Consider the following 72,089-nt stretch of genomic DNA (forward strand, 5'->3'; position numbering starts at 1 on the left):
TTAATCTAGAATTTTTTTTTTGAGATCTTACATTGTTAAAAGGTTCTTACAATGTAAAGATAGAATAATAACTGAATATTTTCAAGATTGCGATTTTTGAATCCACTTTAGATGAACTTTACAATTCACATCGGATTTTAGAGTAAAGTTCTATTTATAGTTATATATGTGTGCCGTGCATAAGATATACGAATTCTTTATTTTTTGAATGTTTTTTGCATTGTACGATACATAAGATTATAAATAAAATTATATTCTGAATTCCAAAACAAATTATAGATCATATAAAATATGAGCTTCATAAGATCGATGAGTGCATTTGCAAAATAAAATGTGCAAAATAAATTTTCCAATATTTTATTAATCGCTTAGTTAAATATCATAATTGATAAACATATAAATATTAATTAGATTACGGGTAATAAAGTTATTAAGGTTTGGTATTTTTTCTTTTTAAGCATCGTATTTGTATCTCTCTTGTGACTGCGTAGCTTGTTATATAGTTTATAAAATTGCAACAAAATTACGAATACGAGTTCGAAAATAATTGCAGTCGAAAAAAATATGAGGTATACATTTTAAATGTGAAGACGTAATGTCGACTTGGTACCAGGTGCATCCTGTTCCGACTACACTCCTGCGAAAGAGAGTGCAGGACGAGTTTCTAGCAGCTTCCACTGAAGAATACAAAGTCACAAAAAGTTCTACTCATGCTCTCATCTGCCGGCCGTCTCTCGATAATAATAAATCCCGACGAAAAAGTTATTTAGAAAATATTTTACACACCCTTGTGGTAATCCACGATATAAAATGGTATAATATAAATACATAATATGATAATGTTAGAATATTATTTCTCTATAACAAACTCTCTATTTCGTAAATCCGTAATCTTTATTCACACCTTCTTCTTTTTCTTTATTTTGCTACATCCAGTCGTGTATTTGCGTGATTTGCCAGGACAAATATCCAACAATTTTATTTAAATTTTTATTCAGCCCTATGCCTCGAAATTTAACATCAAGTTATGACAAATTTAATTATGTCATAGTGTCATAATACTGAAAATAAAGAAAATTAAATTGATTTGTTTAATATTAATCTTTGTCGATTTTATTTTGTATTATCACGTATTGTTAGAGCTATTGTCAAGGCTATGAATAAAAAAAAGAGATAAAAAAGATTTCTCGTACAAGATAAAGATAATATTGGCTATAATGAATTTTTTTTATCTTTTACTATTACAATAAATTTTTGCAGACATTAAACAAAAATCGATTCCTTTTATAAGTATCAATTTATTTAATATTAATTTTTGCTGATTTTGTTTCGTAACAATTGCTTACCGATAAATGTAATCATAAATAGGAAAGTTCTGTAAAAAGTATTACTATTTTTTTTTTTTAATACAAACGAGATGGAGTGATATTTTGGCTATCTCCAATTTTCTATCTTTTATAGATACGATAAGTGTTTATTATGCAAATAAATATAGAAACCAGTCTTATTTATTAGGAAAAACGATACTGTAACAGCACTCTCGCGCGAGGCATAAAGTTGGCAGGATATTGCATAATTATTACCTTCTTTCACATCCATATTAGGTTTATGTGATTTACGTGACAGTTGACTAACTATCAACGTACCATTCGTTACAGCGACAAATTATTCAGTCCGCGCTATAACGATCTCCCCAAATCATCGTTTATTCGCGACGAGATCTCAATCCGAAATAACATTGTAAATATAAATTCTTAGGATGAACAAAAACCATAGTTAAAAAAATTACTTTTTAAAAGTAACTCGTTACTGTTACTCATTAGTGAGTCGAAAATGTAACCGGTTACCGTTACTAGTTACTGATTCTAAAAAGTAACTCGTTACCGTTATCGTTATTTAAGAAATAACGGTTCATTACTTTTTCCGTTACTTTTTTAGTGCTGCAACAAAATCAAATTAAATGAAAAGTTTATTTTTTTAATGTTTCTTGTAAAATTATTAACAAACACAATATTATTTTTAAAGGAACAATTCAAGTGAGACAAGAAGAGCTTCAGGCCCGTGCAGGGTCAATACAACATAAATATCAATATAAATAAAGTAAACGTTTCGACTATTTAATAACTAGTCATCTTCAGTACAATATTTGAATCTATAAAATCAAATTAAATAGCAAATCATATCACAAATTTAACGCAATATTAATTAATAAATTAAGATCTTACCGGATATATCTGCGATATCAGTTTACGCAAACGTACCACATTGAAACGTGCTTAACAAAAAGTGTTGAAAAGCGTCTTAGTTCGAGATGTATCCTCCAATATTATTTTGTAACACAAAATTTACGAGATCATATGAATACCAATTGAAGACTGAAGATTGAACACACACATACACAACAGATTGTCACAAACAGTTTTAAAGTGTAAAAAGTAACAATAAAAGCAAGGGAGGGTGATAAATAAATTATAATTAAAAAATTAAAAATTAAGTTAAAAAGTTAATAATTCATCTTGCTTAATTTTTTTAATGATTTAACTTTTAACTTTAACTAATTATTTTTGAAAAACATTAAAAATTAAACTTTAATTTATTAACTTTTTTCTAATTTAAAAATTTATTTGTGTAAAAAATATGGAAAAATATACATTCACACATAAAAAATATTTTTTAACAAAATTCTTTGTTATTTCATATAAACATCATTTACAAATAAAATATTAAATTTGTTTGATCTATATTATGATTAAACTAACTCTAACAACTCACAAATTTCTAATTTAATATAAATAATGCTTTTCAAAAGTAATTTAACTTAATTTTATTTTACTTTCTAAATCTTGTAGAGTGAAACGTCATTCTAAAAAAATTTGAAAATTAAGCCTGTATAACTTTTCGAGCGATTTTTCATTCTAAGAGATTTAATAAGTAACTTTTAATTAATTAATTTTTTGTTCATGCAACTTTCAACGTAATTAAATTGATTTTATAAGCCGTTAACTTTAATTTAATTTAATTGAAAAATTATATTAACTCATTCAATCTTCGATAAAAGACCGTTAAATTTCACCGTTTCTAAAAAAAATTGTAACTACGTTATTATTACACTGAGACGAAACATTGTAATGGACGCAGCTATAAGGGGCAATCGTACAAACTATTGTTGTAATTACTATATTATAATATATATTACAACGATTTTTTATTACAAAACAATTAAAATTAGTTCAGGACTCTCGAAATTTAAAACAATTAGTACGCAAACCTATATTATACAAATTATTTATTCATCTTTAAATTACAAATAAAATTACAATTTTTTATTACTTTTATTTTTATGGATACGCTGAAGATGACTGCAAAGCGAGTCGAAACGTTTGTCCGTTTATTTGTAATTTAAAGATGAATAAATAATTTATATAATATCAATACGATTGCGCTTGCACGTTTACCCGCGCTGACTCTTATTGGCCTAATTTCCAATTACTAATTGTCTTATTTTTATTAGTTTTCTTAACCATTAATTTAGTTTCAATAATTATAATATAGTTCACTTAATTATATATTATAATACTATTAACAAAATTTGTATGGTTCCTCCCTGACAGTCACCACCATTACAATTTTTTTTTTCAGTATTTAGTTACTAAAAAAGAAAAGTAACTACCGTTACAAAAAAAAAGAGAGTAATGATGTTAGAACGCGATTACTTTCCAATCCTGACGCCAATTTATCATACATCCCTTTATCTAATGTTGAATGTGAAATACAAATTTTCTGCATGCACATCAGCGACGAGCAAGGGACGCCTTTAGTTACGCATCACCTCAATTAGCCAGCGTCGTTTCTACGTGTCGTAAGATATCATCTCATCAATCTTTGCCCCGACTTCTGGCGACAGAGAAAATTTACCGATTGAAACGCATCTGCGTAAAATATACAGCGATGAGCGACGAGCCGCGACAAGATTGATGATATTGCGTGCGCTAGTCATCGTGAAATGATTTGGATAGTCAAGCGTTCATCGATCCTCGCGTTCATTTACGTATAATCTTCTTGCCTTCCAGCAACAGTTATTATACATCTATTAGGCAGGTGTTGCTTTCAGCGATCCATCAATTATTCAGAAATTTTACCGTGGGTATAATGTAATTTGTTTACGGCATGCATACACAAGAAGGCGATACAAGTGTCATCGTAAACTAGCAACCACCGGGTAGTAATTCGAGGGATCGCACAACATTGATCCTCATCCTTTCCTCGAGCGAGCAACGCTGGATTAAGCCAGGGGGAGAGTGGAAGGGGTGAGTTCGAGGCGAACTCGAGTTCGCGAGCGGCAATGCATTCGCGTTGAGTTGGCGCACATTGAAATCTACCATCTGCCGCATGGCGCGGCATCGATCACGGATCGACGATCCTCGCGGGCAAGAGAGGAGCGTCTTCTCTGCGATCTCGCGGACGAGCGGCCGACGAGCGACGACGATGGGGCGGCGCGGACAGCGCGGCGCGGCCGCTCGCGGGCGCGAGCGCGGAACACAATTCCTGGACGACTGGATGGAAAGTTGGCCTGCGTGCTGCCCGCTGGCCGTGCCATAGGAATTTCAACGGGGATATAAGTATAAGAACGCGGAGACGGGGAGTCGTTCGCGGTAGTGTGAGGCACAAACGCGCCACGGCACCACACCCAGCGTGCCCAACGTTACGACAGTGAGGGACAACAACAGGACCCCGGCCATGCGCGTCGCGGTGATCGTGAGTACTCCTCGGCGAGGCGTCCAAGTGTTCTCCAATCGCGCGCGCGTTTCTTAGCCCCGGCTCGCCACCCTCGCGAGAATAGCTATGTGGAATAGAGCGCGCGGTCGAGTCTCGAATTTCTGGTCTTCGAAGTCGGGCTTAGTTTTGCGAATGTTTGAGGATGCGCGCGTCATGTCTCGAGACAGTGCCAAAAATATTGAAATTTAATGGAATATTTTATTATTTCGTTTGGGTAATGTCTGTGTAAAATTTGAACATAAATCACTGATTGGTTTCAAAGTTCTTTAATTTTTTGTTTACTTTTGATTCGCGATTATGTAAAATCGCGTTTCGCAGTACTTATTTGCAAATTTGATGGGACAATGGCATTACTAATAGAATCCAAAGTTTTATGTGTACTAATAATATTCTAATAAATATTCATGCGAAAATTCATTTAGATCCACTTACTCATTATTTATTTAAAATTGCAACAAAATATAATAATTTTCGTATTGTGTAGCCAAAACGTCCTTAAATATTCTTTCTCCGTCTCTCTACACGGAGAGAACGATTTTAGTGCTACATCTAAACATTTAGCTAGATACAAATCAGAAAATAATTTTATTGTGGGCCATCAAAATAATCGTGTTGGGCGCCCAAATATGATAATGTTGTTGCAAACAGCGTTGACATCCTAGCAAATCAGGCGCAATTTTTTAATTGATTCAACATAATTATTTTTAGATCTGTATTTCAGTAAAATTATTTTTTTCGTGTACATGTGAAGATTTTCCTCTTTTCTCCTCCAACGCCGTTTTATACTTTTCACACGTTCAGAGATCAAACGTTTTCAATCTTTCAATAGAACAATATGTGGGGATGTAATCGAATGACGATGCACTGAAAGAAAAAGGTACTTAAAAATTCATTTATTTGTGGAATATAAATTTATTTCATTGGAGTAAACTTTTATTTAAACACGGTAAAATAAAATTTTATTTCTGACAAATGAACCAGTTAATAAGAAAAATAAAATATGTTTCAGAAATGTATATTTCGGTTTCACAATCAAATTTTTTGTAACTAATACATATCGAAGAAAATATTACAAGAAAAACATGCTTCTGATGTATGTCTCGACTTTTTTTTCAGTGCGTACAAAAAACTTTATTATATGTTTTTACTTTAATCCAAAAATTTAATTAGTTAATAATACAATATTTTGCAAGTAAATCAAAAAATTTTCAAAGCCATCCATCGGTTTGTTTGCAAAGTAAATTCTGTCAATTCTTATCTGTGATAATTTACCTTTACATCGTTCACGAGAGTTGCTTTTCATGACTGTTTCCTTTTTCTTAGTCTATTCTTTATACTTTCTAATGTAATATATCATTACTCGTATCTTTAAAGCCATCTCGATAATTGCATGTCTTCCAAAATATAGATTGCTTATGTTGTATTTATATTAGCGCGATATTTCTACACGTAATCAAACCTTACGTAATCCGTCTATCGAATATTTTCGTTACGTAACATGGTGTTTTATTACAAACTTATCGTACTTAACATATGATGACTCTTCTTTTTTGGACCGCGACACGAAATAAATTATGTAACGTTCGACAGTATAATTTCAGTCTTCGATGTAGTGTATTACATGAAAAAAAAAAATAATAATAATCAAGAACGGCACGCTGTTCGTCTTTAAAAGGGACACATGATTCCTTTTGATGGTTGTTTTTTTTCGTGCGTTTTATTTATTTTTTTTTTGCGCATACCGCGTCGTAAAAATGTTTGCTTGCCTTTGCGCCTGATCCCACTTGTTCCGATCACTTTCATCTTTTAACCCTCGAGTGAGATTTGACGGTGTGAGTGGTGCCAGGTGACTGCGCGACCGGTATTTAAATACTGCCACATCAGGAGCATGTCAAGTACGCATAGCTCAGACTGACGATTCCCGCCTTTGCGTTTTTCCAGCGACATAAGTTGACGAAGGAAAAGCGAGGGGACTGTTACAATTCAATTTGCGCGCGGAACGTTGAATATGCACCGCGCGAAAATCTGCTTGTAAATATCACTTTCAACTTACCATTTCTTCAGGGGGACACAGATAAATAGGTGCATTTATCACGTGGATACAAAAAAATGGAGCATTCTTGTTTTGAAAACATTTTTATTTTCAAAATGTTAAATATTGAAATGAAATTATATAACGTTAAATAGACATAACTTTCTTACATGAAGAAAAGTACATTCTCATTACTCAACAATTTCAATTTTTATGAGTTGAAAGTGAGAAAAAAGTGTCGGAAAATAACCATATCTACAAGAATTAGAATCTTTCTAATACTATTATTATTATAATTATATTGTGTTTTTAATTACATTAAAAAAAGAAGTGTTTAATTTTAAGATATTAAAATGTTTTATTTTTTTGTTTTTTAAAACTTAAAAGTTTTTTATTTTAAATGTTTAGATTTTTAGAACACTAAACGTATAAAACTGAATTCTTTAACAGGCTTTAAATATTTTAGTGTTTTAAATGTAAACGCTGTTTAAAACTAAAACATTTTCAAGTATTTAAAAAAACGGAGACAGAAATAAAACAGTTTAATATCTTAAAATTAAACATTTTTTAAAAATGTATACATTATAATAATAAAATAAAAATAGATATTTTGTTGACATTCAGGATTATAAAATTCTTTAAAAAAGTTTAAATTATATATGAGCAAGGTTATTGTTTCATGTAATAATAAGCAAGACTATAATAAAAAAGCAAAAATATGAAACAATGTTTGTTAAATAAAATATAATTTTAATTTGATATTAACATTTGATACTGTTTTTTCTGTGTATTTTTTGAATATTCTTTCGAACTAAAGAATAAATTACAGTTAAAATTTTTGTTTAATTGAATAAAGATATTAAGAAGGTGTCTTATTTAAAAAAATAACTAATTTATTACTATAATTTAATTTTCCATAAAAAATACATAAGAAAGCTCAAGCAATTAATTCGACCTTTTTATCGTTCGATCATCCACGTTTTATTAATTTTTAATAATTAAGATATTTATTCAAAAAATGTTTTTCAAAATTTATCGCGCAAGATACGTGGACGAGAGGGATGGCTCGCGTGGAGCGTAGGATACTTCGGCGTTCTTCCTTTCTTACACTCTCTGCGAAACTGAGCGCCCCTTTGCCTTTTTACCCTTCCTCTCGAAAAGTAGGCCGGGACGACATTGCGAAGGCCGAAAATCACCAGCTCCGTGGCTCTGGGCGAGCGCGAGTGAAAGCGCCCGACAGGAAAGTCGCGGACAAATTATTTCACCGTATTCCACGTAAACGAGTCGGTGCGCACGTGCCCCCCTGGACTCGAAACCTTTTCTCGTAAGAAACGAATTCGCCGACTCGACTCGGTCTCACCCTCGTTCCCTGCGTCTCGCGCCGTTCGCGCGCATTCCAGCGTGATCGCGCCACACACGTGTCGTTAAAATCTGCTTAGTACGCCGCTTTTGGCTCGATACGGCTTGATCAGGGACCCGTTTCCACGGATATCAGTTTAATGAGGCTAACGATAACTTGAGCTCGCTTTATTGGACGTAATCCGCGATAAAATTATATTCCGTATAATTTTATGCGCCTCGTAAAATTGACTTTGAACGATCTAGAGACTGCATTAGAGCTGAGGATAAAATTTCATTTACGATGTGTAATCTTCTGTGTAGCGGAAGACATTTGGATAATCAGATTGCACGTAAAATGTAAGGAAATGTATAAAGATGTTAAAACCTACGCATGTAAAGTTTATAAACGAGAAGTTTCTATCTTAAAATGTGGATTTAATGCATTTAAAGAGCCAGGATACACATTAGATTGTACATGTACAGCCAGAGATAAACTATATTTAAATTTATGAAATCGTTTCTTTAACTTGATTTTTTGTTAGTAGAAGTAGAAGTGAAAATACCTTTGCGAAAAATAAAAATTTAATCGATTTAAAAAAAATAATGTTATTAGTCTCTCTAAATAAATTATTGGTTTTTTAAACTATTCAAAGAAGGTATTGACGAAAATATAAGAAATAATTTAGTTGTTCTGGTTATTTGCACAACCGAATTATTTCTTTAATTACAACAAAAAGAACGTCCAGAAATTTTTTTTTAATCAAAGAAACATTTCTTTAACCTTGTAGCAATGCACAAATTTCATTAAGTCAAGTAAATATTTTTTTACTCAACGAAACTCCTTTCTCTGGATGTACATGTAGTGATAATCATGAAGGTAGGGCCTGAAAAAGGAAAAGAACAATCATCAATAAAAATATCAAAATAATCATATTATTTATTCGAAACACAAGAAACTAAAAAGAAATTTTTATTTTGTTGCAACTTGAAATAAGAGAAATTACAAACTAATATAAATGTATAGACGGCTCTATTTTCATGATCACCAAATGCATGTCAAAATATATGATATATAAAATTATAAGTGAGTTTATTTTGAATTCCAAGGCGCGTAAATTACAAATAATTAAAAATTAATTTTAATGAATTTAATTCGATTAATAACTTGGACTCGAGCGTATGTGCGACTGCGTTTAGAAACCTTCTCTCTAAATCTCGTAGAGTGAAATGCCAATTACATATTCAAAAATAATTTTACTTTTCCAAACGTGTAATAAATCTAATCGAATTTAGTAATATTTAAAAAGATATTTGGAAAAATAAAATTATTTTTGCGGTTATATTAACTAAATATTTATTATTATTTTTACATCACTTCGCTCAACATTTGATAGCTATTACCAAACACTTTTTTCAGTGTGACAAGAGTGAAAATTGAGCTCGTGCAATTTTTCGAGTGATGTTTCACTCTACGAGATCCAGAGAGAGAAAGACTTAGTAAACATTGTTTAGATCGACGATAATAAAAACGAATGTTCTCGTCCTATTGCGTTACATCGCGACAAGAAAATAGAAATTACTATTTAATAATCCCTTTCTTCATCCCACGCTTTGCTGAATGGCAAACGGGATTAATTTGATTCTTTACGACGTGGGGAATAAGCGATGAAAGTGGAACAGCCGATAGACAGTTACTTAAATTTCCATCGCGTTTTCTACTTTTCAACGCAACGCGCGTAACGTCCATCTACCTTTCGCACTTCCCGTCGCCGCGTCGCGCGGCGAGTCGGTTGACAACGCGCCCGTCGTCACGCTTAAATGTCATGCCGATTAAAACAGTTACGCGCGGCGTTACTTATGCGGGATGCCTGCGTGCGGTACCTGCGACTTAAGGCCGAATCGAATCACTTTCTCTTTTCTCCCGTTCGCGGCCGATTTTGCGTATAAGCCGCGCGAGCAACCGGCACCGCTCGTAACGCGAGCCGCGCAAACCGGAATAATATGCGATCCGCGCGCGATCCGGAACGCGTTTCGCGTGTAACGCGTTGTTGGCAGACGGCGTTGCCGTTCATCGACTCCGATATATCCCGATATCGCGCGAAGGCTTCTCTTTTTTCTTCTCTTCTTTCCTTATTTCAATAACGATCTGCTGTTATTAGCATTAGTGTACTGGCGTATATGCAGCAGCTGCGCTGCTTGGATCCCCGACGGAATTATGGGTGAAAACTCGGAAAGAGATTTAACGACCGCTGTCCGGTACGCTCCGTTATTTTTCTTTGGAGAAATCACGGGGATTGCGGATGATTAGCGTGCGATTTCAAGAGCGCGGCGGATAGTAGTTCATTATCGCGTTTCCTTCGAGAAAACCTCGCCGAGAGCTTCGAGGCGAGAATACAAAGCGTTAAAGCGCGACGTAGCAATCATCGTAATGTTCCTCTTTCTCGAGAATTGTATTTTGAATTCTAACGCGCGCGAATTACAGATCTGAAATCTATTACGGTCGTCGGCGATTCTCGGAAGGGCGGTATGTGGCTGTAATTAAACCAGGAATTGGCAAATTTTTTCTATAAAGCACCAGATATTTAATTAAGTATTTTATTATATTTAATTAAATATTTAATTAGGCTTACCGAGCCAAGAGGAGAAATTGAAGATATAATGTATAGGTATTCAAACCATTATCGCTAACACACTACGCACCGTAGCAAAAAGTATTCCAGACAAAAGTTGTAAAGAAGGATAAGTAATAGAACGTTAAATTTAAGAGGATAAATAAAAGACAATTTTTTTTTTTTAATAAAACTATATGATTTTTTACACATTACACAAAAAAAAATTATTATTAAATCAACAATTTATTGTTTCATATACAGAGTAATTATTAATGAATGTCCCCACTTTTTACCATAGGAGCATGATTTACCGACGGATACGTATTTCTAACATATTATTATATTAGAAATTACAAATGCGTGCTCTAATGGTAAAAAGTGGGGACATTCATTAATAATCACCCTGTATAACCAAGAATATAAAATCTTCTTGGAAAAATTTATAATCTTAAACAGACATAATTTTGCTTATATAAAGAAAATTCTTTTCTTCGTGTAAGCAAATTATGTCTGTTTAAGATTACAAATTCTACCAAGAAAATTTTACCTATATTCTTACTTATATATAAAACAATGAATTGTTAATTTGATACTTTTTTTTCTGTGTAAGATTTCTCTAATTTTGAATGTAAAAGTATCAACATTGAGTGTAAATTTACATACATATAATAATTTCAAATATATTATAGATCGAGCAATCGTTTATACGCGAAAAAAAAAACTAGGCGACTACTCTCAGGTTAAATTAGACGATAGAAATGTGCGTCTACCCTTAATTACTCTTAAGTGCTGCGCGCAATACGCAGTCGGAAGATTGCAATCGAGGAATGGCGTTGTGTAATTAAAGGAATTCTTCGTTCCAGTTCTTGGCGTGCGCCGCCGCGCTTTCCGCTGCACAGAACCAGGATGGACCGAGGGACTCGATACGAGCGACTCGCTATCAGAGATTACCCCCTCGATCAGGCACCACCGGACCGGCCTTCCCCAATCAACGATTCCGCCGACCGATCTCCTTCAAGTAATATATTATCATATTTATCATTAGTCATACACTTGTATCCATTTCCATCACAATGATGGATTAACTTTGACCTTTTGCTTTTACCTGAATCTTTATCTTTTCCTAATACTGAAAATTAGAAAAAGATGAAGAGTGAATTAAATCGAGATCAAACTAATCTACATTAGTGGAATTGCTGTTGGACATTAGGGATCGAGGGATAACTCACTCATGAAATCAGTCAATAGACCTGTAATTAAAATCAATTTGTAATCGCTTCAACATCAAATCTTTAAGAAATCAAATTGAAATCACGTAGTTAAACATAAAATCGTTTGAAATCATACGAAATTGTCCGACATCATTTTAAATTTTAAAAAAATCGAAATCACTTTAAAATCACGTTGAAATCACCGAGAAATCGGAAATCAGTCAAACACCTTATTCGTAAGTGAGTAACCCCTTGTTAAGAGTGTTTAATTGTAAAGTTTGAGAAATTTAATATACATATAAGTTTGTCAGATTTGCTTTGACAGCTAATTTTCACAAAATTCTTTCTTTACATTTGTTCGTTCTTAAAGAACACATCGATACTTGTAATGAGGTAACAGATCTCTCTCCTTTAAGTAACACTTCATCAATCATACTTATGGATGGTTAATCGTATAGAGCTCAAGAGAATTCAATAGACAAGATTCTCAGATATGCTTTGATAAATTACAGGATTCTAACAAAATCCTTTTTTTATATTTATCTTTTCCTAAGGAACACGTCAATATTTGTGACATATAAGACATCTTATCTTCTTCAAATAGTATCCCGATCATTAATCGTACACTCAATCCGAATGTAAGGATAGTTTATTACAGAACTCGAAAGAATTTAATAAACTAATAAATTCTTTTACAAAGTTTTATTCTGAAATTTATATGTGTGTTTCTTTTTAATATATCCGTGAGGTATGTGTGAGGAATATATTGCGAAGTCTCTCAGGAATTTTCGTCCCTTTTCGACGATGTGTGTCGAATTAATTCGTAAGGAATGACCTTGTTGAAAAATTTAGTCACGATGAATATAAATAAATTGCATATCAGAAGTACCTGCATAATCTGGCCGTAAGCAAGCTATTTGAACTATTGGAAAGGCAGTTGAAAAACCAGTTTAAGCGACGCGCATATCTGTCCGAGAGCTACAAAATAAACTTACATATACGCTGTTGTTAATTAATCGAACGGGCCCAAGTTTCGTGCAACGTCCGCGAACACCGCGCCAAGTAGGAAGCGAGTAATTATCTACGTGTATTTGAGAATAGAGGGATTGCGCAATGCCGACATACAAATTTAATGTTTCTGGGCAAGCTTGCATATTAAAACAGGAAAGGCCGAATACCGTTCCACGTGAGCGGCTCTGTAAATATGTAAATGCATGTCTAACGTTGTAAAGAGCAAAGTAGTCTTGGCATTTTCACGTATTCCACTTTTCTGCATTTTCTGTCTAAAAAGTGAATTGTCGCATACCATTGGAAATTGCGATTGTTTCAATCTGATAGCAACCTGAAAACCTTGATGTCGTACCTTCAAGTGCGTAAGCACACTCTCTGTAGCTCGTACACACGGAAAAATGTCATTCTTCTGCTAAGAAAGGCAATTATTCAATTCTTACTTTTTAAATTCATCATCATTAAGCATCAAATTTATTCGAGATACATTCTGAATCTAGTAATTTATGACTTCAATCAAGAATATTAAATTAAAACAAAATTTTAATTTGTTTATTATTCTGACTCTTCTTCGATACAATTTTGTATCCTTCGAAAGATTATAAATATTATTTTTCATTATATGATAATGAATTTTTCTAAAATTTATGATGAGTATATTTTAAGACAGTTATCAGATAAAGATTCTTTGCTAAAGATAATCGTACTTACGAGAAAAAAAAAGGTAAATTGAGCAAACGCTTTTCTTACACTGAAAAAGATGCTGTAATATGAATTAAAACGTAATTTGATTCAGTTAAACATTGAGTCAAGGGCTGTCTCTAAAATAAATTGATTCAACTAAATTTTATTCATTCAACCATTTTCGTTATTATCTTTACTTTTAATCTTTTTATTTCATTAATACTGTTATTGAATTAACAAGATATGTATTTACAATTAGATTGATGTTGTTAAATCAATAGCATTTTTTTTTCTTTGTGCAGTAAAATTGATATCTTTCTTGTGTGTAGAACGAAAAAGTTACTCGAAAATTACAACTCAACTTTCACTCTGTTATAAGAATTATTAAATTTTTATTCTTATTAAAGTAGCAAATCACGTGAAAAGTTACACAAGCTCAATTTTCACTCTTTTCGAGAGACGTTTCACTCCTACAAGATTTAGAGAGCATGCATTTTCACCCAGAAAAATCATGTTTACATTGATGAAATTATTTCTTTAACTTGTTTTTTTCATGTTGAAGTGAAAATACCTTTGAAGAAAATAAAAATTTATTAGCTTTCAAAAAATGATGTTTTTAGCTTCTTTTTAAGTAAATAAATTATGTGTTGAAATTATTTGCTTAAATTAAACAAATAATTTTTTAATGCAAAGAGAAAGTACTGACAGAAAAATTAATTTAGTTATTCTGGTTTTAAAAATATATTTCATTCATTTTAAAAAGAGGTTTGCGTATCCAAAAACGATTTCTTTCTAACAAAAGGAACAATCAAAGCATCTCTTCAAATCAAAGAAATAAATTTTTCTTCAACCGTATAATAATGCATAAATTTCTTTGATTCAAACGAATTTTTTTTTTTGTTTACTCGAAGAAACTTTTCTCCGAGTGTTAGTACCAATTCATTAGCAAGACGTTGGTTCAACATTAGCATACACTGGGTATATAGTGGACCAATATTGCGATAATGAATTGTGCTACTACTAGGATAACCATTAATTGAAAAAAACTACTAATGTCATTCGCTAAAATTTCAGACCCCGCGCAGGCCCCGGAGACGACGCGCCCGGTACGTTCCGACCCCTGCGGCCGAATTCGCCGATAGCCGCACCTTCGTTCGCGCATCACGTAAAGCCGGTGAACGAGGACCCCGAAGAGGAAGACGTGTCTTCCACCCGCGAGGATGAAGACACACGCGAGCAGAGCCAGGAGATCAGGAGCGACGAAGATTTGAGCGAAGAGTTTCCGCGTACGGCGGCGAATCCACCGCGGGTAATCCCGGTGGCGTCGGGACCGCTGACGTACCGTCCACCCATCCAGACGGTGACGCCGTCGAGCGTCCGGGTGGGACCCACGACACCCTCGCTGCCACCGCCGCCGCCGTCACCCGTTCAGTACCGTCCGACACCCCCGCCGCCGCCGCCCATCCAGTACCGCGCGACGCACAAGCCCACAAAGGCTCCGAGGAAGCAGATCATCGACGACCTCACGTTCCAGCAACCGATCAAGCCGCCGCCCAAGGCGGTGAAGCCGTCCCAAGCTTACGAAATCCGCGGCAAAAAGCCGGTAGCGCAGGTAGGCCCGCCACCGCAGCATCCCCCACAAAAATTTCTACCTAATCGCCTTTCAACGTAAAAATAAGCTTTTATTCCGTAACTCGATAAATAATTTTATACTGATAAGAATAATATATGAATCGAGCGAATATTACGTAATCGAGGTAGTCGAGATATAATCAGATAGTAAATACGAAAAGATTGATAGAGTTTTGAAATCTAAAGGAGAAAGCCGGAATCATCTGGCCGTCGTGCTCCTTTTTGTCCCGAGATAACGTCGCATAACTCATAAACGCGGTCAGACCGAAACCTGTTCACGCCCTGTTACGCAACGGTCTCCAGTCGAATTCGTGAAATGACACGCCCGGTGTTTTTCACGTGCTCTTTACAAACGAGTCTTGTGACCACTTCGGACGATCAAAATTCCAAATAGAAATTTATTTACGAGTTTCTACGTTGCATAATTAAGTCTACAAATGCAAATAATATAATTAAGTCTATGTTCCTGGAGGCATGTTTAGCTTGTGTATAAATAATTAAATCTGTGTTCCTGGGGACACGTTTAAATGGCGCTGAAATCTAGATGCATAATCTTTTCAATTAGTTTATGTTAGTTTTACGTTAAAGCTGAAATGTCACTAGCGGTCAGCCCTTTTCATATCGGTTTTTGACAAAAATGATTGTATCAGCGAAGACGTGCTTAAAGTTCGACACAGTCGAATTAATAACGAATATAAGAATGGAGTCTCAATAGCACACGGTTGAATAACACACATCCACTCACATTGGCCTAGACATTGGTCTGCTCTACCAATAATTAGAAAATTTTATATTAAATTAGTCAGTCAGCGATACGGGCAATTGGGTATCACAAGTGGCATTTGATTGCCCACGTAGTTAATTGGCCAATTTAAAATGAAATTTTCCGATTGATTGCCTGGTGAAAAAATTCTAAACATCGATCGTTGTGAGATCAAGTAGGAGTGCACTCAGATTCCCACCCCGAGTGTCTCCACGTGTCATTTTATCCTTGTTGTTTACTGAATCTTAGACAACGACAAAATGATCTGGGAGCACTCAGACGGGAAATCTGAGCGCACCCTAAGTAGGGAAGTGGATTCCGCATCAACTATTTGAAAGAGTTATTGACAAACAGCTACTACAAGAGTTACAAAAAAAACTTTTGAAGAATCAGAATGCAGTATATATACCCAGAGAAAAGTTTAAATTGATGAAATCGTTTCTTTAACGTGATTTTCTAGGTTGAAGTGAAAATACTTTTGAAGAAAATAAAAATTTATTTCATTTCAAGAAATGACGTTATTAGCCTTTTATAAAGTAAATACATTGTTTGTGTGTTCAAATTATTTAATTTAAACAAATGAATTTAAAAAAAAAATACTGACAGAATTGTAAGAAATAATTTACTTGTCATGTCCTTTTTATTTTTAAAAACATATTTCTTTCATTTAAATAAAGATTTGTCTTGCACAGCTGAACTATTTCTTTAATTCTTATAAAAGGAACAACTAAAAAATTTTTTTCAAATCAAAGAAACTTTTTTTTAACCATATAGCATTGTACAAATTTCGAGTCAAATATTTTTTTACTCGACAAAACTTGTCTCTGGACATAAAATGTACATTAAAATACACACATATGTATTGAAATATTAAAATTATAAAGTCTATTCTAGAATTTGACGCAAATTATAGATTTTCTAATGCAGACTTGACATACAGAGTTCTGCGCCATAAATATCAATATAGAGAAACCTGTAGCAGGATTCTTTCTTAAAAAAAATTTTTCGATGCCCGGCGATTGTTTTGTTCTTCTAATAATGAACAATATTTTGTAGATAATCAGGCGATACCGGCATGACAACCCGGATGGTTCCATCACGTGGGGCTTTGAAAACGACGACGGATCGTACAAGGAAGAGACGATCGGCGTAGATTGCATAACCAGCGGTAAGTACGGATACATCGATCCGGATGGTCTTCGACGTGAGTACACGTACGAAATGGGAATCAAGTGCGATGAGCAGGAACAGGAGGAGGAGGAAGAGGGTTTCGTGGATTACCAAGAAAACAAGCTGGTATTGCCGAACGGGAAGACCATCGATCTCTCCTCGATGGGCAAGAAAGCGCGCCGGCCCCAGTTCCAATATAGAAATTAAAGGAATCAGAGACTCGCATTTCGTAAACTCGCCATCGCCTTTGTCGTACTTAATCGCGTAACTGTAACTCATAATGTAAAATGCGTTTCTTAAGATAAACTAGAGTTATATAAAGATATATAAATAAGTTAAGATATCGAGAGATTAGTGATACAAATAACGCGTAATTCCATGTAAGATCATTTAGTGTATTAGGCTTAATAAATTAGGCTTAATAAATAAAATAAACTGAAAGAGATATTAATAACATCAGCTTAAAATAATCGTATCTCCAATACATTGAGCTTGAGGCAGTTCTCAATAATATAGTTCGCTGCGTGATAAGAAACACGCTTAATCTAATCAATATTCATCATACAATATTCATAATGACGACGAAAATGAACATAATTACATAAGTAATCGGAAATTTTCACGCGAGATACTAGTACCTTATTCTTATCGAAAATCAAAAAAAGTTCATTTATAAAGATAACTCGTAATAAACTTACGCCGTGTAATACAAAAAATAATTGAAGATTTATATATAGAATACAACACATCAGAATGCAGCATGTTATACTTTAATGTATATATGAAATATACATTAAGATGCACACATATATTAAAATATTAAAATTATAAACAGAATTCGACGCAAATTGTTAATCTTATTCGTAATACTTTCGCAATATTTTACGGGCAAAATCCGTCCGTCCCACACTGAAAAGGGATCGGGAGCGAACTGAATTCTAGGAAACAACAATGATTCATTTCGTTAAATACATTCACCGACGTTGAGACTTTATTTCGCCGATCATCATTATTATGCATAATAATATCCATATCAGATCTCTCGTCAGATTTTTAACTAGACATTGATACAAGAGTATACCGTGTTGTGTACATATCGATATTGTATAGGTTTGAACTTGAATAAAGGTAACAAAATTAATAAATATATACAGCTTACGCAACAGAGTGTGTATTACTACTCTTCGGTATGTCGCAACGAATTATTCTCGTTCGTGACATAGAGAGAATCTCGCGAGATTATGCGTACCGAGTAACGCGATATGATGATTCGATATGATGACGAATGCGGTAAATATATTCGTCGCGAGCCAAATAACACGTCTATTATTATTATTTGTATGTGTATACGTGATCACGCTACGTTATCTTCTCACTATCTATCCGCCCTGTACAATTTGTGTAATCGTAGCTGCACTCTTGATCCCTTCATGTGTCAGGGGCTTGCAATATCGAACAATCTAAGAAATCTAAACGACAGTTTACGAAGACTACGTACGACGATAAAGGGGAAAAAACTCTCAGCATCTTAATTTTTTTCACATGCTCCTTCCTTGCTTGCAAACGGTCAAACGCATTCTTATTGGATGGTCATTTTATACAGAAATAACGCTTTCGATTAACTTTATTTGGCATGCAATTATTTCTTTTAAAATTTAAATTCTTTAATAAATTCTTTTAATAAAGATTCTTGGATAGAAACCGGAAAGGCCTCGTTAACAAAAATGTAGAAAACAATCGTTGAAGATAAAATTGACCGGTCCGGTTGCGAACAAGAACCCAGAGGATTAAAATAGATCTAGCACTCGCAACGGTATTCGATATCGCACTAGAATGCGCCCGAGCATCATCGTTTACCACTACCACGATGCTTTAAGCGTCGCCTCGGTTCCAACAATAATTTAAGATATGGATTCAACAATGTTTACAGACTTGTTATGCGTATATAGATATATATATGTACACATACATCATCGCATAAATAACAGTCGATCGAAAGCAAAGACGCGGCAAACATTATTACAAAATATTAACAATCGTTGTTTGGCGGCGGAGAACACGCGCACGTGGCCGCGTCGCTCTCGTTTTCTTGTTAGAGTACAAGTTAATGCTACGGCGTAGTGTAGATTATTGCCTTGTTACAGAGTACAAAAAAAAGAGACGAAAGAAAGTCGTAGTGTACGTGCGCGGGCGTGGGTAAACGAACGTACACGCACGCATGAGCACGCGCTACGCACGCGCATCGTGCGTGCCGCATCGACGTTCCACACGAGAGGAACGTGCGAGAGAAACGCGCCGGAATTACAAAAAGGACTGGCCCCGCGCAAAGGTAACGATATGTGTCGATCGATCGATCGGTCCAATCGAACGAACGGTGTGGTCCATTCTGCAGTGGGCCCTCTTCTCTTCTGAATATCTAATACGCCGGGCTGTTGACGGTGGACATTTGTTTCGGCGTGTGCTGGCCCTGTGCCAACGCTCCGCTCTTCGCTGCTTTAAACTTCAGCCAAGCATCGTAGCCATACACCACCATTGCGCAAAACCCGAAGAACTGTAGATAAATCTCGGTATTAAACATCACAGAGACTATCCATTTGCCTACTACTTTGAGAATGATATATGTAAAAGCTCTCTAAACAGCAAAATACTTAAAAAAATGAACTGCAAGATTTACATCTCTAAATATCGTTATTTTGCGATGATTTGTGTCTTCCTCTTCTACAAGAAAATTCAAATGTTTGTATGAATGTCTTTCTGACATCTAAGTAGGACTTGACAATGATATATTCGAAAAATATACAGAAAGAAAACAGTATCAAATTAAAATCAATACATTCCATTTAATAATTATCTCGTTCCATATATAAGGGAAAAATTATATTCCTGCTTATATATGAAGAAATGATAATTTCACTTACATATAATTTAATCTTTAAAAAATTTGATTTAATTGAATCATAAAGTTTAGTCAAATATTCTTTATATTTTTATTTCAATGTTATATTAGTCAAAGAACGCACAGCATGATCTTTTTATGACAATGATACTAAAAAGTTCTAATTCTTAAAGATAGTACTTTTATCCTATATTTTTCCCTCTCAATGTATGAAAATTATTATTGAATAATGAGATTTTTTTTTTAACTAATAAATTCTTTATGTAAAACAAATTATGCCTGTTGAATATTATCTTATTTCAATATTTAATATTTCGAAGATGAAGATGTATTCAAAACAAGAATAGGCTCTTTTTGGATTCGGTTTATGATACAAATGGAGCCTTTTTGGAGCCAATTGTTATGGCAATATTGTCATAACTTTTGTCCACGTATACAAAAGAATTCTTACCGCAGCAACACCGAAAGCCTCTGAGTAACGTGCGTAGTCGGCTGCGAGGGAAGCGGCCAGAAGGTAAAAAACGGTCCATATCGTACAGAATACGAATTCCTGAAATCATACGCATAAAGTTGCAGCATGGAGCCTTCTCAATCATTGGTGATAAGAATTGAGTTCAGTAAAACACGCAACCTGCCGATGCGAGATGTTACGCGACATTACGAGTGACGCGCCTATGTAATGCCGTGTAACCCCGCCATTCTAAAAAGGTCAACCTGATTACGAATGATCTCCGGCCCAGCATCGACGACAACTGCCCTCGTTACGTCGATCGATCGATCGTTCACTCGTTGGGCACAAAAGTCGTAGCAGCGGGTCGATTTTTATTTTACATTCCTACGCGCGTAGAAACTTTCTAGCGGGTTTTCACTCCCTGCTCTTGTTACACGTGCGTATCCGCGTGTTTATTCCGATGTTATTGAATACAACCTGTTCTCTATTGCTCTGTAGTTGCTCTTACTCTTACTTGCGTTTATTTTAAGCGCGAACGTGATAAGGGACCTCGCAGTCGGGAGGCAGTCGATTAACAGAGCGTTCCGAGTACGACGGCGAATGACTTACGATTTTAAGCCAAGGAATCCTGGAGAACTTTTCCACAATGTGGAACAGGTAGAGGACAAGCAGGATCCCCGTGAACCAGAAACCGCCCATGGCCACGGTATTGAACCATCCTCCCCGGCTGTGGCTGCTGAGAGCCGACGTCGTTATGCATATAAATCCCAAGAGATTTAGTACCTGAAAGAAGACCCCGGCACGATTATCATTCATGAAAATTCTTCGTTGCGCAGCTGAGCAGAGCACGCATTGTGCACAAATACAAAGCCGTTGTGGGGATTTAAGAATCCATTATAGCCCGTGTGACGCAACTGGGTACCTTATACCGGCCGCCGTAATCCTAATTCACGGTAGACGAGCGTACACGTTTTATATACAATGCCTATACTGTGTACATTTAACGAGGCGAACGTGTGCCCGACTTAAATAGATTTTCTACAGTTCTCGATGATATTTCGATTAATTAATATTTCTGCTTCTGTTACATTTCTTTCAATCGAGGCTCAAATTTAAAAGATTTATATCGCAATCTATTATTGACCGTGGACTCAAGTTGAGGATGTACAGGATATTTCTCAAAACATTAAGAAAATTATAAAGACAATTTTAGATTGTTTTATATGGCAGTTGAAAGTAGTAGAAAAAAATTTGGCGGCTGGATATAAAGTTATTTCAATAAGAAATGGACATGTGTGCTCTAATGAAATAATAAATAATGAAAAAAATCTGAATTTTTTAAATTAAATACTTTAAATATTCAAGACAATTTATGTAAAGTTTCATTGCGATGCAAAGATTGTAACATCTCTGTAAATGTTTATTTGTTTACAAAATAACTAAACAGACAATCACAATAAAACTTTATATAAATCATCCTGAATACTCAAAATACTTATACAAGAAAAATGTTAATTTTTCTTAATGTTGTAAAAAATGATTTAATCTCTAATAACAAATAGAGTAAATAAACTATAAAAATATGTTATCAAATAAAAATATAATCTTATTCACACAACTTTCATATGTACGTAGTTTATTTGAAGTGTTAATATTAAACACATTTCCAAATTTTATTTACTTTGCAAGAACTGTATGTCCGATGCACCCTTAACTAATGACACACACTCTCTATAATCTCGTAGAGTGAAAAATCACTCGAAAATTGCGCGAGCTCAATTTTCACTTTTATCAGGGTGGCAAATCACTCAAAAAAAAAAAAATTCAATTTTCACTCTTTTAGAGTTTCACTTTGATATTTCACTTTACGAGATTTAGAAAGTCGTTAACCGAGACTCACTCAGGCAACTTTACGAAGCGTAAATATTAAAGACATTTCTCACGCGCAGGTAACGAGATTATACAAGTGAAGAACGTGTGTCGCAGCACTCACCACTTGTACGACCTTTAACATGCCAGGCAATGTCCTTGCGTACGACGGATCGAATCGCACATTGGGCTGAGTCGTCGTGGTGGAAGTTGTCACGGTGGTCGTGGTGGTGTGCTGCCCCGGGAAACCTTGATCCATCGTGTCCGGTTGCTCTAAAACTGTAACGCAACGACAACAAAAGACGTATAGTAACGCAATGCCCCGGATATCTCGCCTGCGCGCTTAGCGAGAGTCGCCGCCACCTGATCCGATACACGCGCGAGGACGACGGCGGCGGTGGTGATTCTTCGTAAGGGCGCGTCTCAAGTGGAACGGTCGACCGAGCATCGACCGAGCCGCGCGAATGAGGGGGATGAGGAAAAGATGAACCTTAAAATAAAGATCCAACCGATGTGCTGGCGTTTGTCAAACACGCGCACTAGACCTGCGACGCGTGTTGAGGCGAATTCGCGATACTGATTGTGAGCGTATGTGCTTAACTCCGAAGTATTATTGTGAGTGAATTTTCACCGAGGTGCTAGTTCGAGTTAGTACAATTTTTTTTTTTTATTATCGAAATTTAGAAAGTTAAAATATTTGATAAAATTGATTTACATTAAAGTAGCGTTAGTTCAGTTATTTTCAAAATGTCTGCGATTCTTGAAACTTTGAAGCGGAAATGTCGTTGAAAGGTTATTGAAAAAAATCTTTCCGAAGCATTGATGACAATCTTTGCAATATAATAAATTTAAACATTATTTTTGAAGTACTTTGAAGTTTTCTGACCCGGTTGGATTAAGAAGGCAGCGAAAGAAAACGTTAAATCGCGAGGAAAAACGTCAGAAAAATATGAATAGCACTCTGGGATTAAAGTAAGAAGTGCTCTTCTCTCTCCTTCCTCTTTTTCTTCCCGAAGATTTCATTAGACAAGCATAGGTTCCACGAGTGCGAACAAACGTGTCGATCTTGAATTTAAAATATTCTGATTCAAGAAGAGTATAAAGATCGTGCGAATAAGTGATTTACTTTTTAAACTGTTCGCTCACGATGCAAAATTATTTCTGCAAAAAAAAAAAAACGTCAGTGGAACGTTGCTTATGCTCTCGCGCGGATGTCGGAGAAAATAGCACACGCTCTGATATTTACTATCGTATCCAGCGCTATCGATTGTGCCTAAACAACTTGCCGTTCGTTTATAAATTAAACGCACGATCTGCGATACGACGTCGCGCGTCTCACGAATATGCGTGCCTTCGCGTATTTGCATCCAGTCGATTCATGACTTCCCTTGCTGTTACTCGTCTACGTCTGACAAGTTCTGATAAACCGACGCGGTCAGCCACTTCACCGCAGAGCCTCTCTCAAATCTTTCGCGTTAATTACACGCCGCATCAAATATTAAATTCTTGTAAATACTAATATATATTGTTTTGTGCTGTGTAAGTGTGTGTACGTGTGTGTACACTCTTCGTTGTACATGTATAACGTTATTAAATGAACTTCTCAAAAGCTAAACTCGATCGACCGTATTTTTATAAATTTCTTAATTATATTTATACAGTATTCACACTTTTTCTTATTCGCTTTACATTTCTGATTATAAAATAAATAAAAAATTGATTTATTGACATTATTATTTTTTTCATAATAATATCAGAGCACATTTGCCTTATAATTATTTTTATCAATTCTCTTTACATTTTTATTTTACTGATCGGTTTATTGTTTGCTCACAGAATAAATAAGTTAATGCCGTTATATAATAAAATAATTATAAATCGTAGAAATCTAAAAGTTTTAGCAGGACGTCAAGCATCGATCGACCCGTATACACGAAGGACACGCGCACACTCCATCTGAATAAGTACGTGATTCTTCCGCGCTTCCCGCAATTAACGTTCAATTAATGTTCTCCGTGAGATCGCACGCGGAAAGGGGGGGGGAGAGAGAAGGAGGACACTGGTCGCGTCAGAGATATACACCGTGATCGACGCCGAGGGACGAGGAAAATGAAAACGCCATTGCGGATCGATTACGGGAGCTATCGTGCAGGCGTAAAAGGCGTAAACGCGTTTGCGTCGATGATAACAGGGCGGATAATCAACGTGCGGAGTCTGGTGATCCCGGAACCCCGTAACCGAAATTATTTTTCGAAAATAACGAAAAGACGTAACCGGAGTGATGTCGCTCATTTCCATCCGAATGAAAAATCCTTGAACGAAAAATTCTCTTGATCGCGAGCGAACGGACGACCAGGATTGTTAGCAAAACAGAAAGAAATATTATGCTTTTGACTTTTCCCGATTTTTGGGAACATTCCCCTGACTAAAGGAGCACAAAGAAAAAATAGAAAAATCTTTTTTATTAATTACAAACAAAATTTTTTCAAATACATGGAAAACGATAATATAAAATAAAAGTATAAGACAAAAATTTCATTGTACTTTAATTTGATAAAAAGAGCATTTATCTTTTCATTTATTTCTGAAATATCTCGAATTCTGTCAGTCCTAATTTGCAGTTTCTTTTAGTTTTTTAACATTACGTCTTTCTCTTTTTACCATTTTAATCAAAAATTTTTTATCTTGACACTAAATAATTTTCAATAATATTTGAATGTAAAACAAAACTAAAACGTTTCTCACAATAAGTCCGTTTGCGTTCAGAAAATGTATGATTACTACAGCATTTTACAAATATTTTGTATAATTTTTTTATAACCTTTCTGTGAGCGATTTATGAAACATCGTTAACATGCATAAAACTATATTTTAGCTTTTGCAAGATCAAGATACTATATATTAAGAAAAAGTTGTTAAATTGACTAAATTTTTCAATTTGATTATATTTCTCCAATTCAAATATTTATATATTTAACTCAAATATATAAAATACTTGAACTTTAATTCAAGTATTTATATATTTAATTTAAAGACATAAATACTACAGTAAAGATTTGAGGATTAAAAAAATTTTAAGTAGTTGAAAATTTTAGTCAAGTTAACAACTGTTTTCTCAGTGTAGTTTTCCTTTTTAATTATATTTGTTGGCTTTTTGCAAACCGTTTATTGCAAAATTTAGAGATTTTAAAATATCTATATAATATTTCCTTAAATAATTTTACAAATTATATTTAATAATTAAAAAAAAATAAAATTTCACATTGATTTACAATAATTTAATTTAATTTTAAGTTGAGTGAAATTTGTTTATTCTCTGGCCTTTCCCAGATCTTCCCTGATTTCCCTTAACGCTAACAATCCTAAGAGGACCGAGCAGCCCGTCCGAGAGATCACAATTCTCTCAAAGATGCTCTCGGGTTAGAGACCGCGACATCAAATGTATTATGTCACTCGAGGCGCGTGCCGCGGGAATTACTTAATCTCGCAGCGTGAGGTCATACCGCCTGGAAATAGACGGTGACAGTTCGCGGCGAACGACAGCGTGAGGTGCGGCTGTGCACGTGGCCGTTAAATCCTCCCACGACGCGGGCGAAACAGATGCAGCGAAAACGTTTATAAACTTCTGCAACGCGGCAAGCACCGAGTTTTTTCGAGCACATGCAACGCGCTTGTATCGTGTCCCCAAAATCATCGAAACTTATCGTTAATACGTAATTATAGAACAAATATTAATGATATCGTAAATATAATGAAAATTATAATAAAGAATTTTTTAATAACTTTTGGCACACGTAAAATTAGTTCTACAAATTTATTGATGAACTCTATACCAGAAAAAAAAATCGAGTTTCGCCTTCAGCGAAAGCCGTTTACTCGAGGCATTTTTAAACGACCAAATATTTTATATAATAAAAAATTTAATTGCTTCTGCAAAATGTATGTAAATAAAAAAAATATTTGTTTTTATAAATTGTCAAGGGCTAATGAGCAAAGCTAAATCACTGTGTTATTATGAACAAATTTTAATAAACAAATAGTGATTCAAATGTTTCGATTTTAGACATAATCGTTCTCAGTGAAATAAAATATGGTTACTACTTATAACAGAATTGCTTCTTACAAAATTATATAATAGTCCGCTCGTAATTTATTTGTATAATATTATCATAATCACAGATTAAAACGTTTTTGCTGTACATCTTTAAATATGGATGAACTTTAGGATTGTTCCGCAAAGTACAGAAGATTAAAGCTGCAGTTATACATATTTCAAATCCGTTATAAGTAGCACTACGTTTTACTTCACTGAAAATGACCATATTTAAGGTCGAAACGTTTGATTCATTATTTGTTTATAATAGCACTGTGTCCTAGCTTCGCTCATTAGCCTTTGACAATTTGTATTAATTTTATTTAAATTCTTACGCCATATATACCTCACTAAAGTATTTAAACTTAATATTTGTTTATACCGACTAAAAAATTTTATTACATTTTAATCAGATTATTTGTTACAATAAAACACTTTCCCTAATGTAAGAACGTCGCCGCAAATTATCAACGACCTTTAATACATACAATTACAGTAATTGTAAGTTAAATCTCTCACAATTTGTTTCTGTTTGAAATCTTGTGTTCAATTATTAATGGCCATTTACGATTTCCATATTTCATATCTCATCGATGAGTCCCGCTATATTGTCACGAACGGAACGTGAATTCTTTTTGCCATCATCGGGTTAAAATTACAGCGCGATTTGTCGGCAATCCGGCCTGATGACGGAAACGGCGATCGATTCAACCGAGAGAATCGCATACGAGACCTTTAATTGTGTAATGCCTTGTGCCTGCAAATTAAACCTTCAAACCGGATTTCTCACGCGTGTGAAAAAATATTATTCAACTTGCAAATTAAAAATATCGTTTGAATCATCCAGAAAAATTGAAATACACAAGCAACTTCTAACGTCCATTTTTACCAATGTAGATTAACTGTAATGATAGTTAAATTTACTTTTTATCTTTTTTTTTATTTCTATTAACATTAAAAAAAGATACTTAAAAATTTATTTATGGGATATAAATTTATTCCACTAAATAAATCTTTATTTAAATAAAATTATATTCCTAACATAACAGATAAACCAGTTGATAAGAAAAATGAGATATATATTTTATAGAAATTCATATTTTATCATCGCAGATTTCAACTTTTTTTCATAATCCATAAGTATCGAAGAAAAAGCATCACAAGTAACATTTGCTTGCCATTATTTCGATTTTTTCTCAGTGTAAGAATTAAAACAAAATAAAATTAACCTGACAAGTTTGTGAGATCAAAATTAATTTATAATAATTAACAATGAATAAACCTAGATCGTGTTTTTATATATAATACAATTTATCCCAGTATAAATTAATTTTAATTAATATAAACGAAGATAAATTGTATTATATACAAAAACGCTGTCTCATTTATAATACATTTCAGTATACAATTAATTAATATGCTGAGATAAATTAAAATTAATTTACTCAATAGAAATGGATATAAATCGCATGATGATGATGCTACACTGAGAAAAAAAAATCGAAACATTAAAAGGCAAAAACTAGAAGAATTTGATTCTGATGGCAAAGTATACATTTCTGTAAGATATACCTTATTTTTTTCTTAATTAATTTATTTGCTGAAAATAAATTTTTACTCTGCCGTATTTAAACGAAGATTTATTGCAATAAAATATAAATTTATATTCTATAAATCAATTTTTAAGTATCTTTTTCTCAGGATATAGAGTAGTGCCCAATTCTTTCCTCTCCAGATAAATATCCATTTTTCAGAGACAGTAAGATAAAAAGCCGATAAGAGCCAACGCGAGTTTTTAGCGTGTAACAATACTTACAATACACACAGTTTGATTGTGACGCCTGTCGCACCGGATATATTTAATCAATTTTAGCAACAAAGTTACGGTAATCATTTATCTCAAGTGTTTTTAACACTCTGACGAAGCTTTTTTTATTTAATTCTTGACCGCGACTTCTAATCCTGCGCTTAATTTCGAGCTCTGTATCTATTTCCTGTTTTCACTGAGAATTACCCAAACCAATGTGGTCGAAACGTTTGAAGCTTGTTAATAATTAATAAATAATTGTATTGTCACACATTAAGAACTTGAAGTAACTCAGCTTTTTTATCTCGCTGACTATGTATCTTTAGAACCTTGACTTTTTGTTTTTCGTTTTAATCTTCCAAAAAAATATGGGAATATTTAGTAAAATTCTATAAGTACATTTTGTGACGAAAGTTAATGTTATAAAGAATAGTTGTCCATAAGTACGCAACCAGAGGTTTTAGTGGAAAAAAAAATTTTAGTTGACGCATATCTTTATCTGGAAGGTAATCGCATATCGGGAAGTGAAAAATCGAGTATAAATTGATCAAGGTTTATATCTTATATAATTTCTTCACCTTCATCCATGAGATATCTCTCGGAGAATATGATGATTTCTAGTAAAATTCTGCTACATTCTGTGTCAAAAATTAATAGTATGAAGAATAGCTTCCATTAAATACACAATCGGAGGTTTCCGCGAAGAAAACGAATTTTTAATTAACACACGAATACAGAACGGGGCAATAGCAATAGAAGAGGTAGAGGCATAAGATTAGGTAAGAGTAGGGTAAACATTGGCGTAAGCGTATATATGTATTATAAAATAGAGGTAAAGGTAAGAAAGATTGTAAAGAAATGGGTAACACAAAGAGCAGGATAAGGCGAAATGATGATAGGCGTATGGAAATGTAAATAAAGTACAATGTAAATTTTTGAGTAGATAAAGACAAATAATGTACGTAGTAGGGTAAGAGAACTGTAAATATTAGGTAGTAAAGATGTAAATGGTAGGGTAGGTAGGCAGCGGTCGCGAGGCGAAAGAATGGGTTAAGGATGAATGCGTGTGGTAAGGAACTCATTGTAAACCAAGTCCCTTCTTGACGTGTAAAATAAAGCCGAAGTAAATAAATGTCTAATTAACATACGAATATCTTTATCCGAAAGATAGCTGTACGGAAGGTAAAGGAGCGAAGAAATCGGGCATTAGCCGAAGTAACCCTGGGCAAGAACCACGGATCGAAGGCCGCGTCTTGGTCCGCGACTGTAGGGAGACCACCAGTGGGTGCCATCGCGGGGATGGAATGCACGCGTGAGCGCGCGTGGGTGGAGAGAACTGACATTGTGTGTCGCAATGACGAGAGATATGGGATGTGGAATCTAACGACGCGACGACCCACGCAGCGATGGAGGCGACGAGACGGGGTTCGACGGACGCGCGACGCCATATCGTACGGACGCTCCTGGTCCTGGAGGATCGATTTTCAAAGATCCGCTCTCACCTAGTTTCCACAACGCCGCGCTCGTGTCGACGCCGCGACGTCGACACGAACTCTCCCGAAATTCTAATCGATCTATAGGCGATTGAGCTTATCGGAATGACTTAATTGGTACGGATTTAAGAGCGGAGTATTCATAGACCGATTTATATTCGTTTCGAGTAAGTACGAGATGCTACACACTGCGAAGAGAAAGACGCTTAAACATTTATTTGTAAGATGCAAATTTATCCCGCTGAAAGAAATTTCTTTATTTAAACACGGCGAAATAAAATCTTATTCCTAGCAAATGAATCCAATTAGAAGGAAAAATGAGATATATTTCACAAAAATGATACATTTCGTTGTTACAATTAAATTTTTTTATAACTATCGAAGAAAATCACAAGCATTTGGTCGCTAATATTTCGACTTTTTCTTCTCAGTGTACATTCATTTAAACTGAATGGAACATTTAAGACTAAGGATTCGATCATAAAACTTGGTAAAAATTATAAAGGGAGCAAATTCGTTAAATGCAGTGACCATTAAAATTATAAATATTCTAGTAAATTCGCTTAGTTTTGTAATTATCACCAAATTTGTGTGATACATAATTAACTTGAGATGATTTTTAATTTAATTCTTTGTAAGTAATCACATATCTTTACAAAATTAACAAAAACAATGTAACACTTTGCTATAACTTGGAAACAAATTGCGGAATAATATTTCTTCAGTAAAATTAACATCCGTAATATGTTGACACGTACGTCTTATTTATTCATCTTAGAATTAAGATTTCAAAACTAGATTATATTTGTTATTTGCCTAGAAATTGTATTGTTTTGACACTAAGAAATGTTGAATGTCAATTTTGATACAAAATACTTAAGTAACATAACCACCTTATGTTAAATTAACACTCACATGTAACATATGTTACATTTGGCAAAAAAATTTCAACAAGGACCATTTACGACATAAGTACAAAATGTTCTCTATGAATCCTGGCGTTAGCATTAAATTATGAAAAATTGTCAATGATGAAAAACGTTATTGTCAAATCGTTATTAATTTAAAAAAAAATGGAGGTAACGAGTTACTCGTTACATCCTGTAGATTTAAAAGTTTTCGGAGAAAACTGGCATTTTCAATTCTTTTGCGAAATTTCTGTTCTTTTTCCAAGGGTTTCTTTCCCAATAATTCACCTTGTAGGTTTTATTTTTTATACCTGCAAGATGAATTTTTTAAGTAAATTTTTCTACTCTTGGAAAAGAAATTGAAAAAATTCGCGAAAAAGTTGAAAAAAGCCGGCTTGTTCCGAGCTTTTAAAATTATATTACTTCCTATCCCCTGACAAATCTCAGGTTTGAAAAAATAATTAACCTTTAAGTAGATAGGTCATCAAAAATTAAATAGCGTAAGTAGGTAAGTGGAGTGCTGACAACACTCCAAAGAAATGTTGTTATTATTATCATATTTTTCATTAATATATTACGTTATATTTAAATTTACATTAGTCAAACCCTTAAGGAGATAGAGGAACGTAAAAAAATGAACTTTAAGAATTGTGGATAATAGTTTCTATTTTTCTTTTCCAGAACAAAGTTTCTATATCAATCCTGTATTTCTTCGTTACCTGGGATGCTGTGGCCACCTTATCTTCTTATTTAAAAGTTAAATCTGAAGGATAGCTACCTAATTTAAAGGACAGCTAGCTAATTATTCTTTGAGAAAATCACCAACAACGTAATCACCAACTAAGGATTGGTTTCAGCAATTAAGGATTCGTTCCACTGTGATCCAACGAGTGCAAAAAATTCTTTTACATTTTTGTAATGCTTGAAGTTTTAAAAATATGTCCCTAAAACGTATTAAAATCTCCATCCGGAAGTATAGTAAATATGTGATTTAAGTAACAGCTTTAAACACGTTTTTCTCGAAACTACATTTTCATAGCTGGGCGCTCGCATGTCTCGGCCAATTTTTATCCGAACGACTTGTTTTTTTAGACAGAACGTTCATAACAATCTTATCTTCAATTAAGCGTAGGAATTTTTTAAATTTGGATTATTAGTTTTTGAAAAATGACTTAAAAAAGTGACGATTTTTGTGTGAAATAACAAACTTTTTTTCCAAATGCCATTTTGTTAAACATTATTGTTTTAAAAAATCCTTATGCTTAACTAAAACTATACTCATACTTTAAAACGAAAAAAGAATTTTTTTATCTCAGAGATCACACGCAGACGCAGTACGAGTGCCTGTGCACCCATGATTTTTTCCGAAGGGGCACTTCATCAAACGCCGAAAAACCACAGATATTAATATTATTTAATTTGTTTATAACTTCTTCAATATATGTACTTTTAACCCTTAACGATCACTAGCGGTCTGTGTGACCTCAATGAAAGTTTCGGTTAAATCTTCTCTACGTTATTGTTTTAATATTGAACTTCTGTCGCCATATCGATAGTTCCAAGTTCCCTCTATGCGAAGATGCTGCCTGGAACGTGTCAGTTCATTTTCCTCAATTCATTCTCTTGAAAATTATCTTCTTATATCTCAACATGAATATCTCTTTTTGAAATATACACTATAACATTGATTTTTTTTCTCAAAGTACTATATCTGAAGAGTATGCCCCAACATTTTTTTGAAAAAATCATTAAAAATCTAAAAAGTTATGATTTCTTAGGTCAAAAGTCATTTTTTACGTTTCTTTTCGCTCCATAATTTTTTATTATATTTAATCTAAAATTTAACGTAACATGAAATTAATTCACATTTTACACTATTTGAAGAATGTTCAGTAATTTTTTTTTTTTTTACTCAAAACAATAGCTGTGTTCAGCAGAAAAAGCAGCTTTGAAACTGTTGTATGTATGTACGCGGGAAAAATTTAGTATCAAATCAACAATTCATTGTTTCATATGTAAGCTAGAATATAAAATCTTCTTGGAAGAATTTATAATCTTAAACAAACATAATTTGTTTACATAAAGAAAATTTTTTTCTTATGAAACAATGAATTGTTGATTTGATACTAATTTTTTTTCTGTGCAAGATTCTTTAATACAATTGGTTCTTGCCCTTAATTCCTACAGGATCTGAATATATAAATCATAATAAAGAATCCCGCAACAGTTGGAAAGCTTTCTTTGCCGAACGCAATTATTAGTTTAGCCAAGATAGTTCAAAGTCAGTTGGGGTCTTATTGACTTCAACGGTTCTATGTGACCATAATGATACATTATTGAAGTATGATCCTTAAAGATAAATATATAACGACAATAGTCTTATATAACTTATTAGTTTCTTAAAAAAAAAAAAAATTTACCAAAATAGCTTTTCCGCCGTTACAGTGGGACAAGCCCTTAATAGCCCTTAATACAAGTCTTTAAGGCCTTTCTACAATAAGCTATTAGTCGGTATCATAAGTCATAAAAATTGACCAATCACAGCCAAATGTGAAGAGAATATTCGACTGTGATTGATCAATTCTTATGGCTTATGACGTATGATACCGACTAATAGCTTATTGTAGAAAGGCCTTTAGGGGTTGATTCAGTAACCTTAACGATGTCGTTATGTATCGTGTAGTAGCTACGCAATGATGCCATAACGACATCGTTAAGCAAAATCGACTCCTTAAGCTCGAATGCCGCTATGAATGCCGCTCTGGAGGGGAGGCTAGGTTTCGAGAATCGCATGATTAAAATACTGATAATTTCACATTTAATATCTAACGTTATCTCAAGGAGAGTATCTCGCGTTAATCACTGGACGCATACCGAATGCGTCAGGCGTGCACGGGCGTACGCAGCGAGTTTCCTCGATCGCGATCGGACGGTCAAGGTGTAACGTAAACAAATGTGTAAAACGTCACGAGCGGGCCTCTCCGCGCTCGCGGAGAGGGAAGAAGTTAATTCATCGACCGTCCTCGTTTCCGTCGATCGTCCTCTCGGCCGTTCAAGTCGGCCGTGGAAAACTCTGTCAACCTTCCGCGGTCTCTCGCCCATTCATTAGCGCCCGCGGCGCGGATTCGCGGGGAGCTACGCCCTCACCGCGCGCGCCGCTCTCCCGCGCTCCGGGCGTAAGGAATGACGGAGCGGGATGGCGCGGCGCGGCCTCTCATCTACGCGTCTCTATCGACTGGCCGCGCTGCGCTGCGCGTCGCGTCGATCCGCGGGGAAGCGTCGACTCTCCACGACGACGATTCCGCGGATCACCCGGGGCACCGACGACACCCGGAGCGCGGGGCGATTGCGGCGCGAGCGAGCGGGCGAACTCCCGAGCGGCATGAAGGTAGCCGCGGAACGCGCGTTGCCCAGAAATTCTCGAGCAACGAACTCTGTTGTTACCTGTTTCCACCTGTTACTGCTCCCCGCCGGCTCTTCTGCCTGCCTCTCGCCGCGTATCGCTTAATCCCTTTCGCGAGTCGCCACTCGTGACGGCGCTACGCCTTCGCCTTCCTCGCCTCCTTCAGCGACACTCGCGATTCCAACTGGCGAGTCGCAAACAACTCTCGGGCCTGACACACGATCGTTCGCTTGAAGCTCGAATCTCCACTCCGCGTCCCGGCGTGTGTCGCGGCGTTTCCCCCCTCTTCCACCTTCGTTCGTTCACGTCAGTTCCCGTTTCGGGATAACCGACCCTGAAGTACGCGAAGACGAGACACGCGCTCGCGTCGTCGATAGTAGAGACCCTTGTAGGAAAAAAGCGACAAACTGGCTGATTATCGTAACCAATCAGAGAAGCCCGATCATGTGACCAGTTTACAACTCTCTTCCTATGAGATTCTCTAGTCCATTGGAATTGACCAATTGCCTATCGTGTGAAATGACGAATGCGATTAGTCAATTCCAATGGACTAACCGGTTGGTTAAACGAAGATTGAAAAACAACTTTTGCAAAATAAATTTTGCATTTGCCCATTATGCGATTGATCAATCGATGAATTAAAAAAACTCGCCCTACTTGACCCCGACTCCGAATCAATAGTCTGTTCTTTTTAGCTACAAAAGAAAAGATAAACTGTGCAAGAAATGCAGCTAAAAAGAACAGACCATCGAACTTCGGGGTCAGCAATCGAATATGCTCAATACGCTATAAGACGATCTTAAGAATGAATACCGACATATGAATACTGGCTTTATGACTGCTTGCGAGGAGCAGCGAGGAGTCCGCTGGGAGCAAAGAACATCCATGGCACGCATAGTAATGCGGAGTAAAAAGGTGGGGAGAGGGTCAATCAGTGGATGACGGAGCAGATTATTTCAAGTCCGTGACAGTTGGAAAACTAAAGAAATTTGTAATAGTCAATCCCGCCAGATCCCGCGCTGGAGACTTTCGCGGAACACAGTGGGACGGGGTGTTCCTCACTCAAGAGGTTAGCCCAGTGCGATGATCTTGGGTCCTGATTCGTGTGACGTCAACTATCTCGTAACCGAATATTAGCGGACTCGAGAAGCGATGGCGACAGGTAAGCGACGTAGCATCCACACGTCGTCCGGAAATGCTGGTGCGTCCGGTTACGCCGGTAGCGGGCCACGCTCGACCAGCCGGATGAACTTCCGGCCGAGCAACGCGCAGCAGGAGGACCGTGGTGGCACCCGACCGACCGCGGCGCCGAGCTCGATCGGTCTCATCCTGGTCACCATGCTACTGCATGTATGCAAAAAGTCGCTGCTGTTCGACACCGGGCTCAAAGTGGCTCTCTACTGCGGCACAATATTCATGGTCTCCTTGATCGCCGACTTCGTCACGATGCCGCGCACTTACTTCTCTAGGTCCGATAACGCCCTGAATCAGTACTTCGTCAAGTGGGGCTGGGGCTGGCTGCTGTCCGTGATCGTGCCCTGGATCGTCCTGTCGGCGCACACGCTAGGCTGTGGCCGTCGACCGGTCCTGGTGAGGCATGTGGCCCGCATCGTACTTGCTACTGTTGCTTGGTTCGTCTGGACGAAGCTGTTCAATTACATTGAGACTACCTATGGCAGATGCCTAGGCACCCGCGACATTCAAATGCAGTCTAAAGCCAAGTGTCTTCAGTCAGGTAGATTTTGGAGCGGTCTCGACATATCCGGACATACATTCATCCTCATCTACTCAAGTCTTATCCTCGCTGAGGAAGCCTCTTCCTTCGTGGGATGGGAAGGTATCAAGGATCTGATAATGCGGGAGGAGCACACGCGATCTGTGCCGAACGAAACTAGCACCGGTCCATTGCGAAATCTCTCTAATGGCGATCTGGAGTTCCTGAAGAAGGCGCACCGGGCACTCACGCCGTATTTACGTGGCCTTTTCGTGGCGATGACGTTGCAACAACTGCTGTGGGACATGATGCTAGTGTCGACGATGCTCTACTATCACATCATGATTGAGAAATTCTTGGGTGGTATAGCTGCAGTCATCACATGGTACGTCACGTACCGATGGTGGTACAAACTACCAAGAATCGGCCTGCCGGCACCTGGCGACGGCCTCTTCAAGTACAACGAGATAAAGACGAGTCCAGAGGTCAGCGCCAGGGCCAGACGCAGTACATTGAATGGCGTCAATCAGCCGAGGTTCATGGGAATGCCGATTAGAACACAGGAGACCACAGAACCAAATCTATCACACAGGCAAACGGATTTCGACGTACCTATCTAAAGAGGGTAGAACTGTATCACCCTCGACGAACTGATCGCTCTTACGTCGGGACTCTTGTTCTCTTGGTACTTAAACGTTTGATGGTCGCATGGGATAGATCATCTTTTACACAGGGACTGAATTAATATCCGGATAACACTTGCAATGCCTTATATTTATGAAATTGCCACTTTTTGATACTTCAATTGAAACCTTGTACTGAAGTAATTAGTATGAGTAATCAAGATGTAAAATAGCATATTTAATATATATGATATTTAAACAAGTATCCGGATATATGGCTCCCTTATGTTTGAGTACAAAGGTTTGAACATAAGAACTGTACAAAAATATGTAAATTGTCTGAAGGATACGTATGGATGCCTTCCTTTGATTTTTTTATATGTAAATAATTTTAGATACTTGCATGTGCAATGGGATATCTTCGATTTAGGGCATCCCGGGTAATCAGGTTCGTCTAAACAAAGCAATTGCGTACTTTTAAGTTATTTATAATTTATCTATGTTTTTAAATTATTTATAACTTATAGGATAATAATAAATAGGAGTATGTACCTGTTTTTTCGGTTTTGCTGGATTGTTGTTAAGAAGAAAGACACATTTATTTGATCTATTTAAAGTTTAAAGTCAGTGTCTTCGGTAACACTCTTCTGAATTTTGTTTTGTTACTTATATTTAATAAAGACTGTTGTTAACAAAGCGTCCATTTTTCTTAAGTTAACTATTTACGACTATTAGCGTTTATATGCCATGTTATATTTATACATGGAAGGAAAGTACAAAATATAGTTTTTGTTATGAAATCTTTCTTCCTCTCGATGCGTAATACAATCGATGCATTTAAGAAAGTACATATTCTTCACTTATTTGTGCAAGTATTCTTTCGCATCGTCTAATATCGCAGGTCATTACTAATCATTTTTATTGAGAATGCTTCTAATCTGACAATAAAAAAGCTTTTTACATTCAATAATAAAATTTTGATTTTTAAGAAGAAATTCTACTGTATCATGAAAACAAAATAAGTTCATAATTTATAAAATTGTTTGTAATAAATTTTATCTCTTTTCTTACAGATTAACTTCCTTGTCCATTAATGAAGAATAATGACATTACCATATATTTCTGAATGATTACTATTAAATGAAGTCAATTTCTACTTATTTCACGAAAAATAACATTAATTTAGTAGCAAACAATTGTATGTAAAACAATTGTAACAAAATGGTTTTTCTATTGTTGATTTTGCCTACAAACCAGTTTTAGAATAATGTTTATATTTGGCAACATAGAGATCTCCTTGATAAATCCACTCTATGATGTTTAATAATTCGATAAGAATAAAGTAGAATAAACATTTGTACACACACAACAATTTACATTAATTAATATCACTTCGCACTGGTTTCTGTTTTAGAAAAATCATAACTCATCGTAACTCCTTACGCGTATATGTGCTAAACGAAATTAACTAATATAAAATATAATTATGCATTAAGATGCAAGATGTCACACTTCTTCGGTATGCATACTATATTTCTTATGTTTTACATTTTACATAAAAATAATTACTCGAGTGTTGCTAAAACAAAATCACGAGAAAACTGTACAATATCAATCATTACGTTTAAGCACCTATCTAAGAAAAAGAAAGTCTAGTGAAGAAATAAAACGAATATAATGGGATCCACCCTGTATTCTAAAATGAGAACTTATTTTTGCTTATATATACCATCACAATCTAGCAGGCCTCATATATTTCGTTATTTGTGATGTTGATGGCAGCTAATTATGCAGTGTACTTAGATAACATTTAATACACATACGTATTTATCTGCACTTATGAACAGAGACCGAATACTGCGATAATTTCGTTAGTCAATAATATCGTTTCTATTTTTATTAAAAATCTTTAATTAGATCTATATTAAACCGATATAATCATATATAACAGATTTTCATAATATCTCAATATAATAAAATCATTTAAAGCTTAGATTTAATAAATTTTACAAAAAAGTTACAAAAAAAATAAATTTAAAACTTTTAATTACAATTAATTACAATTAAGAGAGATGCCTGTATAAATATATCAATATATATGAATTCAGTACTAAACATCTCTTCATAAAATATAAAAAGCGAATTTAATTAATTTGACAATGTTAATTTTATGGAGTGTTATCTGTATATATGTTATATCGAAATTGATATCATTTGTTTTTATTCGATTATCATATAGAGTGTCCCATAAAAGCAGTTTAAGAAGATTTTTGAAACCATTTTTGAGAGAAAAATTCTCATATCCAAGGGTGCTTTCCAATTGCAATATTCACTTTCGTACACACAGCGACATACGTTCCAATTGTCATGATCGTCGACACAGCACATCTATATTCAGCACTTTATTTACACAATTGCGTAATACGATTTAGTATGGTATGCTAAATTCTTACTTTATTTCACTTTCCAACGCAAATTCATAGTTGTTGTCCTCTTCCTTCGACTCAAGAATATCGAATATCGGTATCGGTTTTATCTTCCGTATTACTCTATTTTTCGCATTACAGCAATTTTATTCGGAGTGCTTATAAAACTGTTCATTCTGCAGTCCTTAACGATACTAACTCTTCTGGTTCTACCGCATCTTTATAAAAAATTCAGAGGGCTATCAATTGGCTGTATAAACTTGTTTTCTAATTCAATTAAATAATTACTAACCGCGGCAGATATAAATGGAATTGAAATGATGAAAACGCAGTTTCTATCATTATCAGGAATTAAAAAATGCTAAGGTATGAACATGATAATAAAAAATAATCTAAACTCAGAAACTATACATATTAATACATACTTTGTTCCAATTGAGTCGTGCACAACGTTACACTGTGCATTCTTTTGTACATGCGTCAAAATGTATTAAGTAATTAGAAAACACCCAGAATGTCGATGTTACAATAGTTTTTTGAATGAAAAGTATTTAACGTTGACAAATCAAACTATTCAAAATGCAAGTGCTCAGTATGACATCTCACAGTAGGGTGTTCATAAACAATTCTTATTTTTTTACATTAATTTTGCATATACCTTCACAATGTGCTACACCTGAGTGTACAGTTTGGTTTGCCAATTTTAAATCCTTTTCATTTAAAGTAGTTTTGACTTTTGATATGAAAATTTTCGTCTCAAAATGATCTAGGAATCTTATTTCAAACATTGTTACGGTCTTTGCAGGATCCTATATATATAAAACCGATATTTGGTGTTTTCAATCCCTGTTCACGAAGAATGCACGCTGTCATGTCGAGTCAATTTTAAACTTTCGATCTTTTACGTGCGATAGCATCTTCAACGGCCTTTAGTTGTTTCAACAATTCCTCGCGTCGCGAGCTTGCCTTCTTAGCGGCTTTGGCCGCCGCTGCGGCCACTTGCGCCTTGCTGTCTAACGGCGGTGACTCGATACCCCGCTTTTTACCTGCCATAAGTGCACTACGGTCAATTTTTTTTACCGCTGTGGCGTTGCTCGTGGGTTTCAATGTCAGCTTAATCTGCTGCTTCGCGCCGCTCAGCTTCAATGCATCGATGCCTTTGGAATCCTTGCGCGGTATCGGCGGCGTCGAACCCTTTCTTCTATGCGTCTCGCTGGAGGACGATGAGTAACTTGATTCGCTCGAATCACTGCTACTTCCGCTGCTCTCTGATCCCGAACTACTGTGGGATGATCTGAAATGTATTTTTTCTCCTTTTTTCTTTATTCATATAATATTAATAGATGCAACACATGAAAGAATACCTCAAAAGATTATATTCGTTAATGGAATGAGTTTATAATACTAACTTTGTTATATTTATATTTAGAAAAATGGATAATTTAAAAAATTTATATCTTATGCTCGTATAAGATTTTAATTTAACTACTTATGATTTAAAAGTCATCTTTTTATACCTAGATCTAGAACGACTTTTAATGATCTTAGCCACAGCGGCTGCAGCGATAGCAGCCTTTTGTTCCCTGGCTTTGTCGTGATGGCGATGAGTCGAGAGCGGGCTTGGGGCAGGTGGGTTCAATCCAGCCCGTCGATGCAGCGTACCCGTTGTAGGGGAGATAGAGCCCTTGGGTGGACGAGGAGAAGGGGCAGGAGGATTCATTAGCATGGCTCGTTGAGGCGTGGCTGCAGTAACAGCCGGAGGATTCGTAGGTGGGGAAGTGATGACAGGGGGCTTGCTTTTGCCAGCGGAACGGGTTCTAGATGGAGGAGAGGGTGAACGAGACCTGGATAGGGAGTCGTAAGAACTGTAGCTAGAACGACTGGAGCTACGGCTAGAACTAAAAAGACGATGCTCTTATACGTTTCTATATAACAAAGTAGCACGATAAACATTTAGATGAAAAAAATGCAATTCTCGGTCAAAGTGCGCCGTTTTCATTTTCCTTTTCTCTTCACGTGACAAGTATCATTGAACGTGACAAGTATTCTTGATAAATCATAAGATTTTCTGAAAACTTCTGTGTATAAAATGTTCTTTCGTAAGCTTCTAACATGATCATTGCACGCGAACATAAGTCATACCTCGTTGAAGAATATGAAGATCCGGAAGAATAAGATTGTCGCCGAGGCTGTCGACGGGATGACGTGTTGCGGCGTATAGTGCTCGGAGATTTGCGTCGCATCCACGGGTCTGCCCATTCGTCACCTCTACTCCTCTCGACAGGAGGTGGTTCTTCCTCTCGCCAAGGTTTGTTTGTCGGAGGAATACGTTCCACAATGACCTCCCTCGACGGCCGCTTATGCTTCTTCTCATACTTCTCGTAGTAATCGCGCTCTCTTTCGCGCTCACGATCTCGCTCCCTCTCGCGATCGCGATTATGCGGTGGTGGAGAAACCGATTGTGTACCACGAGGAATTGCGTGATAATCGAAACGATCCCGGTAATCACGGGAATCTTTGTAGTGTACTCGTCTGGTTATTAAAAATAAAAATTAATGGGTGTGTGATTGCAAAACAATTTCGGTAAAATTGATAACATACAGAAATAATTTTCATTTTAGAACTTGGCCATATACGATTCTCTCACCTATAATAGTCAGTTGACGCGGACGGAGGATAATATCCCTCAGGTTCGTCAACATATCTTTCTGGCGTGAGTCTAGATGACGATACCCTGCGCGGTACTTCTCGTTGCGGCCATCTCTCGACCGGCGGCTCTGGACTAGCCGCTCGAACGTAATAACCAGCCTCTCTATCTAGCTCATCTTGTCCTAAACTCAAGTTCATTTTTTTCTCCTCGAAATCCATATCCGATTCTTTGCGTTTATTGGCTTTACGCATCATCTAGAAAAGAGAAGGAAATATCTTCTTTGAAATTCAATATAGAATTTCAGATTACCAACTATTTATTAAATATTATAAAAGACATACACGTAGTGCCATGCATAAGAGTATCTCGCATATAACTTACTTCCTTGGCATGACGCAGACCGCGCTCCCAAGCAGATTCAGCCGGCGTCTCCTCCACCTTAGGTGCGTGTGTAGGAGCACCGTAACCGGGTAACGACGATCGCATACTCGGTCTATCGATGTGTGACCTATATTCATGTGGTGCGGCAGCGTGTGGCGGATACGCCATAGGTCTCACCATATCGAACATAGTGTAGTTACCTTTGTCCGTCACTCCTGGATGTAAAAATCTACAGCTAACGCCCCACGTACACTGACCACGACTATAGAAGCGACACACCGGTCTTGGCTCAGTCTCCTCCGGCCGTACGTCATCCCCGTCACTGAGCTCCCCTTCCTCCAATTCAGATTCCTCTTTCTCTCCTTCTTCTCCTTCTTCTTTATCATTTATTTCGCCGGATTCTTTCGACTTCGTCTTATCCTTGTCTTTATCTTTATCTTTCTCTTTACTGTCTTTTTCTTGGTTTTCTTTAGTTTCCTTCACAACAGGCGCCTCAGTTTCACCTATAATATTATCAATTACATAAAATACAGTTCTATACACATATTTTATTTAATGAAACATTTATAAAATTATTGCAATAAAATGTTCAGATATTTATACAATTTTAATACATAAAAATTGAATTTGAAATTTGAAAAGAATGTATTTACCATCATCACGTTCGTCTTTCCATTGACCATCGGCTTCAAAGTCTAATTGTTCACTTTCTTCTGTCAAGCCAACCGGTGCAATTTTGTCTTCTTTTTCCATATTCTCTTCGTCATTAATGATTTCTTGTTTGGCATCTTGTTCCTGAGCTTTATCTGTTTCGACGTTTTGTTCGGTAGATTCCTCAGGTCCGTCCATGCTTTCAAGATCCGACACATCCGACAAATCCTCGCCATGAGTCATAGGTGTAGGTTTAGATTTCGACGTGGGCTCTGGTTCATCCTCAATGTCCCCATCCGAGATTTGCTCGCCGTCCAATTCGTTATACGACCCGTTTTTCTCTTCCTCGGGGGACCGAGGGCCCGAATGCACCGATGAGGGTTTATCCGACTCCTGATCGTCCATAGGAGATGCCGGGCCGGATTTGAACGACTTTGGTGAGCTCCTCGCCGATATCAAGGACTTGACGGAACTCCGGCCCGATCTGGGCGACTTTGGCGAACTTTGCCTGGACTCGCTATTCTTGTAAGAGTACGATTTTAACGAATTGTCGGCAGATCTTTGCGTATCCGCTTCGAGGTCAGATGCCTTCGATTCCACGTCCCCGAAGCGCATAGACTTGGAGTCGTTTGACGGAGAGAGACACGATCCATTGTCCTGTACAGGTGATCGCGACATGCTGCGATCCGACCGAGGTGAATCGAGGGAGTTGTTTCCCGAATGATAGGACTTCGGCGAGTCGTTCGGTTGATATGTCGGCGATGCCGGCGGGCGATATGACGGTGATATGGGCGACGGCGACAAGGGTGGTGATTTTGATAAACTGCGGATCGACCTCGGAGAGCCTTCCTCGCTGGGAGACATTATCCCGGATCTTTGCGACTTGGGCGATAACGGGGTGGACCGCGGTGACTTGGACTCACCACCCGGTGACAATGGTGATTGCAGAGACTTCTCTCCGGAGAAGATAGAACTCGTGGCAGACTTTCGCCGCTCTGATCCGGAGGAATGGTGTGAGTAGCGTGACGACGTCACCTCGTCCCCGGCTAATGTGAGCCGATTCCTGTCCTCGTCATAACCCTCCGACGAAGTGCTATCTGTACCAGAGTCGGACATGTCGACAACTCTCTATTTCAGCCTGTAAATCAATGACACTCGTTAGTACGGTGACGGGCGATTTTAAACGGACGGGAACGGGAATGCCCTGATTAGATCTTTAAATGTATAACCCATTCCAATCTCTCTTTTTTAGTTGGATAGTTTAACTGTTTTTATTTTCTTTTTCGGGCGTACCGACCGAATGTAGCACTGAATAATCTGCATCAGTAGCATCACAGAGCTTACCTGGGTCAATCAGAGTTTGTGAAGTATTCGCTCTTGATGGCACAACGCGCGCGATCCATATCGTGTCGAACATTCTTTATATCACAACTTTCGACTTTTTTTCTCTTTTTTTTATACGAAACTTTTTTCTTATACTTTATTACTCAAACTGAACTTTTTTTACTTGCTCACATATGCGATAGTACTGTTTTTGGGCTTTTCTTGCGCGGAACTTTTTAAACTTTCGCGTCGTTTTAAACTTTCAACTTGGACACAACACAAACTAAGAAAGTATCGATAAACCACGCGAACCGTTTCTTTTTGTACTGCACTAACGAAACTATAGCGAACGAACTTTCAACCTGAAAGAATATTTTTTGGGCCTATTGGGGAAAGAAAGAAATCGGGGTGAAGAGGGGGAGGGGGGCAAGATAAAAAATGAGAAAAACGTGAAGGAAAAGCTTTAATGATGATGTATACCCTAGTCATGTCGCGTTAATGATTGCTTTTGGCAAAATGTAATTCAGTCGATTAATCGCAATTCGACAAATTAATTTCAATTATTCGTTAAAATTGTAATAGGTAAACTCTGTCAATGCAAACTGGTGTCACCTTCTATAAAAGAAGATTATATTCTCGATTATATCTTAAGATTTTCGTTTCTTTTTCAGAATTAAACTTTGCCGTTGCGATGATTCCGATGACGTTTACTAATTCTTTATAATGTTTAAGGAGAGCTGTACTGTGTGTGCATATATAACAAAACATCAAGGAATCCACAGTGTCGATTGCAGTGATAATGCCTAATTAAGAAACGAACAGAGGAACGACTTCCAGCCCAAAATTAATCCTGGAATACTGTGGGTGAATTTTCATCCAAATGCTAATTCAAGTTTAATACAATTTTTGTTACTAAAATTGTAACAGCTTGAAATAAAATTTAACATGATTTTGTTTACATTAAAATGTTGACTCAACACAAAAGTCTTGATTCTTATTGGTGTTATTCTTATTATCATCGATATATCAACACTGAAAAACATGGTAAAAATATTTTGAAAAAGTGACAGAAAACAGAGCTGTCTACAACAAAAAGTTAGTTCCACTCGAGTTATTTACAATCAGAATTGGGTAGCAACTAGTTAACAAATTACAAGTTAAACATTAAAATAAAAAATTGATAATTTTAGACTTAACTTGATTAATTTTAAATTATTTAGTTTTTAACTTTAACTAGTTATTTGTGAAACATAAACTTTAATTATTTTCTAACTAAAAATTTACCTATGTAAAAGTAAAAAATTAAAAAAAATACATTCCTACAAACCAATATTTCTTTGTTACTTCATTATAATCATATTATAAACTTAATTTACACATAAAAATTAAAAATTTTATGATCTATATTATAACTATTTTGAGTAATCTAATTTAAAAGATTATGAATTCCTAATTTAATATAAATGCTTTTCAAAATTAACTTTTAACTTAAATTACTTTTTAATGTAACTTTTAATTGAATTAGTTTCTTGTTCATGTAACATTTAAAGCAACTAAATTAATTTTATAAGTCATTAACATTAATTTTAGTTAAAAAATATATTAACTTATCTAATTCTGCTTACCTTGTGTCAGTAAAAATAATTCTAAAAAAAGAATATTTGTGTGAGATTATAATGTATGAGCTTCGAAAAAAAAATAAAATAAAATAAAATAAAATAAAAATAATAGATACTGTAAAAAACATTTGTGACAAATTTGACCTTTCCAAAAGTCATACATTATGCACATGCAATCATTCTTTTTCTTTAATGCTTATTTTCGATGCAAAACAGCACTGTAAATAATTTATAAACCTTCTTTCCTTCATAAACAGTTTGAAGTCACCTATCAAACAATATATAATTCACCAGCATACTATAACAAGAGCAACATTATTTCCTCAAAAATGACCATGATTTTTGATACACACCTAATACTATAGTGAATAGTTTAATCATTTTTGGATTTTACAACATATAAAGTAGAAAAAAAGTGATAAAATTCTTAACAGTGTAAAAAAATTCTTAATTGTGTGAATCTTCACCCTGAGTAATGTTAATACAAATAATATATGAGCTGTTTTCCAGGATTAAACAAGTCCTATGTGGCATATATATGTGTATATATATATCTGGAGCAATGTATCTTATCAAGACTTTTTCTTCAGTCCAAGTTGTATATTTATCTCTATTTGCAGAAAGATACAAAATGCAGCCAGGATACATTTGAAAGCCTTTTTTCTTTTCTACAGGATATATGATTATAGTTATCAAACATCCAAAACCTTATGACATGCTCTGCAATTTACTTTAGAGTAACAAAAAAAAAATAATTAAATATATATTTTACATAGAAAAGATATGGAAAAAAATAAAGGCAGTTGGATAAAGATACACTCTTTATCCACAATCTAAGACTAATTTGCAAGATAGTCCGGAAGATGATGATACTTGATGAATGGTCTTCATTCGTTACTACTTGAAACTATCATTAATTCGTAATTAAAATGGTAAAGGTGAAAAAAAAAAACGCAAATATGGCAGATTTTTTACAATTGATAATTTTTAGCAAAAAAAAGTGATTTGTTACCGGCTGATTTTTTTGTACATTACTTATTTTCACTAATTGTAAGAAACATGCAAAAATCCGAATGCCATAGTTCATCGTTTGGATGAACCTAAAGGATCGCAATTCTCTCGTTAACATGTCGAATTTGTAACTAAAAAAGTTATGATTTGTTACCGACTGAAATTTTGTACACAAGTTATTTACATCATAAAATGCTAGAAAACACAATTACCATACTGTCTGAATAGACTAGAAAATTGATATAAGAGTTGAAAATTGTATGATTTTAAGAGTCATAATAATGATAGATATGTTTTTTATTATGTTTTCTGCGCATATGAAGATACTAACATAGTTAATGTTATTACAAGAAAAATAAAGATTCTTTTTTTCTTCTTGAGTTTCTTGAAGTTTCTTTATATTTTTTTAATTCCCTAGCTTCCTTTACCTATTTATTATAATGTTCTTTTAAGCATATTTTCTAGACATAAAATGGGTTTTTTTTAAGTAAATTTAAAAGCCTTATTTATTGGACCTTATTAGATTCAAGTACCTTATAACATTAATTAAAATAAATTATAGATAATAAAAGAAACAGCAAAAGCAAAATCAAGAACAGCAATGATGAAAACGATGACAAATATAATGATTATAATAGCAATGAGAGTAATGATAATGATGATTAAAATAATTGTAAGGCAAATATGATGATATGGTGATGATAAAAAATAATCCTTATTATGTCAATAAATCTATCAATAAGTTAATAAACTTATAAATTTATAAATGTAATATTAGATCACTTTAATATCTATTTTTCAACACTTTTATTCACTACACCCACATAAATATTTGAAACTATCTCACACTTTAATGTTTGGAAATGTTTCCTGCTTTGAATCTGGCCATCAGTTTTTTATTTTAAACTCAGCAAACAATAAAAAAAGAATGCAAACCTTAGGTAAGCCATATAGGATACTTTATTTGTAAGTATGACTACAAGATTTAACTTTCTTCATTTTTATTATATAATATAATAATGGAGCATTATCGAAAAAGGTATGGTTTTATCTTGGTCAATTTGAAAAGATTTGACTATATTTACAAAACATTATATGGTATTTTAATGTGACAGTTATTTTTATCCGTATGATTAATATGACAATAATTTTTTTGTAATACATTAGTCATAAACTTTTCAAAAAACAAAATTCCATACAGTAACAAATTATGACTGTTTAATTAAAAATTTAACTTGTTAATGAAAAAATGGAGATTCTTTAGATCTGCCCAAATAATACAGCATATGAATTTTTGCATGTTTTTTTAGTGAAAATAAGTAATGTACAAGAAATCAGCAAGTAACAAATCACTTTTTTTTGCTAAACAATTTAGCACTTTAGCTTAATGTGGCAACTTCTTTGGTCCATGGAATGGATATGGCACCTACTTTTCAGTTGGTTTTTTGACGTAAACAATTACTAAAAACAAATGTTAGATGGTAACACATTAAAAAAAAAGCCAAAAATTTTTTACAACTTCAATCATACATTATCAATTGTAAAACTGCAGAAGGTCTGCCATACTTGCGTTCCCTTCACTTTTGCCATGTAAATAATAAATTAATGATGGTGTCAAGTAGTGAAAAATCAAGATCATTCATCAAGAGTCATCTTCCAGACTAAAGAGCACATTGAAGAGAAGAAAAAGAAAAAAATTAAAGTCCTGAAATATAGGAAAAAAAGCAAACCTCGATATGAGATAAAGTAAATTACACAATTACATAAAACTTTATTTTAAGAAGCGTTAATTCTCTTCACTTGCGTCCTCTTTTTGATGTTGTGATATTGGTAACACCGCGCACGTACTCGCTTTATCGTGCCAGCGCAGATACGTGTGTTATCTCCGTGTGAAGCGCGGAGGTTAAAACGAAAGGTTAAGGCGATCACTGCGATCGAGACTGCGACATGAGGAACACGCGGAGGCGTGAACGTGCGTGCGCGCGAGCGAGGGTTGCGGATGAGGTTTACGTGAGGGGGAGAAGGGAGGTTTTGGCACGGAGGTCGGCGCCGTTATCGTTTATTCGTCCTGTCCGCGAGAAACGGGACGTCGGCGGAGCGTCTTACCTTGGTACGCGCGGTACTTGCGAGGCCTGCGTGTGGCCTCGAGGCGGAGACTCGACACTCTAAACGAGGCTCCAAGGCGGCCGGCGTCACCCGCGATGCTGACGTTTCTCTCGCCGAGGCTCGCAACGAGACTCGGCGACACGCGTCTCCTCCACGACGGACGGCGCCACTCGGCCGTACGAGACCTTGCACTCTGGTCTGCGCGTGAAAACACGGTCCGGATTCTTCACGCTCTGGCGCAGATAAGCACGACTCGTCGTCGCAAAGGGAACAAAGCACAAACCACCAACGCCACGAGAGGGGAACGAGAGAGTCGTGATCAGTCGTGATGAGCCGTCAGGAAAACGCACATCCATGTCCCACAACCATGGGTTACGCCAAGATCGCTAGATGGGCATGCAAACGTGCTTGTTCGCAGCGAATGTGACAGAAATGGACCAATCGATTAAAGTTGGTTTATAATAGCCATAACCGTAAGAAATTGGCCAATCTTGATCGATTTATAGAAGAATAGTCGACTATGATTGATAAATTTCTTACCGTAACGACTATTATAAACCAACCCTTAATGAGCAAGTAGCCTCTCATTGGTCGGTATTAAGCCGGTATTCATAGGTCGGCCATGCCGGCCCTTTTTCCATCACTTGAAACTTCTCGCGCATTTATTTTCGCCCGGAATTTGAACTACAAGCAGAGAGCAGAGAGGAACCTGAGAGCGGTCACACTTCGAGTTTAGGGCCGGTATTCATAGTCGATTCTTATATTTAAGTTCGTCTTAAGTATCACCTTAAAATACCATCAACCAATCAGAGAACCCTATTAGCATCTTAAGACGTTACTTAAAACGATCTTGAAATAAGAATTGACTATAAATACCGGCCTATGTGTTAAAAATGGACCTTCAATTATTGGCTACATAGGCAATGTCCATTTTTTGCGTCGGTAATGTTTTCGTGGTTCTCAGCGATGCTATGCGTTAATTAGATAAAGGCCGGTATTTATAGTCAATTCTTATTTCAAGATCGTCTTAAGTAACGTCTTAAAATGCTAATACGGCTCTCTGATTGGTTGATGGCATCTTAGGGTGATACTTAAGACAATCTTAAATATAAGAATCGACTATGAATACCGGCCTGAAACTCCCGTACACTAGTGACGCACATCCATTATGGCCAGAATAGGAACTACATGCCACATCCATTTTGTGACCCGCCGTTAAAAACAGTGTCTCATGAAATAGATGTGGGTTATTATCCGTGCTAACATCTATTTTGCTGTCGATAAAATCTGATGCGTGTCGCGCGTACTGCATTCATAAGAGGGTTCGAGAATGTGCACAAATGGTTAATTACGTCTACGTTCGAGTAATTTTTCATTTATTATAGTCTAAATTGTTTTGATTAACATTGGCATTAATACACATCAATACGTTTATGCCCATATTTTGAATATTCATATTTTTACTTAGGTAACGTTTTTATCACCGTTTGGACAGGAAATAAATTTTTGAATGAAATAATTTATTATCATATATGCGAAACACGCAATCAATGCAACAATAATGAACAACATTGCTCTTAATACATATAATGACAAAATACTGAAGTAATATTGAAAGTTACTATTGAAATGCGAACATTACTAACTTGGTAATGATTTTATAATAGTTTCCCTACTCCAGAAAATTGATGCTAACACTTAATAATATATGGTAATTATTCAAAGGAGTTTTAAGGTCACCGAAAAGTCACTGTTATTTTTGAAACGATACTATATGATTTTTATTACATAATATAATGTGATTCTTTCAATTATTCTGCACACTACTTATTTGGTAATGTAACGAGTTACTTTATATCCCTGCGTATAAGAACGTATATATCCAAGGCGTATCGAATGTTTCGTCTAACAACCTAAGGTGGGCGTCATTCTCTACACATGTGGTTATTTGAATCTCTATTGCAAAAAATTAAAACTGCGCAAACTCTCTCGTGGGAGGTTCCGTCATCGACTCTTCTTGATCGCTTTGATCGTTCTGCATTAATAGTTGCATCAGTTTGCCAGTCAGCGCGGGATTCATCTGCATCATCCGGAGTAACACGAGAGCAAAACAATTTATATCCTATTATTTCGCAAGGTCAAACAATCAATTTGACTATGGCAATAATATAATATAACAGATATTTATTTTTATATAAGGCAATACTTCGGGAAGGAACTTAATGGACTGCGCAAGAGTAGATTTTAACGTTCAATATTATAGGTTTTAACGTTCTCCAGTCTGGTGCGTGCTGTCTTAATAAGTAATTAAGAAGAATAGAGTCAAGAATAATTTTAAAAAGAAAACAATACGCCGCATTATACCAGCAAGCTTCTGTTTACTAAAAAAAAACTTAAATTTAACGCACTGAGGCTCGACTGTTTATAATACGTAGTTTATTTCGCTTGAATAATGTACAGTACACTTAATTGGTATGCGCGAATAAAATGTCCGCGAATGATGATATAATAATCTTGCTTTCGACGGCGTTCGTGCGCGTCTTGGGCGACTGATAATGAGACTTGACACGCTTAGGGGTAGCTGTTCAAGAATCTGGGAACAACTACCCTCGGTCTCAACTCTTGTTCGATCCTTGACGAGAGAACAATTTGAACGTTTCGGATACTACTTGTGCTTTCTCTAGGTTCAGAATTTGCGATCCATATATACTTGGGTTCTTGGACAGAGAAAAGTTTGCTCGGGATTTTGTCCACTCTATATATATATAATATATCTCGAGAACCTCGCGGATTTGTCCCGATTTGCAGAACCAACTCTTATCTTGATTGACAAGTTCGGAACCTTAATTAGTTCGCGATCGCGACAAAGACATGTTAAAGCGGCTAAAGTAAACGGTGGCCATAAATCCAGGACCGTAGGCATCGCTATCGCCTCATTCATCGCCGCTTCCGACTTAAAATTTTGCGATTTCGAATTTGCGGCCAGCAGAATAATATATGTCGTCTGCTGAAGAAGCGCGATGAAGCTATGCGCTTTCGAAGCCGCAATGCCGCTTCGAAAGTGCATAGCTTCATCGCGCTTCTTCAGACGACATATGTGGCACATGTGGCCGCAATTAAAGGAACCGGGTGTCTCTTTGAAACCGACGACTTTTAAGTTTAAAACCTTTGTAATTACACGTGAGTGTGTGAATGTGCCTGTATGTATATGTCGTGCACGACGGTATGTAATTGTGACAATATGTATATTACACAACAGTTTCCCATAAACACCTGTTGTTTTACCGGAAGTTTTTTAGCAGGAAGGAAATTGTTGTCATTAATCGTCAGAGAAGCAATCATTATAATCTTAACTACAGCCAATACAGAAAAAACATGACCGAGTTACCATCTTGCAGCTGTGGTGACGGCCGGCAGGATGCAAACCATATTATCTTTTACTGCTTACTTACCATCCCGAAATCCGGCAAATTCGAGAAGTTTATTAAAGACAATTTTCCCCTATCGGAAATTAATATCTTTCTCATGCTCAAGCATCGTACTAGTAGTATTTGTCACCTCATTTTTGCTTATTTAAAGTCATATAATCTCCTCATTTAAACCCTCCCGTCTCTCATGCTCGCTCGCAAGTTTGAGTCCTCTATATACATAGGAGAAGGTCGGGTAGGAGATATCGGACACCTAAGCTTTTTCACAAATATTTCTTTTTTAAATAGCTAAATTTGAACATACTCTATATTATACAAAACTTTATTCTTATACCAAAACACCTCTTGAAAACCATTTTCCTAAAATAAAAATATCAATCGTTTTTTTATACTTTTTATAGACATTGCATTTTTATCATGCTTGTTTGTAGAGGGTTCTGTCGAACATGATACAGTGAGAAAAGAGTCATTTTTGGTGTAACAAACAACTTATTATTATAATTATATCATTATTATATATTATATGTTATATATGTATGTTATTATTATTATTATTTTATATTATTATTGTATATACACAGTAAAAACTAAAATTTTCCAGAAAATCCACTTCAAATTTTTTTGTTAAAATAACTCAAAAGTTAAATTAAAACTTAAAATAAGAGTTATTTTCAAAAGTTAAGTTAAAATAACTTAAAATAAAAATTATTTTAACTTAACTTTTGAGTTATTTTAACATAAAATTTAGAGTGGACTTTCTGGTACATTTTATTTTTTATTGTGTAAGTAACATAAGTCAATAAATGAAAATAAATTTTTTTTAACGTAACAAGTCAATAAAATAAACAGTCTTTAAAAATTCAATATTTTAATACTTTTAACATTTTTTTTTTCTAATAGTCATTTTTTTAATTTTAATTTTTTCTATGGCTTGAAACAATTTTTGTCCGATATTACCCGCTGTCCGGTACTACCCGACTTTCCCCTACTTGATTCAAGGGGAGGGTGCTCAGTTCCGGTTGCTCCGGTTACGATGCACAAAACTCGGATACTCCGTTGGAGCACGAAGCACGTTTCTTTGTAATACTTTACTCAGTATCACTTACTACTAGGTGGAAGAATAGTAAATAAATTGGTTATTATGGTCAAATCGTACTCGCCACACTATACCACTGGGGATGGACACCATTAAAAGTGAAAAAGAAGAAGAAGACCATACCGGCTTTTCTCCGTCACTCAAAACTCGGCGCATTTATTTTCGTTCGAAATTTGAATTACAAGTCACCTTCATTTTACGACTGTGCGGTTAAAATCGTGTCTCCTGGGTGGATGTGATTTGTGGCTGTGCTAAAATCACATAATGATGGGGGGAGGGGGGACAGACTTATCCCATGGTGGAAACAGAAAAGTGTCTTTTTAATTTATATCACAAATAGAACACACATTATTCATGTCACAAACAAAACAGTTGTTTTATTTTTTATAAAAAAATATTTATTAATATATATTGTGCAGTTAGGTAATGTGATGTTATATCTAATTCATGTTGTGCTTCGTACGTTTGTAAGATACACTAGATGTTTCAGAGAAATGGTGTGTGTGTGTGTGTGTGTGTGTGTGTGAGTGTGAGTGTGAGTGTGTGTGTGTGTGTGTGTGTGTGTGTGTGTGTGTGTGTGTGTGTGTGTGTGGGTGTGTGTGTGTGTGTGTGTAGTAGGGTGGAGGAATAGTACTGGAACAGCAAAATATCTTGAAAACTAAGCATTTTAGAAAAAAGTGTTTCAGATAAAAGTTGTAGAGTTTTAAAAAATCTATTTATTAATATTATCAGTTTGACCTTGGATGGCGTCGCCAAGGTCAGATTAAAATCATATTAACTTTTTCAAATAGAACACTCTATTTTTGATTTCAGAATCTAATAGCTGTTGTCATCATTTTTTTTAAAAACCCTACAAGAAAGTTTATTTTTGTTGAGTACTTTCCGAAATGTCCCATACAGCACAGAAAATTGCAGCAACATTGCAGCAATGTTGCAATGTTGCAGATTGCAATGTAATATTACGGAAACATCGCAGAAACATAAATTAACAATATGCCTGCAACGTTTCATGGCATATGCCAGTAATATTCTGAAAACATTGCAATATCATAATTTTTTAATTTTTATATCAATAGACGAAATAGGTCCATATATGAAGAAACCTCGATCTACAGCCCAATGAACAAACAATATTTTTTAATTGTGTTTTTAATAAAAATTTTTTTATATTTAATTTAATTATTGTATTATATTGATATATATTTTCTAATTACATTCTTATTTAAACAAATAACAGATAAGTTATTCCAAATGCTATTCTGTATTTGCAAAATTAGTAAAAAAAAACTATAATTTTATATTTGTTTATATAAATACTGAGCTTTAATTATACATCTTTCATTTTTTCGATAACGTATATTAACCTGATCTATCAGTTATATGCACATATCAGCATAAAGTGTTTACAGGTCATCATGAGGGATCAATTCGCAGCGATCACGGAAGTCACCAGAGTCGCGACTTGGATGAGTGACCGCTTGGAAATTTCCAAAAAAAATTTGCGAAATTTTTTTTTTGCAAAAAATGTTTTTTTTAAATGTTACACAAATATTGTTTTGTTCATTGAAATCATGTGGTGTAATAATATTTATGTGAATATTTTGGCAAAATGGGATGTTTTAATGCAATATTTCAAAAAGCGGACATCTTAATGTTACTGTAATCTTCCAACAATGTTGTAGCAATGTTTCGCAATCAAAATGTAATATTACAATGTTTCAATGAAATCATTCTGCAATGTTCCTGGAATCTCTTTGTGCTGTATGGGCTTTAACAGCACAACCGTCCGTATGTCGACTGTAAGAGTCAATTCATCCAAGTCAGGCTTTCAGAGTTGACTGTAAATCGACTTTGCATAGACGTCTGCAGACATCCTTCAAATGTTGACTCTAAGACGTCTAGAAAAAGGCATGCAATCCCGTGGTGCTGTGGGCATCACAGTATTGTTGAGAAATATAAATATTCATATCAATAGACGGAATAGGTTCATATATGAAGAAACCTCAATCTACATCCCAGTGAGGCTTGAAAGTTACAGTGTAACTTTCAAGCGTCATAACTCGGAAAGTACTTAATAAAAATAATTTTTGATTGAAATTTATAGGGTTACAATGGTATCACACAATCTATAAATTTCAATCAGAAGTTATTTTTTATTAAGTACTTTTTGAGTTATGACGCTTATCAAGTTACAGTACACAGCTACAGTAGCTTTCAAGACTCACAATTCAAAAAGTACTCAACAATAATAAACTTTCTTGTAAGGTTTTGGAAAAATCTTGACATCAGCTACTAGATTCTGGAATCAAAAATAGGGTGTTCTATTTGAAACAATTAATATGAATTTGATCTGACCTTGGCAACGCCATCCAAGGTCAAACTGATAATATTAATAAATAGATCTTTTAAAACCCTACAACTTTTATCTGAAACATTTTTTTCTAAAATGCTTAGTTTTTGAGATATTTTGCTGTTCCGGTACTTTTCTCCCACCCTGTACACACACATACACACAAGAGCGCGCGCGCACGCACGCACGCGCGCGCACACACACACACACACACACACTCGCCCTCAGATTAGAAATACTGTATATTTTCTTAGAATTAATATTTCTTTTATCAAAATTATCGATCAATTCAATGTCTCTTTGAATTATGGCTTATAAGTTGTCTAATTTCTTCATTATTCTATTATACTATTTCTCGGTTATTCTACTATTAATCAACTATTTTTTTTTTTTTTTTTGTTAATTTTGTACAGAATAAAGAACCGTGAAGTACGACAATGCCGTATTTATCAACTGTAATAAAACACGTTTTTTATTGAAAAAATTCAATATGTTATGTTTTAACGTATGTGCTACGTTTAACACATTGAAAAATATGTCTCTCACCGAAGCTACACCTTGTAATGAGGCCACATATAATCCAGCAATATTTATAGCGTATTCCTTGCTTCCCCTTTGCAAAAAGAAGAGTATTATTTTTTGTATTTGCATTGGAGCTATGTACCAGTGAATGTTGTATCTACATCATAATAAATTAATAGTTGAGAAAAGAAAATCTGTGAATAACTTTACCACAGTACATTAAGCGTATTGCTTATTACATTCAGAAAAAAAGATCTAACAAATATATATGTGCATATAATTATTAACATAAATATTTTCCTTACACAGAAACAAATACATTATTATTTTGATCTATAATTCCTTGCGATAAATAGTTGCTTATAAGCCCATAAAATAAGAGAGAGTTCATAAACATTAATCGTAGCGAAAATTCTCCAATATCAAATTCAAAGAATGTCAAGTGAAAAGCCTAAAGTTCAAGAGTATTTTAATGATTGTCGTTAAAATTAAGTCAATAATGTGAAACAAAATAATTACTAATTAGAGTTGCAAATGAAAATTTGGTAGTATTTAATTTTGTTATTATTGTTCATGAGTATATTATAACAAAAAAAAAGTAATTACCCGAAAAGCATTTAAAGCCAAGCAGATCACACCAATTATCATCATAAGAGAAAACATCAATTTAAATTTAGATATTATCAAGTCGGAAAATCTTCAAAAAAGATTAATATTACTATAACATTATTATAATACAGTATAACATTACTGTATATGTTATTGCAATTATAAATTAAATATAATTATATTAAATATACAATTATAATACTATTGTATAAATACCTCAGAGCTCTGCGATGCATATCCACAGCACAAATTAATTTCTCGTAAATCAAATTCTTATTTTGTAAAGTGTTTTGTGTAATTGCTTCTGCGATACGATAACTGCAAAAGATTTTTCTGACAATATTAAATGGTCTCGTTAATTTTTCAATTTAAACATTTTTTACATGTGTTTTTATATTTATTTCTTTACCTGGTAATTTGAAACATTCCGCGCGCATAGTGCAAGTAAACTAGGAACATTGATCCTGTTGCTAGCATTGTGACTAATCCAATAAAAAAGGCTGCATTTGTATGAAAAAGTATCAAGTAAAAGTATTTTTCATGATCGACAAAGTATTCTGTCACAAGTAGCGACGAAAAATGTGATCGAGTTTTATTTATAGAAAATAATATGTAAAAAATGTGCAACCAAGTTGAGTTTAAAATAAAAATCAATATCATCAATATAAGAAGCACTGAAAAATGTTTAAAGAGAGTCAATCTTCGATAAAAAGATTCATTATAAAGGACCCCGCATATTTCTTATGGATTTTGGTTTTTGGTCAAATCTCCTCATTTGGGAAATTGTAGTTCAAGGTGTCCTGATTAAAAGTGTCAATAGGTGCGACCTCCTAAAATTAACAGTTTTTGAGATATAACTGCCCAGACATCAAGTTTCCCGCATGTTTTTTTTTTTTTTTTTTTTAGAAAACGGCTTTTGTTTTTTGCGTAAGATATTGCCAGCAACGCATGGCACATATGCGACTTTATAAGGAGTTACTGAAAATTTTATGTTAATAAGTTCTGTACGCTATTGCTCTTCAGCTGTCTGGGAAACAGTTTCATTTCTGTTGCTTTTAGATTGCCATGTACAAAGGGATTAGCATCTTCATTATAGCAACGTAATTGCAACCAAAGGAAAATTTGTAGTAGTAAATATTTCTCTTTATGTGCCAGGAATGCATTGCTATCTGGGTGGTCAAACTTGGCTAATTTCCATTATTACATTAGACGATATAAATAATCTTTGTTTCTCAACTCCACATGATTCTAGAGACTTGAAAAAAAATACGTAGATAAACCTTATAACGTGCAAAACAGAACTGCCATAGTGGCGTCAAAATCCTACAGAATTTTTCCATTCTTAATTCTCAGCGTACACACTATATTGGATTCGATATTTTGCCACACATAGGTGTACCGGACCATTTTCAATTGCGTATATCTTGGTATCTAATGCATAAAATTTGAACAATTTTTTTTAATTGATACGTCAGAAGTCAGAAGATCAAGAAGAAGGCTAAATAGTTGGGAGGAGAATCGAGAAATTGAATATATTTGAAATATTCAAGAGAGATGGAAACTTGCGAAGAAAAACGTAGTCCTTTTATAAATGGTCCTTGGTTTTTTTATATAATTTTCTTATAATTCGGAATGTCTCTGCATAATTTCGCTTTCTAGATCCGTATAAAGCTTCTGTATAGTTTTAACGTGTTTCTTTATGTATTGTTCAGCAGTTGAATTTTCTAAAGCTGCCCTTTTTCTGCTGCGTTTAGGGCACCTTCTGCATGATTGTGATTATAAGCTGCTAAATAATAGTATATAAAACATGTACTTATAATTTTGTATGAACAGAATAAAGAAAATAAAGTTCAATGAGTTTGTAGTTTATTTTTTTTATTTCTTAAATCTTGCAACAATATATCATCATCCGAACTATCACTTGGATTATTTTTAATCATAACTTTTATACAATTTAATAATAAAAATCGTCAATCCATTTTAGTTTATGTAAGTCAAAATCAGTTAAATATTGAGGATGATACAAGCTACAAATAGTTTTCTTACTGCTTACACTACTTTCCGTTTCGAAATTCAGTACTAGATAGTAAAAACGTGAATTTTAGAACACTAAAAATCAGTCAATTCAGTAACAGCAGTGACAGTACTTCCTAATTTCGGAACGTTTCCTTAATAGAAATAGCAGAAACACAATTTTTTTTTAAGTATAACTCTTAGCTTTATAACGCCGCGCCGTATTGTAAAGTTCTTAAACGTTTTTCGTTGCAAAAATATGATTATTTTAAAAAAGTGGATTTTTAGACACCCAAAAATACCTCATATTTTCCTTGTTGTATAATTATACTTTTTAAAAGAAATGACAATACCATAATTTTTTTTTGAAAATATGACTTTTTAGCTTTAAAACGCCGTATTTGAAAGTCCTTAAACGTTTTTTGTTGTGGAGATATAATTTTTTAAATAAAAAGTGGATTTTTGAACAATTTTTTATTTTTGTTTAATGACTTTTTATAACTTTACAATAAATAATTTTTCGACAATGCCGATTATACAATCACATTTCTGAGATTCTGGACTTTTATGTGAAAAAAAAAGATTGTTGGAAAATGTTGATTGAAATCAAAGTTATAGCTTCTCAAAGTTAAAGTTCCCAGACTTGAAAATGTGTTAACGTATTTTACGGATTGGTGTGTTTAAGAGTTAACATTAGCCAAGTTTGACCAGTTATATCTCAAAAACTGTTAATTTTAGGAGCCCGCGCTTATTCACACTTTTAATGAGGACACCTACATTTTCCCAAAATATGAGAAGATTTGACCAAGAACTAGAAGCCATAAAAAATGTGCGAGGTCCTTTATCGACCAATTTTCAAAATATAATATATAATTTGTGTTTTATAAAAATAAAAAACAATTGTCTTACATGTTAATCCAATAGTGTAACGTTTTGCATAGATCGCATATTGCTTTATAATATTGATTTCATTTTCGTCAGTTAGTTCATTATACAAATGTTGCAGTTGTTCCAACATATACTTTACCTGTCATTTTAACAATATTGCAAACTATTTTTCTCATATTTAAAAGAAACTGTGTTTGTTTACATTATATTTTAGAAATATTTATTTCCAAAAATAAAACACATACTGTACACATACATAAATATTGTATATAAACACATACGTAAATACTGTATATAATGAATCACATAAAATTTATGAAATTGTTGAAGCTGAATAATTATTATTTGTGTAATTAAAATTATTCAAGAGAAAGAATAAAAGAAATTAAACATTACTCTGCAGAAAAATTTCGTTATTATTGTCTACATATAGTATGAAAAAAGTGTATATCTATAAATATAAAAAATAAATTTTATAGAATAAATAAAATTTTGCTGATTGCATGATTTAATGATTATATGTTTAGAAAGTTTCAACATAAATAACCATTTAAAAAAATTTTTCAGAAATTCTTTAAAAACATAGTTTTACTTACTAAGTTAGACAGCATACGTAACTTTTAGCCAGTAATGGTCACACGGGGTCCAAAAAACCCCACGCGTCCTTTTAACTTAAATTTATGGCTAGACAAAAAATTTTATGAATATTTTTGTAAAAAAAATCAAATTTTGCAATTTTATTTTTTAATTTGAATTTGTTTTACTTCTATGAAACTAATTTTTATCTGAAAGTATACTATCTTGAGAATACACTCCTAAATTTTTGTTGAATTATCTAAAAAATTAAAAATTTTATGAATATTTTTGTAAAAAAGTCAAATTTTGCAGTTTTTTTTTATTTGAATTTGTTTATTACATTAAATTTATCTGAAGGCATACTATTTTGAGAATACACTCCTAAATTTTTTAGATGATAAAGAATAGACCTCAAGGTATGTTCAGTAAAATTTTTGCGACGAAATATCAAAAAGCTGGCAAATGGCGATTGATTTTGTGCAGGGGGATTCAGTGGACCCCATGTGACCATTATGTTATTATTTGGAAGTGTGACCATTACGGGTTAAATAAAGCTTCGAAAAACACCTTAATTACTATGCAAGTTCAAATTCTATAAATTATCTTAAATTGTTGAGTTACGCAATAAATTGTTAGCGGTGAATTTATTATTGTTGTATATTTTGTAATATTTATATTTATAAGATTATATGACTTTTTTTTACAACGCGCTAACAAAAATAACATTTTTTTCTAGGTAGAGTTTAATTTATTCTATTCTATCCGCTTATTATTAATTAACAACGATTTAATTTACCATAACAATTTTCCTGATTGTTATCTGGTATGTTTTACTTACGGCTTCAAGGTTAACACTAAATGAACTATATTTAATTGCAAAGAAAATATAAAATAATGCAGACGCAAGAATATTGACGATTAATTCTGATGTACATCGTAAAGTAAAAAATGCCGTAAACTAAAAAAAAAATTTTATAGAATTAAATTGGCATTGAAATTATTTTCTTATTCAATCTAAAAGTAATCCTAATTTAATTGCCAAACATATTAAGCGATATTAGAATACTTTTTACATGTTATAACACAAGCATATAAAATTAATATTGATATAATATATATAACATTTTCCTAGTTTTAGAACAGTTTTAATATATTAAAATTATTATAAAACAAAGTAAAAGATTCCTAGAAATGCCATATTTTTTATTTTGTAATTATAAAACTAAAATTATATTAACGTACCTGAACTAAGATAAATGTCATCAAAACGCTAATAAACAACGTTAATTGGAGTTGAATAAGTTTAGATTGCTGATAAGGCCATAGACCAACTATGAGTAACAAACTTTTATTGAGACCAATGTGTAAAGAATTGGTACAGATCATTTCTTCACGATCATGTATATGCGAATGACAACAGAAAGACTAGAGTTCACTTGTTTTTTTTCTTTCATTTCATTATTTGCATATTTTATAACTCCATTTTCTTTCATCTTCTAGCTCAAATTTTCTTGTAAATTGTTTAAATTATCGTAATGTAAAATGCGAAGTAAAATTTAACGAAATATTACACTGTGAGATCGAAACGCGAGAAATTCAACAATTTCACCTGTATTAGTTCAATTGAATGACATAAGATAATTGAATGGATACTTATCTCTCATATAAGAAAAAGCCTTATAAATTGTTTGTCGAAGATCGCGCAGGCAAATTTGAAAATTTCTAGTAGCGCATTTATTCATTCGTTTCGTATTGTGTGAATTCGCATGTTTTATTTCTTTTACAGATAAAGTGGAAGACGGTCGGTTTTTTACATTTCTATATATCGACTATAATTGACTCATTTATACGAGGGGCGATCCAAAAGTAAAGTTACAAAGCCTGCAGTGAAGAGAGAATGTTTTATTCAGGAAAATCAATATAGTCACTTTGAAATATTACTCCTAGGATTATTTTTCGACATAGTCTCCATAGCGATTTAGGCAATTGTCGTTTCGTAAGATAAAATTGAAAATTCCCTTTTCGTAAAATTTCTGTCCTGGCGCGTTTAGTTGTCGCGAAGTCTTTCACCTCTTTGTCCAAAGCGAATCGTCAGCTTACTTGCTCCTTGAAGTGAGGAAACAGGTGAAAGTCACTTGGATCGAAGCACGGGCTGTAGAGAAGGTGATCGATAACGTCCAGGCGGAACTGCTCCAACAGCGTCGTGGTCTTCTGTGACGTATGGGGCCGCGCATTGTGAAGGAGAATGACACCCTCGGTGAAGAGTACTAGTCGTTTCTTCCTGATTGCTTCGCGCAATCGTTTCAAGGTCTCGCAATATCGGTCAGTAGATATCGTGCACATGTGTCGAACGCGCAAAGACAGGAATTTTACGAGAAGGGAATTTTCAATCTCATCCGACGAAGTGACAAGTGCTTAAACCGCCATGGAGACAATGTCGAAAAATAATCCTAGGGTTGATACTTCAAAATGATTATATTGGTTTTGATTATATTGGTTTTTCTAAATAAAATATTTCCTTTTCGCAGTAGGCTTTGTAACCTTACTTTTGGATCGCCCCTCGTAATATTAAATAGTCCACTGTTATACTGGTAAAATATATTTTTTCATATATTATTATAAACCACAGCTTTACATGTTGTATTACTTCAGCTTCTACAATCTCTACAATGCCATCTAAGCTATCAAACTCTACTTTTTTCAAGATAATAGACAAAACTATCTTAATAATTAATATTAATATTCTTATATATTATTTGGCTCCATTTTCAATTAATATATTTTGCATCACTGCCTCATAGAGTAAGGAGCAGTGAAATATGGCATTGCGGTACTCAACAATTGCAATAATATAAGCTTTTTTTGTTCAAAACCTATCATATTAACATAAATTAACGTAAAAGTTAGTACATACACTTTTTTATTGTAGCCTCCTAACAACGCTACAAATATTCCATCAATTTGTATATGGAATGTTTTAGTATTTCTTTGCAATAAAAATAGTATCATTTTCTGTATTTGTGTCGGAGCCACGTACCATTGAATGCAGTACTTGCGCTATAATGCAAATTAATAATTAAAGGAAGACGAAACATGGAGAATTATTTTTAACGCATTCATATTCTTTTTTTTAATTAAATAACAGTGTTTATTATTGCAATATTCTATAGAACAAATATGCACGATATTATCGTATGAATATTTTCCATGCACGGCAACGTAGACATCAGTATTACAATCTAAAATTTTTTGCGCAAGATATAGTTGCACATAATCAAGTATACAAATTGGACGAGAATAAATATTAGGTGTAACAACAGTTTTTATAATGTCATGTTCAACCGATTTTATTTGACAAATTTAAAGTACAAAAGGCATTCTCCGTAAAAAAGAAATCAATAGTATAAAACAAATTAATAATAATTAATTAGAATTGTCTATAAAAGTCTGTGTATTGGGCTACTATTATTATATATTATTATACGTAAATATTTAAAAACGCAAGATAGTACTTATCTGAAATAAAGTAAGACTTGCGCAAATTGCTTCAAATGCTTTCAAAAAGAAAAACGTTACATGAAATTTAGATATTAACGTGTTGCAAAATCTTTAATAGAAAAAGAGCATTATATGTGCATACATTTATGTGCGTTATAACAATTATTAGAGATATATATATATATATATATATATATATATATATATATATATATATATAATTTAATTACTATTGCATTAATACCAATTTTATAGCTTTGCTAATGCATATCCACGGCACAAATTATTCCCTTATAAATTCTTATCAAATTCTTATTTTGCAAATTTTTGTTTGTTGATTTGTTTGTTCGGGTGTAATTGCTTGTGTTATTCGATAACTATACAAGCAATTGTTTCCTCTTTATTCTAATTAAAGCTGCGTTTCAAAATTCACTGTAAATACTGAAATCCGCATATAGTTTACGTTGCATGTTTTATAACAATTGTTGCAAAAAGCTTTCAGAAACACTTCAATCTTTTACATTTTACATGCAGCACTTTTTAAAAAATTCGGCAATATGTCTTATAAAATTTAATAAAATTGTTTTAAAAATCTACCACATATACATTTTTGAATTAAGCTTTTTACAATTAGGCTTTCTGCTTAGATAATATATTCAAGCAGAAAATTTGCTTTGTTGCTCTCGCCGTTTAAATAAGCAAAAATTTTTTTTAATCTGCCTCATGTGTGAAATTTATGTTGTACGAGTGCAGGAATGTGAACATAAATAAAATATAAATACATATTCATATGTATGTATATATATTGTATATATATATATATTGTGTGTGTGTGTGTGTGTGTGTGTGTGTGTGTGTGTGTGTACACATATATTCTTATTTATATGCATTCTTTTTATTAAATATTTTAGAAATCATATTTACATTTCTTATATTTATTGATTTTAAATAATAAATTAAAGCACTATGTGATGTTTACAGACTGTTTTAAAAAGCCGTCTCTGTTTGGATAAAAGTATGGTGTATAAGGTTTTAGAACCAATATTTGGCTCAGGAATAGCGTCAGCCCCTGGTAAGATATATTTAAAGAAAGATAAACATTTATTTAGTTGTAGAACTCCTTTGTAATTACTATAGCATAACATAAAGAATGCAACATATATAATAGCATAGATTTATTAATTTTATTCTATAAACTAATATTATAAGTCTCACAACAAGCAGCCTATTTTACTAATATTCTTCTTATTATTGTACAACTCTTATTATTTTCCATCTATTTTTTTACTCTTTGGTAATATTTAATTTAGCACACATATGGACTGGACATCGAAAAATGATAGCTCCAATTTTCAAAACAGTCAATTTGAGAAAATTTGTTGATATATTTGTTGAAGAAGCTTCAATGTTAACTGAAGAATTAGAAAAAGTTGAGCATAATGAAAATGAAATTTTCTTTCTTAAACCTCTAGAAAAATGTGCTCTTAAAATTGCATGTGGTAAGGCAATACAAATTTTATATTTTTAAGTAGAAGATAAATTACGTATATGATGAATTACTGTGAATTATTGATAATCAAAGTATTGGCAACTATTGGCAGTCTAATTTAAAATACTTGGAATATATAAATTATATAGAGAATTATTTTTAATTTTACTTTAATTCTTAAGTAGTCTACTTATTATTATAACATTTCATTAAAAATAAAACTTCAATCTTTTAATTTAAAAAAATGCTTAAATTCTGCAAGTCTCGATTTTTATTTGAGCGACATTTATTCTTACTAAAAAAAATGTCAGAAAAGACAGTTACAAAAATGAGTAATTTTAACTTAAAATTAACAGACTATGTGTTATCATTGAAATTATTTTATTTAATAATATAAACTTGAAAATAAATAAAAAAAAGCAAATTATTAAGTATATTATTAAGTAAATTATGCATAGTTACAATATAGTTATTCAGATCGAATAAAGTCGCTTATCATGAAATGTCGTTTTCTAAAAGATTTATGGAAAATATATTTAAGTTTTATCACTAAAAGTTAGCAATTGTTAATAGCAATACTTTGTTGTATGTAAAATAAGAAATAGGGTTAAAATTTAGTACTCTATACTACATAATAATTATCAATATCAATTAATGTAAAGTATCAACTAATATTTATTTATCTGTTTCTATATCATATTTTTTCTTATTTGGAATTACTTTGTTTATGCTTTATTTATGCATAGTATATAAAATAACAATTAAAGACTACATATTAACTTGAAAGTTTCCATTTCATATATTGCTATGTACAGGCACTATGATTGGTATCAAGGTAGAAGAAAATATACTTGATAAAACTGTGGAGGCATTTGAAAGGTATATAATTTTCTTATAATTGTCGAGTCTTCTAATATAAATTTAATATAAATATATAATAAAATATCTATTTAAATACAATATTTTCTTAAAATATTTTATTTTCATTAACACCAAGAAAACTTCTGAAAAAATGTTAATCTTAACCCAGTCGGCACACAGATTCAAAAAGAATTAAAAAAGAATTCAAACTTAGAGTTTGAATTTTTTTTTAATTCTTTTTGAATCTGTGTGCCGACTGGGAAGTTAATTTTGTAAAATTCAAAAAGAAAATGAACTGTTTACTGAGATCGCAGTTTTTGATGTATAAGAATTATCTGTATTTAAGACTTGAGAATATATATACATATACTATATAAGTTTGACCCTAATCTGAATCTTCATCAAAATTAAGATAAATTTAATGGCAATCGAATAAAACCTGATCTGATCTTTCTTCCACACAACAGTTAAAATATCCAAAGATTGTTAAGAAGTCACAAAACGTTGTTTCTTATTATTGCCAAAATTTAAAGTAGTTTATTGTTAAAATTCTAATAAACAGATCGTAGAAAAATATATCTAGTGTCGTGGAATATCATAAATATTTTGTGTATAAATATAAATATTTTGCATTGATTTCTAAAAGCATCTGTTAAAATTACTTCGTGCACTCTATTTAGATATTGTAGATTACTGAGCATTAGTGTTTGCTGCATTTTTATAAAAACTAAATTTCTATTTTGCAGGTAGCAGAAATTTTTGTAGATCTATATCTCTACGTAATTTTGAAAAATATATATTACATATTAATTTTTTAACTTTAATCTAATTGAAAGGCATTGCATGTGAATTTTAAATAATATTATTGAATTTAATGTGTGTATAAATTCGGCAAATAAAGTATTATAGGTGAGCTGTGGTTGTGGAGTATGATCATCCGCTTGTGCATCTCTCTTGCGATTTTGCACTTAATCTTATTGTAAACATTGTATATTGTTTTTTAGAAATTACAAATTATTTAAAAAACAGGGTTTTTAATAAGTTTTAAGTTTTATTAAAAAAATTTTTTAAGCCAAAAAAATTATTTAAAAAAATTTTTAATAAAATATATTTTATAAAATATTTGTAAACCTTTGTTTTGCAGTACTTATTTGTATATAAAATTTCTAAAAGATTATTAATTAATACTTTTTTTTATAAATAAAAGTGGAATAATGTCTTTCATGACATTTATATTCAAGTAAACAAATTTGCCTAATTTTAAAAAGTTTTATTTGAAAATTTACTGCATATAATGATAGATTTTAGAAATATTTCTGTTGCAACATTTCATACCTTGCAGAATCCTTTCTAAAAGTGTTGCACATGAAATGCAAAGTTCAAATTTTCTTTGAAAACTCTTTGTAACAATCAGTGCTCTATGAATATTCATGGTGATAATTCATATATAAAAGTTTATTTTTCATAACACCTTTCAGAATGAAAGAAATTATAAGAGCTAGATTTCGGAACCCATTTTTGATTCCTGATTTTATATTTAATCTTACATCTATGGGAAAGATGCAGCGAGAGATATTAATCTTTGTTCAATCTTTTATTGATAAGGTATACATATTTATTAATATTTCATGTTATTTTCTTCACTATATAATCTTTATTATTATATAGATGATTCAGCAATGGGCAAATGAATCAAATACAACAAACGTTAATGATAGCAAAGCTCGTAAGTTTATCAATATTTTATTCTTGTGCCTTGTAGTATTGTATAATGCTTCCAATGTAGATTAAAAATAATAAATTGAGAATTGTATTTAAAATACTTGTATTTTCTCTTTTTTATTTCTCTTTTATCTTTAACAATATATATTTTATTTGTTCAAAATTTATTTTTACCATAAACTTTTAAAATAATATACATAAAGATTATCACTATAAATATATTGATAAGTAATTTATACAAACCTTTTTTTTTATATAACATTATAGATAAAAGACTTGTGGACATTTTAATGAATTCAACTGATAAAGAATTCATAGAAAAGGACATTTTCTACAATTTGTTTACGATGTTAGTAACGGTATGTAGAATACGTACTCTTTAAATTTTTTAAAATTAAATGTCATTCAAAAATTATACGGACACAATTTTCACTCTGGTACTGCAGTGACAAAATTTACGAGATTTAAAAAGTATGTAACTATTTTCAAACTAATTATAAGATATTATTTTTATTTTTTATAGGCCAGTGACACCACTGCTGTTACGATGTACTTTGTGATCTTTATGTTAGCAAACTTCCCAGAAATACAGGTACGTATGCAATAGTATTGTTGCCCTCAGGTTGAGTCGGTTCTAAAACATTGTATTCATAATGCTAAAATCGGTGCAAAATTTCAAAAAAAGAGAGAATTCACCAATCGCATTTGTACAATTTAACCAACTAATTAATACGACTGATTAATTCCAATAATTAGTCTAAAAGTTAAAAGTTAATTAAAAAGTAAAAAGTTAGTAATCTTAATCTGTTATCTTAACTTAGTTAATTTTAAATTATTTAATTTTTAACTTTAATTAGTTATTTTTAAAATACAAACTTTAATTTATTAAATTAAATAAATTTAATTTAATTTATTAAATTAATTTTTAACTAAAAAGTTAAAAATTTATATATGTAAAAGAAAAAAATTACAGAAAAAAACACATTTTCAAATAAAAAACAATATGTCTTTGTTATTTTATATAAACGTAATTTAAAAATAAAATATCTGGTAAAACTTTTTTTACCGATAATTATACATATATCGTTACACTTATGCATATAATTATGTAATATTAATTATATGTCCACATATATAATTATATATAATAATTGTATATATTTTATATAAAGATCATACATAACTATAAATGTATAATTATACATACAGGGTGATTATTAATGAATGTCCCCACTTTTTACCATTAGAGCACGCATTTGTAATTTCTAATATAATAATATGTGTGAAATACGTATCCGTCGGTAAATCATGCTCCTATGATAAAAAGTGGGGACATTCATTAATAATCACTTGTATATAACTATACATATATAATTATGTATACATATATGTACAATTTTTTACGGGGTATTAAATTTCTTTGATAATCCATATTATAATTGCTTTGAGTAATTTAACGTTAAAAATTACAACTGTCTAATTTAATATAAATGATATGCTTTTCACAATAAACTTTTAATTTAACTTAATTTAATGTAACTTTTAATTGAATTAGTTTTTTTGTGCATATAACTTTAAACATAACTAAATTAATTTTATAAGCCATTAACTTAATTTTCCTCAAAATTATGATGTGATTGGCCGTCTTTGGCCGTCGGATTTGTTTTTAGCAATCAAAAATTCATCGGAAAAAGCTTTATTACATTTCAAAAAAATGTTAAACTATGTTTTAAAAGAGAAGAAAATTTTAATATAAGTTAATAAAAAATGTATTGTATTATTATGTACATATTTACTTTATTTAACTTTATAATAGGAAAAAGTATACAAAGAGTTGTTGGAAATTTATGGTACACAAACTCCAAAGGCAGCACCGGTTAAATATGAGGATCTACAACATATGAACTATTTGGAACGTGTTATTAAGGAAACTTTGAGAATTTTTCCTACTGTTCCTATTATCGCACGACAAGTGACGGAAGACTTCAAAATAGGTTTACTAATTTTTATAAATGAGCATATATTAATTGTTAATTTTTCTTGAAATTTATTAATTTGTCATAATAAAACATGAACAAATTAAGATTCAAAAATCCTAATTTGTTCATATTTTATTACGACAAAAATTTCAAAAAAGGTTAACAATAAATACATATTTTCATAGAAATTTATTTATTTTAATTAATATACTGGTATTGATTCTATTATTCTAATAATATGACTATCAGAATATTAATTTTTATTTTATCTTAATTTTATTTTAATAAGAAGATTGCTACGTTTCTATCATACTTTTCTTTGCAAAGTTTATATCTGGATATTATTTTTAAAAATGTTTTAGGAGATATTGTTTTACCAAAACATACTGATATTCTCATCCCATTTATTCAAATGCATCGAAATAAAAAGTATTGGCCGAATCCATTGGTGTTCGATCCGGATAGATTTCTTCCGGAAAATATAAAAAATTATCATTTGTTTTATTTTACTCCTTTTAGCGACGGGCCAAGAAATTGCATAGGTAAACATAAATAAATTATTATGTATTATAATAAAATTGATTTACATATAATTGAAAAACTTGCAGGTATGAGATATGGAATGATGTCTATGAAAGCTATTCTAGCGACGTTGATACGAAGTTTCATATTTAAAGTAAATGAAACCATTGAAATAGATAAAATAAAATTAAATATGGACATCGTGTTATCGACTTTAGAACCTGTAAAAATTAAATTAAAAAAACGAAATCCCTAATAATGTAACATGTCTAATGTATGTATATATCGATGATAGTATCGTGCAACAGTTTTTTTTTTTTAATTATTAAAACTGCATATGCATGTCAAAGAATATACGGAAATGAAAGTAGATGAAAAAAAAATAAATACACATTTTCCTCTTTAAAATTGTTCTTGGCTCTGTTCTCCTCCACGATCTTCGAATTTGCATAGGAGCTTTGGGAAGCGCAGCGAGATCTCTTGCGATAATTGTATCGTAACGATCACGAGTTTATCTTAATTCCTAGAATATTTAATAATATGGGAGATTGTGTATTCTATTCAATTGAGTATTCTAAATTATTAATGCCAATTTCATGCAAGAAAATCTGCCTGCCTGCAGAATTTCATGCAAGAAAATCTGCCTGCAGAATCCCTTGAAGAACTTGATCAAGTTCTGTTCAAACAGCATGAGGAACTTTCCAGTAAACACATTGTCTTTCAGACCTTAGCCTTAAAGGCTATACGGTCCACTTGACGCTACAATGCTTCGTAACACTTTTTGATCGGTTAATTTGTAAAATTCTTTGTTCCGGTTGTTTCGATAAAATCAAACGGTTTATCGAAGCACTTGCAGCGTCAATTGGACCGCCGCCAAGACATCTTCTTAAAGACTTCTGTTGAACTTTGTTTTAAAAACAACTTTTTAAAAACGACTTTTAAATGTCTTTTTTATGACGTTTTTGAGACATTGTCTGAAAGATGATGTCTACTCCTACAGAGAGGAATCCGAGAGCAGCCAGGTCGGCTTTTTTTTGCGTAACGCTCGAAACTCCAATTTCCCAGGCGAAAATGGATGAGGTTTACTGCGCGAGCAGTTTCAATACGGTAAAAAGGTTTTCATACAAATTATATATTAAATATGTTTATATATATTAAAATATATATAATAATTAAGGAATTTCAAAGAAGACACTCTTCTTTAATCAATTTGAATGTATTTCGATATTTCATGATTACAGCCTTTATTACTCTGTATAAACATTTTTTTACAGACGATTTATGTATTCCCATTGCATTGCCAATAACTCTATATTCTGCAGTAGATGCTAATTTATATAAGGCCACAGCTACTTGTTTTTCTACAGATATAGGTTCCCTTGGCATTAAAAATTGTGGTTCTGGTTCTAATTCATCTCTGAGCATATCACATAATTCTATAAAACTCTCCTTAGACATACGAAAACTTTCAATCCATTCTTTTTCAGTATAATGACAATTCACAATCCTTTTCCAAAAATCTGAACTTCTCTCAAGTTGCCAAATCCTTCGATATCGTATACCTTCTGCAATTAATTCTATTTGTTTTAGACTATTAATTTGTTTCCACCTTAATAACAACTCTGTTCTTTCTTGAAAACATAACCTTTTAAGCGTTGCCTTCAATGCACGTCGTCTACGGGAAAACAATCGTCGTAATTGTTTTTTCCGACAATCTTGTTGAAGTCTATTTATTGCAAATAATGCAATAAATAAGGATGTAACCTCTTGTATATTATTCATTGTTTACAATTTAACCTTTATATAAAATTATTCTTTCTATTGGAACTAAAACAATTGTTAGCAGAAAGATACCATATTATTTGATGCGTATTTTATTGGAT

The 72,089-nt window shown here is 33.5% G+C and overlaps 5 protein-coding genes and 1 pseudogene across 11 annotated transcripts; 3 read left to right on the forward strand and 3 right to left on the reverse strand.

The window, feature by feature from the left end:
• The first annotated feature begins 4,542 nt into the window (after positions 1-4,542).
• LOC105196250 lies at positions 4,543-18,376 on the forward strand (annotated as a pseudogene). Its single transcript, XR_005574654.1, has 4 exons — positions 4,543-4,755; positions 11,625-11,779; positions 14,739-15,276; positions 17,116-18,376. The product of XR_005574654.1 is annotated as an uncharacterized LOC105196250 (transcript).
• LOC105196249 (CKLF-like MARVEL transmembrane domain-containing protein 4) lies at positions 17,604-34,455 on the reverse strand. The gene is made up of 5 exons (XM_011162065.3): positions 34,191-34,455; positions 22,570-22,724; positions 21,186-21,359; positions 20,577-20,675; positions 17,604-19,780 (listed from the first exon to the last, which is right to left on the reverse strand). The coding sequence occupies exons 2-5, from the start codon at positions 22,702-22,704 to the stop codon at positions 19,646-19,648; spliced, it is 543 nt and encodes a 180-aa protein (XP_011160367.1). The 5' UTR covers positions 22,705-22,724; positions 34,191-34,455; the 3' UTR covers positions 17,604-19,645.
• Positions 34,456-34,925: 470 nt separating this feature from the next.
• Positions 34,926-37,183, forward strand: LOC105196253 (fat storage-inducing transmembrane protein). Its single transcript, XM_011162068.3, has one exon. It carries the CDS (start codon positions 35,302-35,304, stop codon positions 36,481-36,483), a length of 1,182 nt encoding a protein of 393 aa, XP_011160370.1. The 5' UTR covers positions 34,926-35,301; the 3' UTR covers positions 36,484-37,183.
• Positions 37,184-37,998: 815 nt separating this feature from the next.
• Positions 37,999-49,035, reverse strand: LOC105196255 (zinc finger CCCH domain-containing protein 18). Of its 6 annotated transcripts, XM_039448629.1 has the most exons (8): positions 48,654-49,034; positions 43,939-44,279; positions 42,597-43,732; positions 41,944-42,446; positions 41,560-41,816; positions 41,055-41,444; positions 40,430-40,810; positions 37,999-40,206 (listed from the first exon to the last, which is right to left on the reverse strand). In XM_039448629.1, exons 3-8 carry the CDS (start codon positions 43,708-43,710, stop codon positions 39,798-39,800), a joined length of 3,054 nt encoding a protein of 1,017 aa, XP_039304563.1. In that variant the 5' UTR covers positions 43,711-43,732; positions 43,939-44,279; positions 48,654-49,034; the 3' UTR covers positions 37,999-39,797. The 6 variants fall into 6 exon arrangements, with proteins under 6 accessions (XP_039304563.1, XP_039304565.1, XP_039304564.1 ...); XM_039448631.1 differs by lacking the exon at positions 43,939-44,279 and having other exon boundaries at positions 37,999-40,191; XM_039448630.1 differs by lacking the exon at positions 43,939-44,279 and having other exon boundaries at positions 37,999-40,194.
• Positions 49,036-55,906: 6,871 nt separating this feature from the next.
• On the reverse strand, positions 55,907-61,595 carry LOC113004223. The gene is made up of 9 exons (XM_026136923.2): positions 61,378-61,595; positions 60,974-61,093; positions 59,581-59,698; positions 57,068-57,332; positions 56,875-56,976; positions 56,656-56,746; positions 56,355-56,500; positions 56,074-56,206; positions 55,907-55,980 (listed from the first exon to the last, which is right to left on the reverse strand). Exons 1-9 carry the CDS (start codon positions 61,519-61,521, stop codon positions 55,927-55,929), a joined length of 1,173 nt encoding a protein of 390 aa, XP_025992708.1. The 5' UTR covers positions 61,522-61,595; the 3' UTR covers positions 55,907-55,926.
• Positions 61,596-64,608: 3,013 nt separating this feature from the next.
• On the forward strand, positions 64,609-70,814 carry LOC120357678 (cytochrome P450 4c21-like). Its single transcript, XM_039448829.1, has 10 exons — positions 64,609-64,705; positions 64,944-65,132; positions 65,938-66,001; positions 67,462-67,588; positions 67,652-67,709; positions 67,973-68,064; positions 68,229-68,297; positions 69,522-69,699; positions 70,047-70,226; positions 70,293-70,814. The coding sequence occupies exons 1-10, from the start codon at positions 64,651-64,653 to the stop codon at positions 70,460-70,462; spliced, it is 1,182 nt and encodes a 393-aa protein (XP_039304763.1). The 5' UTR covers positions 64,609-64,650; the 3' UTR covers positions 70,463-70,814.
• The last annotated feature ends 1,275 nt before the right edge of the window (positions 70,815-72,089 follow it).

The sequence above is a fragment of the Solenopsis invicta genome, chromosome 4, assembly GCF_016802725.1.
Source record: "Solenopsis invicta isolate M01_SB chromosome 4, UNIL_Sinv_3.0, whole genome shotgun sequence".
Taxonomy (NCBI): domain Eukaryota; kingdom Metazoa; phylum Arthropoda; class Insecta; order Hymenoptera; family Formicidae; genus Solenopsis; species Solenopsis invicta.

Excerpts from the sequence above, each read along its gene's own strand:
- LOC105196249 (XM_011162065.3), bottom strand. The coding sequence starts at position 22,704 with ATGGATCAAGGTTTCCCGGGGCAGCACACCACCACGACCACCGTGACA. Across the intron at positions 21,360-22,569 it reads TGTTAAAGGTCGTACAAGTG|GTACTAAATCTCTTGGGATT; the intron begins GTGAGTGCTGCG and ends GTCTTCTTTCAG. Across the intron at positions 20,676-21,185 it reads GGATTCCTTGGCTTAAAATC|GAATTCGTATTCTGTACGAT; the intron begins GTAAGTCATTCG and ends GTATGATTTCAG.
- LOC105196253 (XM_011162068.3), top strand. The coding sequence starts at position 35,302 with ATGGCGACAGGTAAGCGACGTAGCATCCACACGTCGTCCGGAAATGCT.
- LOC105196255 (XM_039448628.1), bottom strand. The coding sequence starts at position 43,710 with ATGTCCGACTCTGGTACAGATAGCACTTCGTCGGAGGGTTATGACGAG. Across the intron at positions 41,817-41,943 it reads GTCTGCGTCATGCCAAGGAA|ATGATGCGTAAAGCCAATAA; the intron begins GTAAGTTATATG and ends TCTCTTTTCTAG. Across the intron at positions 40,207-40,429 it reads AAAAGTCGTTCTAGATCTAG|ATCATCCCACAGTAGTTCGG; the intron begins GTATAAAAAGAT and ends AATACATTTCAG.
- LOC113004223 (XM_026136923.2), bottom strand. The coding sequence starts at position 61,521 with ATGATCTGTACCAATTCTTTACACATTGGTCTCAATAAAAGTTTGTTA. Across the intron at positions 61,094-61,377 it reads TGACATTTATCTTAGTTCAG|TTTACGGCATTTTTTACTTT; the intron begins GTACGTTAATAT and ends TTTTTTTTTTAG. Across the intron at positions 57,333-59,580 it reads TTACACTATTGGATTAACAT|TGCTTCTTATATTGATGATA; the intron begins GTAAGACAATTG and ends AACATTTTTCAG.
- LOC120357678 (XM_039448829.1), top strand. The coding sequence starts at position 64,651 with ATGGTGTATAAGGTTTTAGAACCAATATTTGGCTCAGGAATAGCGTCA. Across the intron at positions 65,133-65,937 it reads TGCTCTTAAAATTGCATGTG|GCACTATGATTGGTATCAAG; the intron begins GTAAGGCAATAC and ends TGCTATGTACAG. Across the intron at positions 68,298-69,521 it reads CAAACTTCCCAGAAATACAG|GAAAAAGTATACAAAGAGTT; the intron begins GTACGTATGCAA and ends ACTTTATAATAG.